Below are 72,089 nucleotides of genomic sequence, written 5' to 3'. Positions count from 1 at the left end.
AGAGACACAGAGAAGCAGAGACACAGGCAGAAGACGGAAGCTCTATGCAGGGAGCCCGATGTGGGACTCGATCCCGGGACTCTGAGATCACGATCTGAGCCAAAGGCAAATGCTCAACCACTGAGCTACCCAGGTGTCCCTCAATCATCTTTTTTTAAAAAATATATTTTATTTGTTTATTTGAGAGAGAGAGAGAGAGTGTGTGTGCACGAGTGGGGCAGGGGGCAGATGGAGAGGGAGAAGTAGGTTCCCAACTAAGCAGAAAGAGCTGAATGCCCGGGGTTCGTTACAGGACCCCAGGATCATGACCTGAGCCAAAGGCAGATAACTGACTGAGCCACCCAGGCACCCCTCAATCGTCATTTTTTATGGCAGTCTCATGGTCTATTTAGTGACCTGTTATTGAGCATTAGAATCGGTCTCAATTTTTTTTCATAGAAGACAAATCGTGCCATAAATATCTTTGTATATTAATATTTGCTCATATCTTTATTTTCTTAACATAAATTCATTAAAGTGAAATTGCTAACTTAACATTCCATTCTTAGAACTAGTGCAGGGTTGCCTAATTTCATTGGCCTTGACCAAACAACAGCCATATTTTAGTGTCATAGATTTTTAAGTGTGACCAAGGGAGGGTTTGCCAACTTTAATTGTTATATCATGGGCAATAAAAGAAAATGTCTCATTACTTATAATTACAATATCTCACCACAAAATATTTTTAGAGAGAGTTTATTACAATGGAAATTCCTTGGAAAATGAGATGTGAGCCTTTCCTGGAGGAGGACAGGCTTCTTGCCATTCTTCCACATTTTCCTATGTCAAGGTCTGCGTGGAAGGATGCTGTTAACTACGTATTAACCTAAGACACACATAGTAACATAAGTGTTGCATTTAACATTCTGTGGAAATCATTCTGATCAAAAAACTTTTTTTTCAGATTTGCTTAAGTACTTAGATTTTTTTAAGATTTTATTTATTTATTCATGAGAGACACAGAGAGAGAGAGAGAGAGAGAGAGAGAGAGAGAGAGAGGCAGAGGAAGAAGCAGGCTCCATGCAGGGAGCCCAATGTAGGACTCAATTCTGGGTCTCCAGGATCACACCCTGGGAGGAAGTTGGTGCTAAACTGCTGACCCACTTGGGCTGCCCACTTAAGAGATTTTTAAAAACTTCCTTAAAATTGTATTATTTTAACTATTAACACCAGAGTTAGATGAAAATATGAGGGATGAAGGATGATTTTTATTTTAGGGTGAACTCATAGAATGTTGTATATGCTGCAAGTCTTGCCATCTGAAGGTTTTTAAATCTAATGTGACTGGTAGATTTCAAAATCAGTTCTCTCAGGGCAAACAAGGCAGCAGAATGCATTTTTTTAATTTCAGAAAGGAGTCCCTGGTGACGTCTCTGCTCTCAATAACACTGTGCAATGGTGCAGGCCACCCACCATTGCAAAGACTGTTATTTTGCATCTGTGGATGACCTTGTGTGTCATTGTCAAATGATCCTCTTTGGAGGCTAAGTGACCTTGCTCTTAATGCCTTTTAACAGCTGGCTTCAAAGATGAAGAATGGTGCAAGCAGTTGAAGTCACAGATAACACAGGTTGTGGGCTCAATTTTGTTGGCATATGCGAGAGATATTTTTGGAAATATAGTGGCTAAGAACAAACTACCCTAAACATCTTTTTAAAATTATTTATTTATTTATTTATTTATTTATTTATTTATGAGAGATACAGAGACATAGGCAGAGGGAGAAGTAGGCTCCCTGGAAGGAGCCTGATGTGGGACTTGATCCCAGGACCCCAGGATCACGAAATGAGCCAAAGGCAGACGCTCAGCCATTGAGCCACCAACCCAGGCGCCCCTCCCCTAAACATTTTTAATTAGGATCATGCACATATTTTAAAAATATTTTTTATTGCAATGCTTGGTTTTGTTTTAAACCATTTTAGTGGATGGATTAAATCTGAAGACAGATGATGGAACTGCTTTATGGAGCCTGGTTTCATAAAGTGCTCCTGCTTTCTAAAGGTCTGGGCCATTTGGTTGACACATCAGTGTTTCCTTCCCGCTGCTCAATCACCAGAGCACAGTCTAAGAAGATGATTGTGTTTCATCATTATCTTCTCTAGGTGGTGTCTTAGTGGCCCCGTGGAAAGCATCACTCTTGGTGGTTTTTTTTTTTAAAATAACACCCTGCTCTCTGGCAACCTAAAGCCAAGTTGATTCATGCATAGATCCTTGGAGTGCAGAGTATTGACAAGAACTTAACCTGCAAGCAGAGACTGGTTTCTATTTTGGTCTTTGCACAATGAAAAAGGTGTAGCTGTTTCAGTGTTGAGTGATTTCTTGGCTCTTCACAGTAGAAATAAGTAGCCTTTCCTCTGAAACTAATAACCATGTTCTTGACACTTTGTTGTTGCTTCAGGAAAAGACATTTCAATAGTGGTGAGGGTTTTCATAATAGAGATCTTATGTCTTGAAATGTCTAAATCATTCCCAATTAATGAACATTTCTTTCAGAATCTTCTTTGAAGCACCTAATTGGCGTGTGACACTGGTTCCTTTTCTCTTGCTGAAGGAGATACTTTCCTGATAAACCATGTCCATCTGCTGTACTTTGTAGGCTTAGAGTTGTAGGACAAGGCTTAGTTGGCAGTTGGGCTTTTCAGACTGTGGAGGGGAAGAACATAAAGAGAGGACAGATCCTTGGCCCCGATGTCCCACTTTTGATGTGTGATCCTAACGTATCTTTTTTTTTTTCTCTCTCTCTCAATCATACCATCTGACCAGTGCTCTCAAACTGGTGCTTTGCGTTTTGCAAAAAAAAAGTTTGCTGATTAATTTACATTTTTATACTGACTACTCTGAATGCTCTTGCAATTTTAGTAACCATGCTAAGTATTTAAATGTGTGATATTAGACAAATCACTTCACTTCTCTGGACCTTGTTTGGCTGAAGTGTCATTAAATAAGATGTTTAGCTGAACTGTAATATCTCTTCAAACTTCAAATTCTGTGGTTATTTTTTTTTCAGATTTTATTTATTTATTCATGAGAGACACAGAGAGAGAGATACAGAGACATAGGCAAAGGGAGAAGCAGGCTCCACGCAGAGAGCCTGATGTGGGACTCGATCCTGGAACTCCAGGATCATGCCCTGAGCCAAAAGCAGATGCTTAACCGCTGAGCCACCCAGGCATCCCCAAATTCTGTAGTTATAAAAACAATAGGGTTAGTTTATTCATCCATTTATTCAGGAACTACATATTGAGCCAACACTGAGTGGTAGGCATTGTACTGAGTGCAAACAACTTCAGAACTAGTTCCTTGCCCTCTCTCTAGTAGCTGATGTCTCAAGCAGGGTAAAACAGAACAGGGCCAGCACTTCTGGGCATGTGAAGTTTGACAAAGCTCCCCAGGTGATCCTGGTACTCACCCCCTTTATCACTTGAAAACTTGATATGCACTTTGAAAAGATCAGCCATAACACATCATTAGGACACATTTTTCCCCTATGGATTGGCTAGAATAAAATCAAGCTGGAGATCATCTAACTCTATATAGCCTCAATTTCACCATCCATCATGTAGCACATGAGTAGAGTATCAGTATAGCCAATGTTAGGTAGCTGGTCTTTCGGAGGCACAGGATTTCTTTTGCATTAAAGCATTACTTATATGCTCTGTGAATGATTCTCTTTCTCTCATATTGTCAGGGAGTCAAATGAGGGATTGTTGGAGAAAGGACTGGGTGAGTGGTGAGTCCCTTGACTTGGGCCTCTCTGCTTGACACCCCATGGTTGGATGGGGGAAGGAGAGAGTTGAACGTGACAGCTGCCAGTTTTGAGGGTGCACCTGCCACACATGTCTGTCGCCATCCTGGGGGTGAGGGTTTCTGAGGCCCTGTGGGACTTGTCAATCTCCTATAATTTTTCACCAATCCCTCTGTAACAGCCTGAGTAGCCTTCTGTGTACTGATTATACCCATCAACCCTTTGATCTTTTCCCCTTTCATACACACATACACATCTGTGTAATGATGGCCACTCATTGCCATTTTCCTATCATCATCATTCATTCATTTATCAGTCCATTAACTCTTCGATTCATTCACTGGTCTGCTCATTCAGTTATCCATTTATTTGTTTCTCTATAGATGAGCGTTGAAAAGATTTATGCACAGGGTGACTCAATCCTACCACAAAATGCTTCAGAGCACACTAGCATTCTCTTTACACAACTTCCTTTTCAGTGTTCTTCCATCTTAGACCTCACCTAGAACTGGTCCCTTTCTCTCCCTTCTCCTGTTTATTTCATCCTCTCTCTATTTAGACATCTCTGATGGGCTTTGTTCAAGGAGATTGTTCACAAGTTTAAGAGGTCAGGGCTGGCCGTGCAGAAAGAGCTCTAGGGGCTGGTGCAGGTGTAAGGTAGCAGCAAGGAGCAAAAGAAGTTAGCTAACAATCAGTTGCAAAAAAATACTGTAAATATTTAAAATCTCCACTGAGAGAGTAGCTCTGTGATATGACCTGTGAGTCTACTCCAGGTAGAGTAATAGTAGCATATGAAAGGGAATGTTCTGGAATCCAGAGGCTCCTGGGTTGCCTGTTACTGTGCTCACAATGGAGCAACAGAAACTAGCAGAGATCCCACAGCCTCCTGACAGTTGTTAACTGCCCATCTCCTTTTGTCCAGTCTGGAGCCTGGTTTCCTCTTTTTCCTCACCCCACAGTGCAGCCTTTCTACTCCAGCTAAGCTCTGACTGACCCACATAGAGATCCTTCAGCAGCCACTACTTGGTTCCTGAATTCTCCACCTACTTTCGCAGGCTCCATTTCTCGAATGTGGGCTTCTGTATTTGAGCCTGTTGTCAATAACCTGGCTGTGTCCTATCTTTTAGAACAGGAGCCTTCCTTGGCCCTGCCAGTCCAGCTCCCAGGGGTCAGAATCACAGATACCCCAGGGCTGACCGACTGCTGGCTTGGTGTCCTGAACCTCTACGGGTGATACACTTTGAAGGCCCCAGTATGGGGCTTCACACACCTGCTGGGCTCCTGTTCCCTCTCAACTGCCTGCTCCCCTGCTCGCTGCTCAGGCTGTCTGCAGTTGCCTGCCCTGCGTGCGAAACCAGAATTCACTGCAGCTGCAGCTGCTGGGTTCCGTCTCTCTCCCTTGTGTTTGACCCCTAGGGACCAACCGAGATGCATCCAAGGCCTGCTGCCTCTCCGCCTTCCACCCATCCGTGAGCAGTGCCAGGCCTGGCTGAATCCCAGAGTGACACAGGCGACAGTCATGCGTGAACTAAAGGTTGTGGCATTTGTTGTTCTGTAGATCCACACCATAAAAAGGAGAGCCAAAACTTTGAATGAGCAGAGAAATTTCAGGACCATATGTAAAACTTCTCTCTGTGAAATGTCTCCAAGCAAAGAAAAGACAACTGGTCGTGTACTTTTATGATTTCCTAATTTTATATTCTGGAATGTGACCCTAAAAATGTCCTTAGGATGTGTGCTGTGCAGCTCTCTTTTATGTCAATCCTTTCTTTCTTTTCTTTCTTTCTTTCTTTCTTTCTTTCTTTCTTTCTTTCTTCCTTCCTTCCTTCCTTCCTTCCTTCCTTCCTTCCTTCCTTCCCTTTCTTTCTTTCTTTCTTTCTTTCTTTCTTTCTTTCTTTCTTTTCTTTCCTCCTTGCCTTATTCATTTTTTAAAAGGATTTTATTTATTTATTCATGAGAGACACAGAGAGACAGGCAGAGACACAGGCAGAGGGAGAAACCAGCTCCCTGCAGGGAGCCTGATGTGGGACTGGATCCTGGGACCCCGGGATCATGCCCTAAACTGAAGGCAGATGCTCAACCACTGAGCCTCCCAGGCGTCCCTCCAACCCTCTCTATAATGTGATTGTTTTGTATTACTTTATCAAAATCATTTTCTTTTTTTTTATTTTTATTTATTTATGATAGTCACACACACACACACACACACAGAGGCAGAGACACAGGCAGAGGGAGAAGCAGGCTCCATGCACCGGGAGCCCGACGTGGGATTCGATCCCGGGTCTCCAGGATCACGCCCTGGGCCAAAGGCAGGCGCCAAACCGCTGCGCCACCCAGGGATCCCACAAAATCATTTTCATGTGTCTTCAATGAGCCTGATTAGTAGCAGGGTATCCTGGTGGATAAAGCCCTGGCCTGTGTTCAGGTCCAGTCTTTCTGGAACACACTAGCTATTTGTGTTTTGTTCTAGTTTGTTTTTATTGAAGTGTAATTGAAATATAATATTCTATTGGTTTCAGATGTATGTCATGGTGATTCTATGTTTTTATGCGTTATGAAATGATCCCCATAAGTCTAGTTACTATCTGCCACCATACAAAGTTATGACAATATTGTTGACTATATTCCCTAGCTGTGCATAACATCCCATGACTTGATTATTTTACAGCTGGAAGTTTGTACCTCTTAATCCCCTTCACCTATTTCACCCACTCAACCCCTCCTCCCTCTGGTAACCAACAGTTTGTTTCCTGTATCTATGAGTCTGTTTCTGTTTTGTTTTGTTTGTTCATTTGTTTTGTTTTAGATTCCACATATGAGGGAAATCATATGGTATTTGTCTTTCTCTGCTGACTTATTTCACTTAGCATAATACCCTTTAGGTCCACCCATATTGTTGCAAATGGCAAGATTTCATTTTTTAAAATATATATCTCCCCCCTTCTTCATCCATTCATCTGTTGATGGACACTTAAGTTGCTGAAGTGGTTTGGATTAATTTTCTGGGAAAGGGGTATGTGTCCCCTTTGAAATCTTCGGGCCTGATTCTGAGGATGTGCCCTCATTCATCTCAAAAAACTTCCTCTCATTGAGTCAGTTTGCATAAATGTGCCAACATGTATTTATTGAATATTTACTGTGGACCATGAGGTATGTTAGGTGCTAAAGATACAATCATGAATAAACACCTATATGGTTCCTGTTCTCTTGAAGAGCTCTCCACTTGGGCACTATAGATGTTTTGCTGTGAGACGGTATTGGGCACTGTAGCATGTGTATCAGCATATCTGGCTTTTACCCACTAGATACTAATAACACCTCTCTAGCTGAGACATCCGAAAATGCCTCCAGACATTGCAAAATGTGTTTAAGGTGAGGGAGGGAGGTGAGAGGGACAGATTATCCAGGGCTGAGAACCACTCGTCCAGTACTATTAATGATTAACAATTACTGAGCTCTTACTGCGTGCCAGGTGCAGTATTGAGCACACGTAGCCAAAAGGTAGATAACGGTGGAAATTTGTAAGCAGATCCTACTAGAACAACTCATAAGACTCTACAAGGCTCTTCATTTATTTCCTCCATGACCCATAAGGAGGAATTCCAAAGGCACATGGAACGTTTACACCCAAGGACTCTGGTTTACCCTTGTGCTTCTGCTCTGGCATGTTGAGTCATATGTTTACAAAAAAATTGTCTTTATTTCCAAACCTATTTGTGCCTATTGTATTTGTTATAATTGTGCAATTTGGTTAAATGGCACATAAACTGACTAAATATGAGTGTGAAGAGTTGTTCTGAAGAAAATTAAGTTGGAATGCTTTGGAAAGATGATTTTAAAACCTCTCTGTGTAATTAAGTATAAATAAGAACAATTATAATAGGAGAAAAAATGGTAACAAGCTAGAAAATGTAAGTTCTTGCTTACATCTTGAAGAATCCCAAACTGGAAATGGTTACCAATGTTTTATGGATCTAGATGAGACAAGAAAACAAATGTGAAGTACAGTTAGCCTAAGAAACGGTCTAAGCATTACATAAGGATGTATAAAGAAAGGCTTATTTGGGGGTGCCTGGGTAGCTCAGTCAGTTAGGCACCTGACTCTTGATTTCAGCTCAGATCTTGATCTCAGGGTTCTGAGTTCAAGCACTGCTTTGGGCTCCATACCCAGCATGGAACCCACTCTTAAAAAAGGCTTACTTATATGTTTTAAGTTAAGAAATGTTCAACACATGGGAACCTGTGTGGCTCGGTTGCTTAAGTGTCTGACTCTTGATCTTGGCTCACATCATGATCCCTGGGCTGTGAGATAGAACCCTGCATCAGGCTCTGTGCTCAGCGCAGAGTTAGCTTGGGATTCTCTCTCCGCCTCTTCCTCTGCCTCAGTCTCTCTAAATGAATAAATAAAATCTTTAAAAAGTGTTTAACACATATATGGCATTTTATAATTTTCCATTTTTAGTTGATCAATTGCCTCATATCAACTTACTTCAGATGAGTGGGATTCTCTTATATTACCACCATTTCAGAGATGAAAAGTTAAAATATAGAGAGGTAACTTGCCCATGTGACATGTAAACACTGCCTCCCCCTCACCGAGATACTCTTGATTACATTAAAATCAACGACTTATGGAGGCATCTGGGTGGCTTAGTGGTTGGGTGTCTGCCTTTGGCTCAGGTTGTGATCTCAGGGTCCTGGGATCAAGTCCCATACAGGGCTCCTTACAGGGAGCTTGCTTCTCCCTCTGCCTATATCTCTGCCTCTCTCTGTATCTCCCATGAATAAATAAATAGAATCTTCAAAAAAAATTAAGGATTTGTGTTCTTTTTTTTTAAGGATTTTATTTATTTATTCATGAGAAACAGAGAGAGAGACAGAGACACAGGCAGAGGGAGAAGCAGGCTCCATGCAGGGAACCCGACGATCGACTAGATCCCAGGTCTCCAGGATCACGACCTGGGCTGAAGGCGGCGCTAAATCGCTGAGCCACCCAAGTTGCCCAAGGATTTGTGTTCAATCAAGAACATCATGGACAAAGTTACTAGATGGTAAATTGAGAGATGTCTGCAATGTCTGAAACCCAAAAGAAAAAGAAGGCAATCTCAATGTAAGAATAGGCAAAGAATGTAACAAGTAACTTACAGAAGAGGAATCCCTAAAGGCTAATAAGCATTTGAAAACATGATCCATAATTTTAGTGATCAGAAGAAAGAAATTTAAAACAATAAAGAGACACAACTCTGTCCATTAGATGGGCAAACATGAGCTGGAAAATACCACAAGGAGGCAGGTGTGAGAAGCTATCAGAACCCTGAGGTGCTGCCGGTAACAATGGAGATGGGGGCAGCCCCTTCTGGGGGCTATGCGGCCCCACTAGGTGACCAAAAATTTCCCTCCTGGATGTACATCCTCAAGAAATCTTTACACAGGGGGATCCCTGGGTGGCTCAGCGGTTTAGCGCCTGCCTTTGGCCCAGGGCGCGATCCTGAAGTCCCCAGATCGAGTCCCATGTCAGGCTCCCAGCATGGAGCCTGCTGCTCCCTCTTCCTGTGTCTCTGCCTCTCTCTCTCTCTCTTTCTCTGTATATATATATATATATACACATATATATATATCTCACAAATAAATAAATAAATCTTTTTTTAATAAAAGAAATCTTTACACAACTTTATCAGGGGACATTTTGAGGATGCTCAGTATAGCATTATAGATTAGCCTGGGTCTTCCAAGGAACAGGCACCAAGATGTGAATTAAACCAATTAAATGCAAAGATTTTACTAGAAGAGATGCCTGTGAGAGGAAATTGAGAAGGCTGGGAGGACCATCATACCATAATGCAAGTCTGGTCCTGAGTGAAGGAGAGAGGGAAAGAAGGTTGGTGCAAGTGTCCTGGCTTGCCATGTGGCTGAAGGAAGGTTTTCAAGCCCACCAGGACATCCTCCAGGCAAAATCAGCTCTGAGAGGAATCCCACGCTACCCAGAAATGGGTCTGTCTCAGTGTCCCTGCTTCACTCAGTCATTGGCTGGGAGAAGCCTGTGGGAAGTATGATCTTAAGTGAAACACAGATATGGATTTCAGAGCATTGCAGCTGGGGCCTTTGGTCACTTACACTCCCTGGGGCTAGAGGCCTGTGAGGAGCATTCTCATGGACGGTGTGCATCACTGAGCGTAGCAGGGAGAGGAAGCCACCTGTGTGTCAATCTTGGGGAGATTAGATAGGTAATATGTACTGGACGCACACCAGTGAGTGGTTAGAAGCAAAGAATTGGAGGCACACCTAACAGCATGGATGAGTCTAAAAGACAATGTAGAGTGAAAAAGAAGAAACAATGAGCCATCTATCACAACAATATTTACTAAATTTAAGAGTGCATGCCTACAAAACAGTAACACTCAAAATGCAAGTGTAGGGGTTCCCTGGATGGCTCAGCGGTTTGGCGCCTGCCTTTGGCCCAGGGCGTGGCTCTGGAGTCTCGGGATCAAGTCCCATGTCGGGCTCCCTGTGTGGAGCCTGCTTCTCCCTCTGCCTATGTCTCTGCCTCTCTCTCTCCCTCTCTCTGAATGAATAAATAAATAAAATATTTTTTAAAAAATGCAAGTGTATACATACAAATCGAAAGACATTCATCATGCCGGTTAGAGAGGCTGCTTGGGTAAGTTATGGGACTAAAAAGGAATGAACATAAAGGAATGTTTCAAAAAAGGCCTTACGTGGGGTAAAGGAAGATAAAGTGTCTCAAACTGAGCATGAGTAACTCAGCTTCGTGACTCTGAATACCTAAATAAATAGGTCAGTGTAGTGCCTACCATCTGCCCCCTAAAAAATACCCGAATACAGAAGCACCCTCTTTGAAGTTCTGGAATCCCAATTATAGAAGCAGTCTTCTGTTTTAAAAACAGTAGACCACCTAGCTCACTCTTGGTCCTTCAAATTTAGCTCAACCTATCACTGCCTCGAGTTGCTGCAAATACAGACCACGAGCAACAGCACCTCACAGCACTAGCCAAGGAACTGCCTTAGCCTGCCTGCCTACTCTCTCTCCTCACCTTCCCTTCTGGCTAGCTCCTGGGCTTTCCATTCCTGGTCCCATGATTCTTCACCCCACAGACACTTAAATAACTTTATTGAAATGTAATTCATCCGCCATACAATTCACTCATACAAAATGTACAATTCAGGGGGCAGCCTGGGTGGCTCAGTGGTTTAGCAACGTCTTCAGTCAAGGGTATGATCCTGGAAACCCCGGATCAAGTCCTGCATTGGGCTCCCTGCATGGAGCCTGCTTCTCCCTCTGCCTGTGTCTCTGCCTCTCTCTCTCTCTCTCTCTCTCTCTCTCTGTCTCTCATGAATAAATAAATAAAATCTTAAAACAAAAAGCAAAATGTACAATTCAATGGCTTTTAGTATAGTCAAAAGAAATGGACAGCCATCACCACCATCAATTTTAGAATATTTTTATCACCCCAAAAAGAAACACGGCAACCCCCAGCCCTTCTATGTGCCATCTATCTTTCTCCCCGCCCTGCTCTAGGCAACCACTATTTAACTTTGTGTGTGGATAGATTTGCCTATTCTGGACATTTCATATAAATGGAATTATACAGTATATGCTCTTCTGTGACTGATTTCTTTCATGTAGCATAATGTTTTCAAGATCCATCCATGTTGTAGCATGTTTTAGTGCTTCATTCCTTTTTATTGAAAAATTATATTCCATCATGTGAATATACCACATTTTATTTGTTCTTTCCGCAGCTGATGAACATCTGGGATGTTTCCAGGTTTTGGCCATTATGTATATTGCTGCTATGACACTTGTGTATAAGTTGTTGGGTGGACATATGCTTTCATTTCTCTTGGGTTTACACCTAAGAGTGGAATTGCTGGGTTAACTGTATACTCAAGCTATTGAGGAACCACCAGGCTGGTTTTCAAAGCAGCTGTCACGTTTAACATTTATTCCAGGGGATCCCTGGGTGGCGCAGCGGTTTGGCGCCTGCCTTTGGCCCAGGGCGCGATCCTGGAGACCCGGGATCGAATCCCACATCGGGCTCCCGGTGCATGGAGCCTGCTTCTCCCTCTGCCTGTGTCTCTGCCTCTCTCTCTCTCTCTGTGACTATCATAAATAAATAAAAATTAAAAAAAAATTAAAAAAAAAAACATTTATTCCAGCAGTGTACAAGGATTCCAGTTTTCCACATCCGTGTCAACACCCACTATCATCTGTCTTTTTGATGATGGTTTCCTCATTCTCACTGCTGGCTCCCGGCTCCTGTTTGGCTTACTGACCTCAGGTGTGCTGCCTTTCCTTGATTTCAGGGACACTTGGGGTTTCCTCTAAAGGGGATTCTCCATCACAATGGCAGAATTAGCCCTTGACTTCACCCAGGAAGGAAAAAGGCTTGCAGGCGTTAGGGTTCTCAGATTCTACCTCCAAAATAAGAGTAGAGAAAGAGGAACGTTGGATGTGAAGGACACTAATGCTTTTCTTTCTCTTCTACTCCAGTGATTGGACTGAGCAGTTGGGGGGCCAAGGAGGGGCTGACATGGGGACAGCAATCATTCTGGAATTCCAACCTGAGTGTGCCAAGGATGATGGCATGGCCGGTGCAATTATCAGTTTAGAGGTAGACTCCCATTTCCTTTGTTCTTTTTATTTTCTGCAAAAGGAAAGATAAGGGAGAGGAGTCTCTGCCCTAGGTATGGTAATAATAACTAACTGTTTTTACTGACAGTAACTTACAATTGATAATGTTAATCGTTTCTCTTATCAGTGACTTCTCTTTTATGGTTGGTTTATTTAGAAACAACTATTAGCATTTGTACCATTTCTGTGTGTTCCAGGCTGAAGAGTCCCAATTCAGGGTGAGACAGATTTCAATATTATCATAGCTAAAGGAGAAATGCTGTCAGCACAAAGAGAAAAGCCATCAGAAAAGGCATGGATTGTGTTTCTTTTCTTTCTTTCTTTCTTTTTTTTATTTATGATAGTCACACAGAGAGAGAGAGGCAGAGACACAGGCAGAGGGAGAAGCAGGCTCCATGCATCGGGAGCCTGACGTGGGATTCAATCCCAGGTCTCCAGGATTGCGCCCCGGGCCAAAGGCAGGCGCCAAACCGCTGCGCCACCCAGGGATCCCTGGATTGTGTTTCTGTTTAACCTCCTTTTCTTAGGCCAGGATAACTTGAGTACAGGTTTCTGGTTTGGAAAATTGACTTTGGTTTGGATTTCTCAAGCATACTGAATTTTACCCTAGGAAACCAGGCTCAGTGAGCACACTTATTTCAGTAACAATTCTATACACAGCAGAAGCCTTTACTTAACAACCATTTAGATTCAGGAATAGATTAAATCCATTAACTAGGCTAGTGTTTTCTCCCTCACTGTGGTTATTAACCAAATTGCTAGTGTTGCAACACAGATAACCATGTTTGAAGATAACCTAGACCCACTGTTTTACCAGTTTTATTTTAATGGGCATGATTGGGAAATACATTTTCAACCTGCATAGTTTTATAGAATTCAAGTATAAAGTTTTATTTTATTTTTAAAGATTTATTTATTTGTTTGAGAGAGAAAGAGAGAATGCATGTGCCATCAGGCGAGGCAAAGGGAGAGGGAGAGAGAGAGAGAATCTCAAGCAGACTCTGAGCTGAGTGCAGAGCCTGATGCAGGCTCAATTTCACCACCCATAGATCATGACCTGAGCTGAAATCAAGAGTCAGATGCTTAACTGACTGAGCCACCCAGGTGCCCCTCAAGTATAAACTTTTAAAGATTTTATTTATTTATTTATTTATTTGAAATAGAGAGCCAGAAAAAGAGCACAAGTTGGGGAGAGGGGCAGAGGGAGACAGAAAGGCAGGGAGCCCCCCACCACATGGGATTCAATCCAGGACCCCGAGACCACGACTTGGGTCAAAGGCAGATGCTTAACTAACTGAGCCACCCAGGTGCCCCTCATGTATAAACTTTTACACATCAATCTCTTGAGATATAGTTAATTCACTTACATTTAAGTGCACCCATTTTAAGGGTATCGATCAATTAGTTATATATTTGTATAACCACTACTATGATTAAGATATAGAACATTTCCATCGTCCTTTCCTCCTGTCTTTTACTGTCAATTCCCATCCAACACTAATATACTTTCTGTCACTAGGTTAGCTTTGCCATTTTGTGAATTTTATGTAAATGGAACCAGAGTGTTTTTAAGATTCATCCGTGCTGTTGCATGTACTAGTTGTTTATGCCTTTTTACTGTTTGATACTATTCTCAGTATATGGATGTATCAAAATGAGAAGGTTTATCCTAAGAATGAAAGGTTGAAAGAACATTGGAAATCACCATATTAACAGGTAAAGGTGAAAAAGAATATGATTATCTCAATATATGTGAAAAGGTACTTGATAAAATTCGATCCATTCATGATGACCTACTCACTCTCAGCAAACTAGTAATAGAAGGGAAATATCTTAACATGATAAAGGGCATAAAAGGAAACATGATACTTAATGGCTATATCAGTTATCTATTGCTGTGTAAAACACTACCCCAAAACTTACCACCTTGAGCAATAAACACTTATCATCTCACTATTTCTGAGGGCTAGGAATTTGAAAGCAAGTTAGTAAAGTGGTTCTGACTGAGATTCTTTCATGAGGTTGCATTCAAAATACCACCTGGGATGATAGTTATTTGAAGTCTTGATTAGGGCTGAAATATTTGCTTCCAAGATAGTTCATTCACAAAGCTGTTGGGACAAGGCTTCAGGTCCTTACTCATTATTTGAAGGAAGCCTTGGTCCTCACCATATGGATCTTTTCATAAATCTTCTTGTGTGTTCCCATGGCTTGGCAAATGACTTCCCCCAGAGTAAGTGATTCAAGAAAAAAAAGAAAGCAAGAAGGAAGTCACAATGCCATTTACGACCTGATCTTTTGGAAGTCACATACAACCCTTTCTACCAGAATCTATTTATTAGAAGCAAGTCACTAACTACTGCTCACATTGAAGGGAAAGGAAAAAGATTCCATTTTCTGAGGGGAGGAGTATAAGAGAAATTGTGAATATGTTTCTAAAACCACCAAAAAGGTAAAAGGTGAAATGCTTTCCTCCAGGAACATCAGGAGCAAGGAAGAATAAATACTCTCAATATTTTTATTCAACATTGTCCTGGAGGTCCTAGCCATCGCAATACAGCAAGCGAAAGAACAAGGCACATGGATCAGAAAGACAGAAGTAAAACTGTATTTATTTGCAGATGACATGTTTGTGAACATAGAAAATTTTAAGGAGTCTACAAAAAAGCCACTAAAATATAAATAAATTTTGCAAAGTAGTATGATACAAGGTCAATATACAAAATTTAATTAAATGTTTATATACTAGCAACAATCAATGGTAAAATGAAAATTTTAAATGCCATCCAAAATAGTATCAAAAATACTATTTTATTTATAAAATATTTAGGGATAAGTTTAATAAAATATTTACAAGACGTATGTTGAAAACTATAAAACATTGCTAGGAGAAAGTAAATAAGACCTAAGTAAAGGGTCTGTAATGTTCATGGGTTGAAAGATTCACTGTTACTCAGACGTCAATTCTCTCCAAATTGATCTATAGATACAACACAATCTCAAGCAAAGTATTAGCAGCCATTTTGTAGAAACTGATGAATTGATTCTGAAACTCATATGGAAATAAGGAATATTGAATAGCCAAAATAATTTTGAAAAAGAACAAAGATGAAGGGTTTATACTGTCTGATTTCAAGATTTATTATAAATCTTATTATTATAAGTTATCAAGAATTACCTTTTTAAAAAGGATTTTTATTTATTTATTTGACAGAGAAAAAGTGAGGATAAATAGGGTGAGCAACAGGCAAAGGGAGAAGGAGAAGCAGGCTCCAGGCTCCGCCGGATGCAGGGCTCTATCCCAGGAACCTGCGATCATGACCTGAGCCGAAGGCAGATGCTTAAATGACTGAGCCACCCAGGGACCCCTCAAGAATTACCTTTTGACAGACATAGAACAATGAAATAAAACATGAAACCTAGTAATAGGTATTATATATAATTTTTCATATATATGAATGAAAAATATATTTTTTGATATATATGTATATATATGAACCATCAAAAATCTATCTATCTATATATTTGGTTGATTTTTGACAAAGGTGCCAAGTTATTTCAATAGGGGAAAGCTTTTTAACAAATGGTGTTGGGACAACTGTGTATCTCTATATTGGAAAAAAAAAAAAGAACCTTGACCCTTAGCTCATACCATATATAAAAATTAACTCAATATGGGTCATAGACCTAAATGTTAACATTAAAACTATAACATATTTTGGGGAAAAAAAAAGATACTGGAGAAAATCTTGGAAAACTTTGAGAAGACAAAAATCACATTGGCTACCAAAAGTGCCAACCATAAGAGGAAAAAAAATGATACATTGGACTTCATCAGAACTAAGATCTTAATGATACATTGGACTTCATCAGAACTAAGATCTTCTGTTCTTCAGGTATAAATGCAACCAAGAGAATAGCAGGGATCTGGGTGGAGAAGGCGGTGTGTGTATACCAGACCCTCCATTGGTGAAGGGCAGTGGCCAGGTAGTCAGTAAATGACAGTGACCAGGAATGAAGACAGTATGATGAATATTAGGATTCTCAGGTTGGAGCACCCTGACTTCCTATCAGAGGAGCAAGGAGAGGGACCTCACTTCCTCATTCTAGGTTTGTGCAGTCTGATAGGAGGGTGCCTTGGGTGGATGGGGAAGGGAGGATCAAGAAGAGAAGCAGATCTCAGTTAAGGCAGGTGACAGAGAGAAATGCCCAGGGAAGTGGTTCAAAAATGTAAGGGGTGTGTGGTTAGAGTAAAACTTCCAGGGACTTGGTGAGAGTTTGGGAGGAAAGTGAGACACGTGAGAATGAAGAGGTCCTGAGGATAGAGGAGAGGAGATACGTGTTTTGAATCCTGGCTTTAGGAAAACCTAGTCCTCTCTGTCTCCTACAGCAGTGGTCTTCAAACTTTTTTGCTTGAATACTCTCACAAAAGAATTTTGAAAATCCCCCTTTATTTTTGTTGTTGTTTTTATTAAAATACAACTTATGTAAGATCCACAAATCTTGACTGTGTGGCTCAGTGAACTTTTCCATCATATTTATACACACTCACATTATCACCACAAAGATCGAGATGTAGAACATTTCCAGCACTTAGCAGGCTCCCTCACACTCACTTCTTGATTCTTGCCCTCTCTGTCCTGTCGGTAATCAGTATTCTGACTTCAATCACCATCCTCTCATATTTTTTAAGTTAACGTGAAGATTTTTCTATTATAAATCTAAGGGATTGCAAAGGATGTCATTTCTGGTATATTATATATTGGACCTTGGCCCATAGGTTTAACCAATTTCGTCTATGGAAATGCCTGCTGTATAATCTAAATGGCAAAGTCAGTCTTCATTGTTAAACCAATTAGCCGGATTGAATTTCAAGTCAGGAGAAGTCGGACTTTATTTATCAACTCTTAGAATAAAAATATTCATATATCTCCCTGTGACAGATTTATCTTACTTTTGGATTCTGATTCTAAAACATAGAGATGGGTGCATAAAACTCAGAGACTTGCCAGATGTTTGTTACTTGCGTGGAACAAGGGACTGATGCTTTCATATTCGTATGAAGCTCTTCTGTTTTGCCCTCAGGGACAAAGGGCTCACTGCTTCTCTGCACAGGGGAGAGCCACACCTTTTCAAACTGTGCTGTTAGGTGCCTCTTAAATTTTCAGACCTGGGCATGCATATTTGGGATTTGGAAGAAGGGTCACCAAGAAAGGGAGGTTGGGAAGGAGAACTGGCAGGCTGTTGCAGACCAAAGTTAGGAAAGAGTACAAATGGAAATTAAATATATGTAACCAGGGTATCTGGGTGGCTTGGTGGTTGAGCGTCTGCCTTTGGCTCAGGTCATGATCCTGGGGTCCTGGGATCAAGTCCTGCACTGTTCTCCCAGTAGGGAGCCTGCTTCTCCCTTTGCCTATGTCTCTGCCTCTGTGTGTGTGTGTCTCATGAATAAATAAAATCTTTAGGAAAAAATAAAGATATGTAACCAGTCAGCCTCAAACACTCTGTGCCTGCTCACCACAGGGAAGACCGCATGCGTGGTTAGGGCACAGTTTCTCCTTCAAAGCACTGTTGACGGGTTGGGTCATTTAATTCTTTGTTATGGGGGCCTGTCCTGTGCATTGTAGGGTATTTAGCAACATCCTTAACTTCTCCTTAACCAAATGCTAGTAGCAAGCTCCTGCCTCACATTGTGACAACCAAATTGTCTTCAGATGTTGGCACGTGTCCACCTGAGTAGCAACATACTCCAGGATGGGTATTCCCATTTGAGAACTGCTGTCCTGGAAGATGGTAACTGCACAGAACTCATCTGCAACCTGAAAACCAGAGTCGTAGTGCGGACCCAGTTTTCCTTCTCTTTTTAGTCTACAGAAATGGAATTTGAATCTTGTTTCCATGAGGCAAGATGGCACCAGGAGCAGGGATCCCAGGAGTATGGGCCAAGTGGTCCTTCTTGCAGGGATGAGAAGAGAAAGCAGGCAGAGGTTTTCACTCTGCTTCTAGCCATCAGCACCAAGGAGAGGGTGGGGACCTTCTGTAAATGTAGTTTGATGACAGCATCCCAAATATTCCTTAGAGATCTCAAGAAATAACTGAACAAGACTTTGGAAGGCTAGGGATCTTTTAATAACAGAAAAGGGCAAATGTTTGAAAACTTCCTTTTTTTTTTACTTTTCAAAATATCAATTGACATACTGCTTCCTTCACTGAGAATATCTTACTATGAAAAAATGTCAGTTGAGTTTAGTGCTTAATGACTTTAGTATATAGTGACATAGTCTAGTCATATTCTGGCTCCAGTTCTTTAATTTGTCATGGCAGTAGTCCACACTTTGCATAGCTAGGATATGAACCAAGGGTCTTTAGAGGGTCATGAAACCTTGCAACCCTTTGTTAAAAAAAATCTAATCCAACAGGGATGGGAATTGGGTATAGTTCCAGCTTCCTTATCCCTCAGAGGGACAGTTTTAAAGTATTACACACACTTTCTGAGAAGATTGCATCATAGAGTGAAAAGAGGAAACTGAGTTTAGGTTAAATTAAATGACTTGTCCCAGGTCACATGCCAGTAACATTTAAACTCAGATCTGTTTTATTCCAATGTCCGCTATGCTATATCCGTGTTACATTTTTTCTCCCAAGGTACCCTTCCCTGGCCCATAAAGTTATTGACCTCTAACAATTTCTCCAAGCCAACCTGTTCTGTTTTCTGGGCTAGTCCTTAGCCTGTGCCATTAATTCCCTTGAACTCCTCCATATGGCAGGGGCAGAAATTCTATTTCCCAGGCTCCTGGGTCATGGGGCATCTTCTTGGGTTCAGGTAATGGGTGGCACTGCCAGAAAATCACAGAGAGGAAGAGAGAAGCCAGGATATTTGTCCCTCTTTCTGCTTCTGGTTACATCCTCAGTACAGCTCTAGCTAGGCAAGCATACCATAGTTCAGCTTCCCCCACTGACCTGCCCCTGGGCTGTGGTACCACTGATTATTTGTTTTGTTTCTCCAGTTTAGGAATGGTACCACTTTCTGCTTTTGCAAATCTCCAGACAACTTGACGGCCCTCTGTTTGGAACCTCAGCTCATAGTTTAATTTCCTCTACTTTATTTTTATTTATTTATTTGAATTTACTCTTAGAAAAAAGGAAAAGAGTTTTAAATCTTAGAATGATTTCTGTCTTTCTATTTGGAACTGACTGATGTATTATCTTATACATCATTAAGAATGATGATGAGTCTTCTGAACTCTACACATTAATGCGGGACCATGTTATTGATTAATTAATACTCCACTAAGAATCAGCCCAAGATTCCTTGTCAATGTTTGTCTCTAATTCACAGGGTTTTCTTTTGGTCTCATTTTCCATTTGTCGAGTATGCCAGTGGTGTAGCCTAGGTTTTCCAAAAAACAGAGCCTGAGGCAAGGATTAAGTAATGATGTATTTGGGAATAATTGGGTGATGCAAAGCCATGGCAACAAGAGTGAGGAAAAAGAGAAGTCAAACAGGGAAGCACGGGAAGCAATGCAAGATGGTGTATAATTATGTTGGTCATTATTTCATGACAAAGCCACAGGAGGCCCAGCAGGTCGTTCAGCAGGGGCATCTACTCACCCACACTGGGCATCCTAGGACAGGTTGCTTGGAGAACCAGTACCCAAGAGTCATCCATCCGAGGGAAGAAGAGAAGAAATTTAATTGCCTGATACCCTTCAATCTCCCATGTTCACACTCATCAGAATTAGTTTCATACAGAATCAACACTTTCACATTTCTGCCTTACACCATCCACCCCCTCCAGCAGTTACTCAAGAAGCCAAATTCTGTGCTCTGCAGCTTATAAATTGTCCAAGTACAGAAGTGGCACAAGAAGCCAGACACCAGCACACAGTTCCCTGTGTGGAATTGGTCATCCAGAGCAGAAGCTGCAAGTCTGAGAGGCAGATTGGGCAGAAAGAATCTGAGGGGGCACATGTCAGGGCTTGAATTGTGTCCCTCCAAGTTCATATGCTGAAGTTTTAATTCTGTGGTACCTTGCAATGTGACTGTATTTGGAGGTGATTATGTTAAAATGAGGCCATTTGGGTAGGCCCTAATCCAGTCTGAATGATGTCCTGGAGGATTTTTGGATACACAAAGGGACACCAAGAATATATGCACACAGAGGGAAGGTCATGTAAGGACATCACAAGGAAGTGGCCATCTAAAAGCCAAGGAAAAAGGCCTCAGAAGAAACCAAACTATGAGAAAATAAATTTCTGCTGTCAGAAGTCACCCAGTGTGTGGTACTTTGTTATGGGAGCCCTAGCACCTAACTACTTCTGATATAACCAGTTCCAGATGTCCTTGTTTCTATGTCAAAAAGTTCTCCCAAAGAATAGGCTTCTTCTTGGGGCACCTGAGTGGCTCAGTTGGTTAAGCATCCAACTCTTAATTTTGGCTCAGGGTCATGATCACAGGGTCTCATATCAAGCCCCATATCAAGCTCCATGCTCAGTGAGGAGTCTGCTTGAGAATCTCTCTCTCTCTCTCTTCCTCTGTCTACCCCCTCCCTGCATGCTCCTTCACTCTCTCTCTCAAATAAATAAATAAATAAATAAATAAATAAATAAATAAATAAATAAATCTATCTTAAAAAAATAGGCTTGTTCTTGTACAACTTTGACATGGTAATTTTGTCTAGAAATACACTCAGTAGTGGGGTGGATTCATTTGTGTGTATAAAGCTAAGTGTTAGGGTGTAAGTATTTCCAAAGCTGAAATACAAGTTGGTGAATGAGAAGAGCTGTTTTGCCTTGTAGCTTTGTAGTGAATCCCCTTACAGATCTCAACACAGTGAGTTCAATATGTCCCTTCCTCTTCCAGATGGAAGGCCAGGCAGAGCTGAGGTACCTTGTGTGGACCAGGAAAAACTTACAGTTATGTTATGGGTGAGTGGAGGTTCCAGAGGGAACCTGGAGGGTGAAAGCCAAGGAAGCATGTTCTAGTGAGTCATACAAGTAAGGTGGCCCTGAGGACATTACTCTCTGGTGCGACATCAAGGGCAGTTAGCTATCTGAGGTGGGGGAGGGAGAAGGATCGCAACAAGTCAGAACTGGTAAGCAATAGGGCTGCCTGAATGCGCAGTGAATCAGAGGGCCCATGTCTCTGGCTGGACTTCCTGGTACCTGTGTTGCATGGGTAGACCCAATCCAACCAAAGGCCAGGCATGGACATGATCTGTAAATGGGTCAATAAGTGAATGCTGCCTCTAGAACACCCTTCCAAATGATGCATTAGGACACATTGCTTATTATCATCATACTGTATACCTATACCTTGGGTCATTTAGAAGTGGCTATAGTTGAACTAGATCCTCATTCATTCATTCATTCATTCAACACATATTTACTGAGTGTGTGTGCACTATGTGCCAAGCAGTGTGCTAGGCCAAGTGCATGCCAAGAGGGACTCAGATGGACATGGTCTATGCTCTCTCGGCTTACTATCTTTTAAGCGCTAAATAACTCAGATCATTTTACCTAACTGAATTATCATTACAATAAGTTGATATGATACACATTATTTCTTTTATCCAGTTTTGTGGATTAATCCCAAAGTTGGTCTTTAGTTTAGGCTGTTTTTTCCTCCAAAAGAGTTTGCTTGGTCTCATTCACAATTATCAATGTTTCAACTAAATGCTTTTTTAAAAAAAATAGTTCTTGGTGTACTCATTGACATGTTGATATGAAGAAAACTCAGGCAGATTTGGCCCCAAATTTAACTCTGTCATTTACAAGCTGAGTAAGTTTTAATTCCTCTGTTAGTTTCCTTATGTGTAATATAGAGACAACATCTACCTCCAAAGTAGTTGAGAGGATTAAATGAAATAATATGCACTTAATAAGTATTCAATACATGCTCATAATGTGGGATCACACTGCATTTACATTTAGTTTGTGCAAACTAAATTAAGAAAAAGGAAGTTTTATAAAAAGCTACTTAAATGGCATACTTTCTGATATTCCTGAAACACTTCATAATAATTATTTTATTTATTAAATATTTTATTTATTTCAAATTAATCCCTACACCCAACATGGGGCTTAAATTCACAACTGCAAGATCAAGAGTTGTGTGCTCCACCGACTGAGTGAGCTAGGCACCTGCGTAATAATTTTGAATTTATTTATTTATTTATTTATTTATTTATTTATTTATATTAGAGAGTGAGCACAGGGGGAGGGGCAGAGGGAGAGGGAGAGAATCTCAAGCAGACTCCTTGCTGAGCTTGGAGCCTGACTACATGAGGCTTGATCTCATGACTCTGAGATCATGATCTGAGCTGAAACCAAGAGTCAGATGCTTCACTGACTGAGCCACCCAGGTGCCCTGATAATAATTTTTAAAAAATTGAAGTGAATGATGCCTGGATGGCTCAGCAGTTGAGTGTCTGCCTTTGGCTCAGGTCATCATCCTGGGGTCTGGGATCGAGTCCTACATCAGGTTTTTGACACAGAGCCTGCTTCTCCCTCTACCTATGTCTCTGCCTCTCCTTCTGTGTCTCTTATGAATAAATAAAAAAAAAAAAGAAAAGAAATTGGACTGAAAAAAAAGCATTAGGAAACTAACACATTGAAAATGGAAATACAGCCTCTCAAAAAGTCCAATGGCATCTATTTTTCTTCAGTATTAGGTATCTCTTTTGTTAAACACCAGATGAAGGAGTTGGCTTGTATTTATAGGCCAAGCTATACTAGCCCCCTTCCCTCAATTGTATCTTTAAACACCAGAATTGCACTTAGTGCAGCAAGATGCTCACATTGTGAGAAGCCAACGAAGAGTATAGAAGATTCAAGTCTTTCACGTAGAGCTAAACCCTGAATATATTCATTGTGGAGATGGAGAACAAAGTCACTGGCATTCCTTGAATTGTACATTCTTTCTTCAAGATCATTTGTAAGTCTTGTTCTGCTAATACCCTGGGAGATGCTAATGATCCTCTATTGAGAGAAGACCCTGTTTATTCTTGCCCTGTGCATTCCATCACAAACCCAGTTCTCCAAATTTGTGGCCTGTTACTTAATGCTGAAATTCTGAAATTGTCAACTTAAGCTTTTTCAAGACTCTTTCTAGTTTTCATGCCAATACAGCACAACATAGAATTACAAAGCACTTGTCAGTACTTAAATATTGGTTTGTTCAACCTTTTTGGTCAATTCACTTAAAGAAGTGAATCCTCCCCCCCCTTTTTTTTACAATTAGAATTATTAAGATAAAAGAAGAAATCTTCACATTATATTTTTAGAAACATATTAAAATAAAGGGTATATAATAAGCTTATAGAACTTATTTAATGCATGTTAAATCTTCCTGTCAGATATATTTCTTAGGTTAAACATGGTGTAAAGAATGGAATATTCTGGTCTTTGTCAGGATCTTCTGATATCAGAGAGTATGTTGTGGAATGTAGGCAGAATAATTTTCATTTAATGACTTTCTTTCTTTTCTCTCCTGACCATTGTCAAAAAATACATTGCTCTTGAAGGAGGGCTCTGGAAAGAGCAAAGTAAGGAAACCAGCATTGACAGGCAATAGTAAACACTATTTAAGCAAGTATTTTCAACTAGTTTTTTATTTTAAGATTTTTAAATTTATTCATGAGAGACACAAAGAGAGGCAGAGACATAGGCAGAGGGAGAAGCAGGCTCCCCGTAGGTAGTCCCATGAAGGACCCTGGGATCACACCCCGAGCCAAAGGCAGATGCTCAACCACGGAGCCACCCAGGCATCCCTGGTGGGAGGCACATTGTAGGCTATGGCTCTGAGAGGAAACTGAAATTTTTTCAGATTTCCGCATTTCTATGAACATTAGATAAAACTCACAGATAAAGATCCTCATGTAACTTCACCTTATAATATTTTCCCATTTCATATTAAGAATAAAAAGAAAGGCTAACTCCTGGACTGATTATTTTTAGCAGCACATAGCCTTCTCTATCATCAAATATGTAAGTTTGAATACAAATGAAATTAGTGGAATATTTCTGAATTTTTTTACTCATGATTCTTTTGTTTCCCAAGCAAATACCAAAATTCAATACACACATGTACACATTTGCCAAAGGATTACTGTGCCTTTTACCACATCCCTTGCAATAAAAATAACTTATCAATTTTAGCTACACATTACATTGAGTGAAAATAAGTAATGAGGAACTGTGTATTGATTACTCTTGTTTTTATAACTTATGTTACAGTGAATAAATTCTATTAGATATTACATCATTTTAATCTTGAATTGCCTGCTTCTAGTAATCTATTTTGTAGTAACATGGTTTGTGATTTATTTCTCAATGGTTTTTAATATGCTTCAAAATAAGATTTAACACGCTCATTAGAATTGAAAAGTGAAGTCAGACTTTTTCTGAAAGAAAGTAAATCTGACCTGGCAGTTTGGTTTGACAAAGGGGACAGTCTTTGCTAGCTTCTTGTCTGGCAAATATTTTCCACAAACTGGGCTGAATCTATAGCTCCATGGTTTTGACAAAAATATATTTAAAATGTGTGACAAGATAGAAAAGATTTTATTTAAAAATATTATATTGACCAGAAAGTATTACAATTAAGAATATTTCCATTTTTCTCCCTTTTCTAAGTGTATTGGCTTCAACATTTACCTCTAACAGAAAAAAAAAAAATAACCAATACAATCATTTGATAAGCTTTAGGAAAGGCTTGGTATTTCTTGGTATTCATCAAGATTGAAGTGAATTGTAGTGAAGGACTGTAAGGACTGTGTAACAAATCCTTTTGGAATCAGGTAGCTTTTAATTCTTTGCTTTCAACAAAATTGAAGCCAATCAAAATAAGAGTATAAGATTATTATTATTTTTTAAGATTTTATTTATTTATTCACAGAGACACACACAGAGAGAGAGAGAGGCAGAGACACAGGCAGAGGGAGAAGCAGGCTCCATGCAGGGAGCCCGATGTGGGACTCGATCCCAGATCTCCAGGATCACGCCCCAGGCTGCAGGCAGCACTAAGCCGCTGCGCCACTGGGGCTGCCCAAGTATAAGATTATTAACAATAATGTTTGATGGAAGATTACAACTTGATATATTACTAAAGGTTCAAAGAATTCCATGATGGTTTAACAATAAAACTCTTATTGTTTGAATATGGTTTTTTGGAATTTACTTCTACACACATAAAGAATAAGAATGGAACAGATGTTAACTTGTTCTCATTCCAGCATTACATAAAGTTTATCCATAGGTACATGGACTAATTTTTTAAAGATCCCATTTATCTTATTAAGAGATTGATTTCAGTGCAATTTTGATTTTTGTCCAATAAGCTTTAATCAAAATTTATAATATATATATATTGTTTTGGCCAATTATGAATTAATAATTGGACTAAAAGATAATCATTGGACTGATAATCTGGAGGGAAATTATTAATTTTGAGTGTCAGTTTACAGAGATTTTTTTTTGCAATAAAAGACAGTAGGGCATCACTAAAAGACTTTCAGGCTTAAACATATTACACTGGGATAAAATTCTTTGGATGAAATAGAATGGGAATATGAGTTCAGAGAGAAAAGGGGATCATAAAATTTCCTACTGTTAAAGAAGAAACACATTTTCTATTTATAAAAAAAGAATGATGGACATGTTAAATTGTTATGGTATTTAGATTCCATTACACACATTTCCTTTTAATTTTTTAAAGATTTATTTATCTGGGAGTGAGGGTCAGAGAGAGAGGAAGAGAGGATCCCAAGCAGACTCTGCGCCACTCCGGGCTCGATCCCATGACCCTGAGATCACGACCTGAGCTGAAACTAAGAGCCAGATGCTCAACCTACTATATGACCCAGGTGCCCACCCCCCCCCCCGCCACCCCTCCCCACCGTTGCCTACAAAATAAAGGCTTTATTTTTAAATGACCACCATTACAATACATTGGGAAATATATCCTTTGCAACTCTTTATACTTATAATAGAAAAATTAAATGTCAACTTGGATATGTGGAGAGGACTGTAAGTATTCTTCTTTTGAGAATATACCTTAAATTTAAAGTCACCAAGTTTGAAGATGTAATTGGATCACCTTACACACCTTGCAAAGGTATGATGTATCCATCATATTTTAAGGATGGCTTTGACTCATGGGTCAGATAGATTCTCATGTCTGTGGACCAGGTTCTCTTCTCCTCTAATGAACTGAGGATTCGCTCTCTTTTCATCTCTGTGAATACTTTTTTTTTCCCCAAAGAGCATCTCCCCTCTGTTAACAATCTTTGCTTAGTCAAAACTTGTTAAAATAAATTAGCCAAAAAAAAAAAAAAATGAATTAGCCTCCTTAGAGACTAGTCATTCATTCCAACAAAAAATATTTGAGAATCTCGCAGAAGTAGATATATTTAGAAAAAAAAATGCCAGTAATTTGATCCAATGGAGAGCTGAATTATTGGCATGATAGTCTTATCTGAAGCCATTTTGAGAGGTAATATTAATTGGATACTCTAGGTTAGGTTCTGCAAACTGGAAGCTCACAGCATGATTTAATGCGACTTATTTGGCCTACATGGTGTTAAAAAATTAATTAGTTGGCAAGTTTTATTTTTTATTTATTTAAAGATTTTATTTATTCATTCATCACACACACACACACACACACACACACACACACACACACACAGAGGCAGAGACATAGGCAGAGGGAGAAGCAGGCTCCATGCAGGGAGCCCGATGCGGGACTCGATCCCCGGTCTCCAGGATCACCCTGGGCTGAAGGCAGGCCCTAAATCCCCGGGCTACCTGGGCAGCCCAGTTGGCAAGTTTTAAAAACAGGTTTCATAAAAATTCAACCTTCAAGTTGTTTGTGGATAATTGAAATGTCTGGAAGCACTGGGCCCACATTCTTACAAGGCAAGAGCCCATCTGAGACTCAGTTGGTGGCTGCCCCATTCAGACAGGATTATTATCTATTGGTTTGCTATTGCCCCCACTTTTGCCTTCATACTAGCCTACTTCACCCATTCATTATGCCTAACTGTCATAGACATTAATATTGGATAGCCTATTATTTTCCCTTGGGTTAGATGGAATCTGCAGAAAGCTAAATATTTGCATTGCATTACTGTGGACCCACTAAAACTGCTTTCAGTAGGCCACACAGCTGTATAGTACCCCCAACTTTCATGGATGGTCACTAAAAGAAACAGTGTTGTAAAACCTGCTAATGAGTTTGAGGATCTGGTAGGGGGTATTTACCTCTACATTATTTTGTTAATATGTGGCTCAGGCAAGATATTTTCTTTTAAAGTGTCCTGGAAAGCTTTGTTGCCATTGAAAAATTTGTATATTTCTCCTCAAAGACAATGAGAATCAAACAACTAATTGCAATTATTTATTTACTTGCTTTGTCTTCAAAAAGCTGTGAGCCAAAATTTACGGTTTAACTCTCCTATTGTTACATCTCATTATCTGAATATTCTTGTTCTTTTTCTCTGGTGTTAACTTCCTGGTCCTCATTTTTTATATTTACATTTTCTTATTTTATCTTATGTATCTTTTAATAAAATGTCTCAAAGTACACATTTGTAAACTAAAATGTCTCAAAGTACACATTTGTAAACTTTTCTTGATTATTTTTTATTTATTTAAATTTTTTTTTTTTTTTATGAGAGAGAGAGTGCATGAGCGGTGGGAGGAGCAGAGGGTGAGGCAGAGGAGAATCACAACTGAAGGGGTCCAGAGAGGAGAGTGGGATCCCACCACACCAAGGTCATCACCAAGGTTTGGATGCTCAACCCACTGAGCCACCCAGGCTGATTTATTTCATTTCTAAAGATGGCTGATGGATCTATTACATTTTGGTTCTCCTTAAAGGGTTACCATGGTTTCAGTTTTGAGTTTTCCTCCCTCTTGTTCCCATCCATGCCACATACTAGAATACAGTTACAGTACAAGCTTTTCAGAGACAAGGAATCTCATGGTGATCCTGTAGTGTTCAGCTTAGGATTTGTTTTCTCTATAATACCATCTGTTGTGTAGTGACAGGTTAATAAAAACAACAGTAAAAAGTAATGTTTTTATTCCACTCTATGGAACAAGGAGACTTTTTGTCTGTACCAACTCCTAGAAGTCTTGTCATCAAAAAAAGTGAAGATCCAGGTACATACGTAGACTTTACACACTTTATCATAAAAGGAATGTGTTATGTAAGACTGGGCAGTAAACTTTTTCTCTAGTGATTAGAAGGCAAGAAAATAGCTCTGCTTCCTTAAACTGAAAATTTAGCTTCACTATTTTTCTGTGAATCCTTATTTAATACCCTGGACTACATAAACTATGAGAATATAAACAGTCAAAATTATAAATACTTCTATGGAATCTTTACAGTTTATTTAAAAAAAAAAGAATCTGCAGAAACCCTACTAATTTCATGCAAGTGCATGCATGAGTCTTTATACTTCCTGGACGTGGCAATATGGAATCTCAGACTCCATTTATAGCTTGGATTAGCCACGTTTTGCCATGAAGAAAAGATGTTTCCTAATGTTAAGTACAAGGCAGGCTGTTGGAGGCTCTTTCTTCATGATTCAGATCCCTGACTTGGTCTGTGGTGGCTCATGCTGTGGTCAAGCAGATCAGGGCACTGTTTAATGGCTCTGTCCACAGGGCATGCTCACTGCAACATTTCTAAAGTTAATCACTTGTGCTTAATTTCAAGCTGCCTTTTTTTTTTTTTTTTTTTAACTTTGAAAACTCTAAACGCCTCATTGAGGACAGTACATACAATGTGTGCCAAGCCTCTGGTTTCAAAGTTCAGCTTTGGCTGGACAAAAGGTCAAAAGATATCTTTCACAGCAGGGAAAGTGTAATTTTCCATGTCTTTACGATGTTTTGAAATGGTTGAAGTGATTTTTTCCCCAAAATTTCCATAAATAAATAACGTTTACCAGTGGAGTAATGTGAATTTTAAGATGCCTTCACACAAATGTTGACAGTAACTCTTTTCCCTCCAGTCTTCAGCCTCATTCTCTGTATGTTCTCTTGGAGGAGGGAATCAAAGGTGACCCCAGCATAAAAGCAGACTTGTCATGTTTGCATTAAAAGTATGGAGAGTTTTAGCTTCTACAAAGGTTCTCAACTTGTGAGCAAAAACCTCAGCTCCATCATTTAATATTACATGTTTTAGCAACAACTGGGAGAAAAGCTCTGAGAGCGTTCTCCTCTGCAAGTCTCTATAGCATCTGCCACACTTTTCTGAGTATTTGCATCTGACATCTGACTTATCCATGGATCTTAAGGGAGACTTTTCCATATTTTTAAACTTTCTTTTCCATACGTAGTTATTTCTGGCTTTCTGCCTCAAGACCAAGTCCACCTGGCACATTGACTTGAACTTGCGGGATTCATTTCTGTGGGGTACCCATGACTTGTTAGTGAATATTCCTGTGTACTTTGCTTAAAGTCGTTCAGCGTGGATATGGATCTGCCAGGAGTTAGTGTCTGACGGTATCTGGCTCAGTGATGCTTTCTTTCTGTAGGCCTTTGATTCAGCAACCCTACTCCGAATTGAATGGTCTTTGGAATGTTAAGAGTCAGATCTCGATGGACTAGTAGGTATTATTCACATGAAAATGATTTTTGCATAACTGAGATCTCATGTGTTCTTGAGCAAATTTAGATTTACCTCTCCCACTGGAAGAGCAAATGGCCAGAAGGCACCTGTTAAGAGCTGGTACATCCGTTAAGCCTCGTCCACTCTCTTCTCCACCCATCTGCTTGCCCACAGAACTTTTCTTTTTGATCCTAAGCAAACGTTCGGCCTTCTGGGACGGAGACTCCATTCAGGGCCTCTGATAGACTATTTTGCTATCGAGTGTGCACCCCTGGGTCACGCTCTGGACTACTTAGTAATTAACAGCTCCTGGGAGTGCTCTAATTTTATGGGTGCGTGCGCAGTTTATATTTTATGAGTGTCTCCTCTGAATCGTGCAAGTCTTTTCAAACGCTTTGCCTTGTTGATCCTTTGCCTGTTCTTCTTTCTGTACAGGCGCGATCCTTCAGAGCCTGATTGGCAAACAGCACTTCCACGGGCCGGGCCAAGAGCCGGGGTATGCAGGTCTGCACCCCGCAGTCCTCAGATCCCTTGGGGGCGGGGCGCAAAGTGCCGGGTCGCCGTCCTCCGACTCGGGACGACCCTGCCGTCGGTCCGTCCGTCCGTCCGTCCGTCCTCCGAGGCGCTCCCGTCCAGCGGTCTCCGGCGCCGGTCGCCTCCGGTCTCCTCCCGTGGGCGAGTCAGCCGAGCGCCCCTCCGCGCCTGCGGCCGCCCCCTCCCCCGCGGGCCGCAGCGTCCGGGGCTCGGTCCTCCGCGTCGGCCCCGCCGGCCGGGCCGTGGACGCGGGTCCGTCCCGTGCCCTAGTTTCCGTTCGTCCCCCACTTGCCTCCAGTTGGGCAGAACTTCGCGGCGGCGAGAGCGGCGGGCGGGCGGGCGCGGGAGCGCAGCGGGCGGCGGCGGCGAGCGCGGGGGCGGCGCGGGGCGCGGGCGCGGGCGCGGGCGGGGTGGGCGTGCGAGCGGGCCGGGGGCGTCGCGGGCCGCCCTGCCCTATAAGGGGCCGAGCCGCCGCCGCCGCCGGGCGGGTGCCGGGCGGACCGCGGCGGCGGCGGCGGCGGCGGCGGCTGCGATTGGCTCAGGCGCCCCATCCGGGGACTGGGCTCGGCGCTGCTCGTTCGCCCTAAAGGTACCAATATGGCGGAGGTGAGCAGAGGAACCGGGCAGGAGCGGCCGGGCTGCGGCGGGCTGCGGCGGCCCCCCGTGGCCCGGCGCCGGCCTGGGGCGCCCGGGGCCCTTCCCGCGGGCCCGCGGGGGGCGCCGGGCGGGGCGGGGGCGGCGGGGCGGCGGCGGGCCGTGGCGGGGCCGGCCGGGGGGCGGGAGCGGGCGCGGGAGCGGGCTCCCTCCGGGACTAGGCCGCGGCGGCTCCGGCCCCGGCGCCGAGCCGGCTGCGCGGTGGGGCCGGACGGGAGGCGGCGCCCGGCGGCCGCGAGCCCGGGCCTGCGGACGGCGCGGCGCGGCGCCCCCGGGCAGCTGACGCGGCCGCCCGAGCCTCGGCGCCGCTCTCGGGGGCCGGGGTGGGTGGAAACCGCCCCCCCCCCCCCCGCGGCCGGATCGCCGCGCGCGGAGCGGGCTGCGCCGCTGTCCTGCGGGACGAGTGCGCGGGGCCCCGGCCGGCGGGTCCGGGCTGCGGCGCCCGCGAGCCTCGCGCCCCACTTTGCTCCGGGCTCCGAGGCGAGCGGCAGGTACGGCCGCCGGCTTCGCGAGGGCCAGCGGGACTCCTCGCCCCGCAGCCCCGGGGGTGGGAAGGCGGCGGCCCCGGACTCCGGACGTTACCCCGGGGGCTCGCGGTGGAAGGAGGCAGGGCGAGCGGAGCGGCCCGGGGCTGCTCCCCCGGGACCGGGACCCGCGAGCTGGGGGGAGGGGGTGGCGCCGCTGCAGGAGCCCCTGGGCCGGGGCTCGCCGGGGGCCTAGGGAGGGACCGAGCGCCCTGGAAGGAACCAGCATCTCTGGGACCGCGGGGCCGCGTCTCCGATTTCGGAGGGAGAATGGGGGGTTTGCGCCTTGGCTTGGGGGCGGGTGTCCAGTTTCGAGCTGGCCTACGCTCAGGTCGGAGGACAGCCTCGGGATCGGGGCTGCCGGGCCCCCGAGCTTGGACTGGGTGCCGGGAGGACGCTGCCCTTCCAGGACAGGGTATCTCTCCCGCCGCGAGGCGCTGTTCGGGTCGGTGGGGAGCCGGGTGGGGTTCGGGGGGCAAGCGGGATGCCGGCGGCTCGGGGTTCTGCTGCTCCGCCTTGTAACTTGCGGAGCTCGGAGGGGCGGCTCGGAGTTGCCTGCTAGACTCTGGGCTTCGTCCCGGGGCTGCGAGTCTGTGCGCGGGGGACCCGGGGAGGAAGGCGAGGCGGCCAAGAGGGGCCCGAAGGGGGCCGGGAGCGATTGGAGCGGAGCTGCGTCTCGGACTTTTGGCAGCGGCGAGCAGCCCTGCGCTCCGCCTCCCCTGCGCCCCGTTGCCGGCGCTGCCTCTTCCCCGGGCTGCGCGATCTAACCGCACGTTTTCTTCTCTCTCCTAGGCTTCTTTTGGAAGTTCGAGCCCAGGTCTGTCCTATTTTCTTACCTCTTCAGTGGGTCCCAAAGGATAATGGGGAGCTCAGAGATCTATTGCCAGAGGTTTTCGTGCGCGCGCGCGCACACTCACACACACACACACAAATTGGTCCTGCGAATTTTGCATCATTTGTTTTTAAGTTTCAACGTACATTTTGGTAATGCAGTTGTTTGAGGAAGGAACAAGTTATACTTTTCTCTCTCTCTCTCTTTTTTTTTCTTGCATGTTGAAGAAAAAAGAAAAAAACCTTGTTACCAAGCTGCCAACAGACAAGTGTTCTTTTTTAAGTCATATATCTTTAATTATCACATATCCTTTTTTTCTCCAAGCCTGAAACAGTTAATCCCAAATTAACTTTCCACTAACTTTCGCAGGTTAGTTGAGATTTCAATTTTTTTTTTTTTTTGAGAAATCAACTCTTTAATTTGTTGAAACTTTGGGATTACTTATATTACTTATTAACTAACCATGACTCCTGTCTCTCCTTATTTTTGTCTTCTACCTTTTTCATAATTGAGGAATGACTATAGGTTGTATTAAACTTGGAACTTGAGGGTTAGGTAAAAGCTACCTTAAAAGAAACAGGATTTTCAAGTTTGTCACAGAAAAGTGGTAATACAGAATTTTTGAGGTGACCCATCCTTAGATCATCTAGTAGGGTTTAACCTTTTTTAAATGGGAAAGACGTCAGGTTCTGATGAAAGCAAGGGATCATCTCCTGAATTCTCCACGTGTGCATAATTGCATACAGTTTGGGGTTTCTGGCACCCCTGAATCCCATCATGGACAGGTCAGCTTTGTTTCAATTTCTGACCCTCTTTCCAGCCTTTTTTTGGCTGCCTCTTTTCCCTCTAATAGTCTCCAGGAAAAGTACCTCTGAACTACTCCAAGTCCTTTATTTTACACTTGAGAAAACTTTTGAATAACTCTACTGAGAGTCACCTAGTTAATAGAGCCTGGAACAGCTTCCAAATCTTCCCTTACAACATGTTGCCTTAGAGTGAACAGCCCATTTCCCTGCATATTACTTTGTGTATTTAGTTGACTTTTAAGATCTCACTTGATTATCTTTCAAGGTATTATAAAATAATCATTAAGCAGAAGAAATCTGTGGTTATTTTTTAAGTAGCTGTTTACATCTTTACATTTAAAAAAACTGTTTTTAAAAGTTTTTCTAATTTTGAGACAAACATTTCTTTGTCATAACTGATTTCAGGAAGAGAATATTTATATACATGATGCCAAACATCTGGATGATAATGGAATTTTTCCATTTTGCATCACTGTCTGCTTTTAAGAAGTTGTAATCTAAAGAGCAAGAAGACAGTGTAGTTTTGGTGTTTAAACAAACTTTTATAACCTGTTTCTAATCATGTAGCCAATTTTAAAGAAAATTTTAGAGCTTAGAAGAGGCTCTTGAGGTCATCTAAGCCAACACTAATCATTTTACAAATGAAAAACTGGACCTGGGCCCAGAAAGTTTAAATGACTTGCCTCAGGTCTCAGCAAGCCAGGGACAAAGCCAGGAGTAGACCCTCAGGCCCTTTGATTTCTGGCCCTTTACTTCCATTTTAAGAGAGAAGAGCACTGTGACCAGTGATGTGGGGATTACAAAAAAAGGACAGAGAGAGAGCTCTGCTCTCAAAGAGGTGGAAAAGTTACCATCTGTTTCATCCCTGACACTTTGTATACTGCAGAGGTTTCCAGGAATTCCTCAAAAATAGGAAATCGATAATGGTGGATGTTCTGCTTTTGAGCTCTTTAATAAATATTCATCTTTCTCCTTAAAATTAAGTTAAACCATCTGTACTTCAACAGGTTTTGAAATACACAGATAATATCTTTCAATGTTAAAAAAATAACGTAATGTAAGCTTCCTAAGGAATTGAGTTCCAGAGAAATTGTGTTATTTTTAAGACTAATGATTAGAGTTCTCCAAACTCAGAATCAAAATCTTTGAATTATGTCTGTGTGTTTTTTTTTTTTTTTTTTTTTATAGTGAAAAATCTTTGGTGTAGATTAGTGTTTTGGTAATGATCTCATACTGTCCTTAAATGTTTGAAATTTAAGATGTTAAATAGCTTTACTTAAAAAAAAACAAAAAACTTTTTATGTTAAATGTGCGACCTTCTACCTCTTGCTTTCACTACACCAAGATTCTTTTCCTGCTCTGAGAGTTACTGGTCTAATTGAATTAGATACTAGAGTAAAATGGAGAAAATTCCATTTTTTCATAAATTCGATTTCATTATCTTGGCATTATGAATCTTACTCATTTCTCAGCTTGGTTTTCAGCATATTCTGGTGACTTCACATTTGCCATTAAAAAGCATTATGATTTTATAAACCAGTATGAATTGGCCAAAACACCTTGCAACAGGTTACATCTTTCAAAAACCTGTAGATATGATTTTTAATATTTCCTCACAGAATCTTAAAAACTAGTTGCTTTATTAGTAGTCTAAAGAAAAGTATGCTCTTATAGTTTAATGCCTGTGTGGAGAGCTTGAAATACAGTTATGGACATGAAAAATGACAGACCTTTAGAGACTGATTTGCTGTATAGCTGCTTCACAAAAACTTGTGTTTTTCTATGAACCAGATTTCTGTTGGGTTTTGTACCTTTGAGGGTTATAAGTTGAGTGAAATTTATATATTTTCTTTGCCTGAAGTATTGAGCCTTATGGTAAAACAGATTCTTGTGAAATCTTCCATTCATAATCCTTCTGTCATTTTTCTCTTGCTTTTTGGACAAATGCATTAAGCTAACTGACAAACAGGTTTGAGCTTTAAAACATTTTTTTAGTATTTCTCCTAAATGGAGTCATTTTGCTGGCATTGTAAGTCTTGTTCTCATGGACTGGACTTCTTATTAAAGTGTTTAAATTACTCTGCCTTGTTCTTTTGCTGATTTAGATACCTTTTCAGAACTGTATGGTTTTTATAACCTGTTAAGTATATAGTAAATGCATTTAATAAAGCTCACACATAAACATTAAAAGGAACTAGCAGAAGAACACAAATTATTTTCTCTTGTAAGTAGCGTTATGAATATGTAAAGTGATTCAGTTTGTTTCATTCCAGTTGGGTCTTTGTCTTCTGAGGATCATGATTTTGACCCCACTGCTGAGATGTTGGTCCATGACTATGATGATGAAAGAACTCTTGAAGAAGAGGAAATGATGGATGAGGGTAAAAACTTCAGTTCTGAAATTGAAGACTTAGAAAAGGTAAAGGATTTAACTTTCATATTTTAATAGCAAACTCATAGTAAAGATTTTGAAATTCTGTTATAAGTTATTTTACAATCTATCTGAAATAAAAATAGAATCTGCATCTTTGTGTTTGACCTTTCAGTCACTGATTTTCTCATTATTTTGAAGGAAAGCCTAATAAATGAGTAGATTTTCATTTGACTTTTCAGAATTATTTTCTATCTCTTAATCTGATTTTTAAGTTTTTGAAGCACAGTGAAGTACATCTGGTCATCTTACAGGTGAGAATAATGAGATAGAGAGACCTGTGGGCCCTAAACTTGCTTCTGAATGTTAGCCCAGCCCAGCGCATTATACCACACTGTTCTGCTGGGGAGTCACACTTGAGTTTAATTGAACACTGCAGTAGACACAGGGAGAAGTCTTTTCCTTTAAATAACTTGTACTGTGGTAGAGTACTAAAAGAACATTGAAAAAGTTTTACTCTATTTTTAATTGTAAAGTAATAATGTCCCATTTTCTACCCCTCATTTTTTAAAAAATTGACAAGAGTAAATGTAATTTATAATTTCTTAAACCCCAAATCATTGTAAATGGAAATCGAACAGGATTTTAAAACACATATTTATATCAGGACTACAGAGAGAGGTCTCCATAGGGATCACTTGAAAAAAATGTAGGATTATACTTATCTATAAATTAACCTTATTTGCACATTTCTCATCAGCCCAGAGTAACAAAAGCTTTCAGGAATAATATTGAATTAGATTAATCCTTTGAGTTTTTATACCTCTTTTTCTTGAAGAAGACAGGACACATTCTTACATAGTCTCTTCTGTTGTCCTTGTGAGGCAGAGATGAGTTTTTATTGTATTTCTCCCTTCATGTTAATATACAGGGAAATAGAGGCATTCTTCAGGATCTAGACCCCAGGCTTACTCTGGTAGACCTGATTCCTAATTTTGGCAAATTAATCCAACACAGTTGCTGTTAGATTTAATCATTAAAAAACAAACAAACAAACAAAAAAACCGAAACCAGCTTATAGTCAAATAGATTTGGGAATATAGAGATAAAATGGTTGGAAAATAAGAAGAAAAACTTTGGGTGTTGCTCCTTTAAGGGGTGATGATAAAATGTTGCTTTTTGATAAGAAAAGATTCCCAAGAGTCTTGAGCTCTGCCTTGGCTTTATTCAGGCACTTCCTTCCTACCTCTTATGAATGGGTAACCTAGAATAACGGAGAATTACAAGCAGATTGCAAAAATGAGCAATTTGAAAATGTGTCTGAGCTCTAGAAGCTTACAGTTTAAAGTAGAGTGACAAAAGGGAACAAAGATTTTTAATATGATACGTTAACTGTATATGGAGGCAGTAAGCGATGAGAGCTATGGGAGAAAGGATGTGTATAGTAAATGGTATTTAGCCTAGTGTGAAAGTTCATGGAAGGCTTCTTAGAATAGACACTTCTCTCCTGTATTTTTTTTTTTTTTAAGATTTTATTTATTTATTTGAAAGTGAGGGAGAGCACAAACTGGAGAGGAAGAAGGAGAAGCTGAATCCCCCTGAGCAGGGAGCCCGATGTGGGACTCAATCCTGGGACTCTGGGATCATGACCCTAGCCAAAGGGAGATGCTTAACTGACCAGGCACCCTCTTCTGCACATTTATAAGTCAGAAGACCACCCTGGGCCCATGGCAAAAGTTTCAGGTGGTCTCATAAGGCCCCTGCCTTGATTACGTGTTTGTTGTTAAACATAGGGAGACAGCATAGTTACAGCATGAAATAAGAAAGTGATATAAAATGAACTGGACTGCATTTTAGACATGCAAATAGCTGTTTTATCAGTAAAATAAGAACTTAAAATTTCATTTAATGTGTTAACTCAGTTACTACTTGAGTATGTAATCTGGTTGAGATTTTTATGGGCTGGTAAGATTTTTATTTTTCAGACTTGTAGGTTTTACTTCTAGAGATTGTAGTAATAGCTACTTTAACCTGTATTTAGTGGAGGTTTTTTTTTTTTTTTTACAGTGGTGTTTTTAAAGATTTTATTTAATAGAGCATAGAGCACATGAGTGGAATGGGGGTAGGGTGGGTGGGCAGTAGGGGCAGAGGGAAGCAGAGGTCCCGTTGAGGACCTTGGGACTGAGTCTTGAGCTAAAGTCAGGTGCTTAATTGACTGAACCACCCAGATGCCCCTGTTTAGTGTTTTTTTTTTTTTTTTTTTTTTAAAGATTTTACTTATTCATGAGAGACACAGAGGGGCAGAGACATAGTCAGGGGGGAGAAGGACTTGATCCCAGGACGCCGGGATCATGACTTGAGCTGAAGGCAGATGCTTAATCACTGATCTACCCAGGTGCCCCTTGTTTAGTAGGTTTTAAAAGGACATTGGGAAAGATCTAGAGAAATAATGAACAGTAAAGAATTCTCAGCTATTAACAAAAATACCTAGTCCTATTGCTATGATTTTCATTTTGTTTAATAAACGCTGGTAATTAGGGGTGTTTGGGTGGCTCAGTTGGTTAGGTGTCTGCCTTAAGCTTGGGTTGTGGTCTCAGGGTCCTGGCATTGAGCCCCACATCAGGCTCCTTGCTCAGCAGGGAGTCTGCTTCTCCCTCTCCTTCTGTGATCTCTCTTGTTTTTACTCTCTCAAATAAATAATCTTAAAAAAAAAAAGAGTAAAGATCATTTATAGAAGAAATTTAAAATTATTTCTATATCATTTAATGTACTCTGTTAATCTTTTATTATTAGAACATTGATTTAGGAATTCATACATGTTCACAGTCTTAGGGACTTGATGTTAATATTTGTTTTTAGAAATTATAATGTTTTTATACTTATAATAAATAAATATGGCTTGTGTTTTAGTGCTTACAAATTTTTAGTACATTATGTATTGTGGAAAATAAGAGGTAAAAAAAACCCAGCTTTTTATAGTAGTACTTTGGTGTAGAGAATACATTATGTGACTAGATTATGTTATTAAATGTATAAAATAAGATTTATGTCCTGTCTTTCTATATTTTAGTTTATTCATGTTACTGTTTTCTGAGGCTTTAATTACTAGTCTAGAGCTATAACTTTTAGGGAAGTTCTTTACAATAATAGGTAGATTTCTCCCTTGATATTCATTGTGAAATAAGAAAGTAAAAATCATCTTTTCTACCATTTACACTTTAGTATAGATCCTTCCTGTTTTGTGAGTTTTTTTAAAAATTAAGTTTTTAAAACTATGTGTATACTGTTTCTCAATGCATATCTTAAGATATCAGACTGGTGTTATGTGAAATTGACCTATACTTAGACAATTTCTTTTCATCAGTCCAGGAATACCATTAGGTGTATCAGATGAGTATTAGCATTATTTCCTTGGTTAAGAAGTCTTGTTGATTGTGAAATGTATGATATATTTAGAAATAATATAGATAGGGGCAGGGAGGAACAGTACTGTGGGAAATCTATACATTGGTAATCTAATGCATCCCAATTTCTGGTATGTGAAGTTATGCGTCATAGATCAAGGAAATTTTGAGGCTTTTCTATTTACAGATGAAGAAATGGAGGTGGGAGGGGTTAGGTGATTTGACTATGGTAGTGGGGTTAGCAGTTAATGAGTCCTCTGCCTCTAGATTTTGTGTTCTTCCAATATAAAACTTTTGAGTGAGAAAATAGTTCATTTATAAGTGTGACTAGACTCAGATATGCCCCTTAAAATTAAAATAGGGTCAACATAATACCTGAGAAAAAGAAGAGAAAAATCTTTGTACCTGGAATAAGATGCTGGATCAAACTTCTAAGCTGATCTAGCCACCGCAGATCTCAGAGACAGATTTACTCATTCGATTTTGAAAAAACTTCTTTTATGCTTCATAGGACTTAAGGCCTTTATTAATAGGTCTAATAGAAGTTTCATTTGTGAAGTGCTTCAGAGATTGGATTCATCTTTTCTAGTTTTGCTATACAAGTTTTAGTACAAATAATTTCTGTTTTAGCATCAGCTCCCATTAGGTAACTAGTGTCATTCCTTAAATGTGTTGATAAAGTTCTGCTAAGGTAGTCACCTGCTTCCTCAACAGATGATCCTACTTGTGTCTTTATAGAGAAAGTAAGGTTTTCATGAGTAACTACCTAGAATCTCCTGTGTGCCCCATATGAACAAACTTGACTTTTATATTCATTCTTTCTGTACAGTTCCAAGAGTATATGCCACATCCTAGGCTGACTCGTAATTCCATCCCTGAGTCTGTTCTTTCCACTTATCTTTTTATTTCAGCATAGAAAATCCCACTCATACGTTTTGTTTCCTAAATTTGGAAGAGATTCTTTGATCCCTGTGTTGCCCTTAGTGAGTCTCCTTTTATAGTGTATGTACTTTCTCCCTTTCATTGATTCAGCTTTGGTTCTCCTAGTAGGCTGTAGGGTCACCAATAATTCCTGCTTGACAGGTACAGAGAATTCCTGTCACTCTTTATTTTGCTTGATTTCTCTTTGATATTTGACCTAAGTGACTATATCCCTGGTGTCTGTCTCCACACTTGTTTCTTCCTTAGCTTATGTAATTCTGCTTTCTTTTAGTTCTCTGGTATCTCCCTCTGTTGTGTTTATGGGCTTTTCTTTCTTTGCCTATGTTCTAATTGATGGCATTCCCCTGGTTTCTAGCTTTTGTCTTCTCATTCTATATGCCTTTTCTGGATGATCGTATTCAAAGCCATTGGTTCGGCTTCTGCCTTGAATTATCATTTCTGCCATGCTCTCCACCCTCAAGTTTATCTATCTGATATCTCTGCCTCATAACGGTGCTATAAGTGTTTTAGCCTTCCAGGCCAGATACAGGCAATCCATTTAGACTCCTCCATCACTTTTATTCACTTTATCAAGTAGGTCAAGAAAAACATTCTTTTTTTTTTTTCTTAATTTTGCTCAGATAATTCCCTTCCTTAGTTGAGGCTGTCATTCTTCTATTTCCCCTAGAATGTTACTTTCAAAATGCATATTATGCTTAAAATTTTCCAGATATATCCTATTGCCTGTAGGGTAATATATCTAGAAGTACTTCTAAGAAAGCATTTATTCCCTTTTCTTTTTTGTCTACCTTCCCACTTTCTTTGGCTTTTAGATACATCTAGATGCTAACGAATGCCAGATTTATATCTTTAGCTCAGCCTGATCCTCTGAGTACCAGGCTGCTGGCCAACCTGACTCTTCTACTTAGGTGGTTCATAGTCCTTTCAAACTTGGGTCTTCTACAGAATTCTTAATTTTTTTCCTTCAGAAGCCTTTCCTTCAGTCCTTTCTGTCTCAGTAAAAGTTACCACTGTTTATGGAGTTGCTCATATTGAAATCTGGAGAGACCTCATTCTGTCCCCCTTTCACTCCTATATCCAGGAACCCATTTGATTCCACTTTAGAATATATATCATCTATTTACATGTCTCCATGTTTATATCACTACCTTATTTCATCATGAGACCCTTAAGTGGTCTCCCTACTCTTTTCTTGTCTCTCCACCTCTTCAAATTTTTCTTTAGGTAGCTGCCCAACATTTAAGAAGAAGTAAAGTCATGGCACTCCACCCCCCCCCCACCCCCCCCCACCCCCCGCCACTTGTGTTTTTAGTCTCCATTCACTTCCCATTGCCCTGGGAGTAAGGAGCACTCTCTGTCTTCCCTTTGACCCTGTGAAAGTAAACTCTCTATATTACTCTGTTTTTCAGGACCCTATGTGTTTCCTTTGCATTCATTTAATTGGCAGTTTTGTTTTTTGTGTATTGTCATTATTTGTCGTCCCCCCCCCCCCCCCACCGCCGCCCCCGACTGTATGTAGCAGAAGGGTAAGACCTATTTTTCATCCTGGCACTTGGCACAGTGGCCTACTGGCACCCAGTAACTGCTCAGTCAGTGTTTCTGTGACACTCCACAAGTCCCTAGTACACAGCCCTCATCTGTCAAATGCTTATTCATCTTTCAAGACTTAGCTCAGTCTTTGCACCCTATGTGGCACCTCCTACCCTCATGCATGCCTTTATTCTAGACTGTAGTTATTCCCTTCTCTGTACCTACAAATGTATACTACCATTTCCAGAATTAATGATTGCAACCAACACATTGTATTATAGTTGTTAACTTCCCAGTTTCTTCCATCAAGACTGAACTCATTGAGAACAGGGATTTTTCTATAAATTTCTTTTCTGTATCCACAGCTAGCAACCTCTGCACAATACCTAAAACCCAGTAAATGTTTGATGGAAAGGTGGGCTATTAGGGTATGATGCATGAGAATTGACATCTCCTCAGCTCATGGACCATGAGGTTTTGAAGAAATACTACAAACAGGTGGTTTGCAAAAGCTGCAACCTAATCTCTTCTTAGAACCAGTATGAGCCACAGGGAATGGGCTGCATGGAATCTGCAAGGAGCAGGTTTAGAGAGACTCAGAATCTGGTTCTGGGTACATTTGAGGGGTTCTGTACTTTGATTTGGGAGAAGAATAATTCACGAGGTTTCCCCATGGCATGGGCAAACTTCTGGCCATCCTGACCATCCCAACTCCATTTGTGCTGACTCCATGCTACCAAAGCAGCTTTTTAACTGATTTCAATCCCAAGCTGAAAGGATTTCATGAGTGACATGATTGGTATGGTCACTGGAAAGCCACATGTCTCCTACTGCAAATTTACAAAGTCACATTTCTGTCGTAAACCTTATTCTAAGTTCATTTAGCATGGATCTGTTTTAATCAGGCACAGTGTAAAATAAAAGTTCTAGACCTGTAAGGGTGAAGGCCAGAATCTTGGGCAACTCTAGAGCCTGAATATCCTGTGGGTCCTGGTGAGCAACCACTGGCTTTCTAGAAATCATCACTGGCTTATTTCAGCTCACTTAGTGATCAGCTGAGGGCATATTTTACATATTCTGCTTTACCACTTTCATGCTTTTGATTCATGACTTAGGCATTTCACCTTAAAGGGGAAACTAAACCCATAAGCAACCTTAATGAATTTTTTCATAGATGAACATAAACATCTTTAAAACATAGAGCAAATTGAGTAGTCTATAGATATGTTATTTTATATTTATATATCGGAATAATTGTAAATGGTTGTATACACTTTAATAGTTGAATTAAGATATTTTTAAAAAGAAAATACACAACTTATTTTCAGATTAATTAGTTGGGGGAAAAGGGTGGCCAAAATGTGGCCTTGCGTAAGTAAAACACAGGAAGCATTGCAGCCAGAGTATGTAGTTTTATCAAAGTATTGCTGCCATTAAGTGAACTGGTGGTACTGGGGTTTGAACCCAGAATTAAGCTTCTGTCACCTGTAAGATGGTGGTATTGATACAGACTTCAGTAAGTGGTTTTGGAGGAGAAACCTAAAACAGTTGTACAGAATAGAGATATGGTACTAGTATATAAAGGATAATTTTGAACAGTAATATATAAATAATTGTTGGTGTTAGTGATTGCTCAGCAGTGGTTGCCCTTCAGATATCATCTCATCAACATGAAGATAAACTAAGTGGTCAACTGTTAATTGTAAGGAAACAAGCTGAAAAATTACGTGAAGTTATTGATTGATTAATTGTAAATTCTTTCACGGCAAATCTTTATACTAATGTGAATGCTAAAAAAAAAGATCACTAAAGCAAATATTTGAGGAATTTTTTAAAGAGTGAAATGATACTAGAAATAAAAATGAAAATGTTAATTGTTAGGCTTTTGTTAATATATTAATAATAGCCCTAGGGGGATCCCTGGGTGGCTCAGCGGTTTAGCGCCTGCCTTCGGCCCAGGGCCTGATCCTGGGGTCCTGGGATTGAGTCCCACATCAGACTCCCTGCATAGATCCTGCTTCTCCCCCTGCCTGTGTCTCTGCCTCTCTCTCTTTGTCTCTCATGAATAAATAAATAAAATCTTTAAAAAAAAATAATAGTCCTAAGTGTTTAACCCTATTTTCTAGCAGTGGTACAAAAAGAAAAACTAAAACTGGGCTTTGATTTGATACTGCAGTTTTGATAATGTGTTTTATGAACATTAAGGGCATCACAGTTAATCTATGCTTCTTTATTGTGATATCTCCTGAGTTTATGTTTGTGCCCTGGCTTTGAATAGGAAGGAAACATGCCTCTAGAAGATTTACTGGCATTCTATGGCTATGAACCTACAATTCCAGCAGTGGCAAATTCCAGTGCAAACAGCTCCCCAAGTGAACTTGCTGATGAACTACCAGACATGACACTAGACAAAGTGAGTACAAGCATTTAAAAGAAAAATTCCAGATCCATTATCATTGGCATTTGATTGGTTTCATTTTTTAACTGAAAGCATTTTAAAATTCTGAAATACAAACTTCTTATTGACCCATTGCTCTTTATCATTTTGGCAACCTATTTAAATATTGTTTGGCTCTGACTACACTGCTTTAAAAGTACTAATAGCTTCCTAAAACATTTTTGTTTGAGTGTTCTCCCATGAAGTTTTTCTTTCCTATGTTGACCTACTGTATCTAAACTTAGATTTTGCCCTTTTTTTGATTCTCTGAACACTTGAATCCATTGGTTAATAAATCCCCCAGAAGCCTTCAAACCAAGCCGGCTTAGTATTGGAGTGGTTGGAGAGAAGTTCTGTTTTCTTGGGCTCTGTGGGTGACAGCATCCACAGCAGCCAAGGCCTTGGTGATATGTCTGTAACATTGTTGGTTGTGGGGAAGGCATAGTTCCTGCTGAGGAAGGTTCACACAGCCGTGGTTTCTGCTAACTTTCTGTGGTCTCTGGAAGGCTTTCCTTGCCTTTTAGATCTCAGACAGGGAGAGGAATCCACATCTCTTCCTGTGAGTTTTGTTGCTCCCCCTTTTCAGGCAAGATCATATTAATGTACACCATAATCACCATAGTCACTCAGCAAATATTGAGTGCCTATTGTGTACCAGGTACACGGATGACTATATACTTAGATACAAGTTAATTCAGACCCGTTTCTTTGGGACGCCTGGGTGGCTCAGCGGTTAAGTACCTGCCTTTGGTTCAAGGCGTGATCCCAGAGTCCTGGGATCAAGTCCCACATTAAGATTCCTGCATGGAGCCTGCTTTTCCCTCTGCCTATGTCTCTGTCTCTCTGTCTCTGTCTCTGTCTCTCTCTCTGTCATGAGTAAATAAATAAATAAAATCTTAAAAAGACCCATTTCTTTGTTTTGTTTAAAATAATATAACTAGTCAGAGTTTTTCATTAGATTTTTAAATTTTTGGAAGAGAAGGGTTTGGGGAATTTTTTGGTTTTATTTATGTTAGCAGAAAGTGAATTTAATTGTTAATCACTTAGAAATAAGGTGACTTTTGTTGTAAACTCACTAAAAAATAGCCTACAGGTTCAGATAAGCTTTCTGCTTATCTGTAAGTTAAGCAGATTATTTAAGTGTATAATAGTATAGTTATTAAATATTATATATAATTAAATGTTAAGTGTTTTAAAATATTTATGTACATTATGGGAGCATTTCAGATTTACTTCTTTCAAAACTAAGGGGACTTCACCAAGTTCTTAATTGTATTGTAATACATAATATGTTTATGACTAAAATGAAATTGGTAAGGTGTAATTTCTTTTTTTATTAAAAAAATTTTTTTAATGAGATAGTGCTGCATTCTTAATTCTTATAGGAGGAGATAGCAAAAGACCTGTTGTCGGGTGATGATGAAGAAACTCAATCTTCTGCGGATGACCTGACACCGTCTGTGACTTCCCACGAAACTTCTGATTTCTTCCCTCGGCCTTTACGATGTAAGAAGCTCAGTCATTAGTGATGAATAGTAGCACTGATACTGTGGCTCAAGTACATTTTATGGTATTCACTAGTTTATCAGACATTAAAAAAAAAAAGACAAAAAAATATTTTGTCAGAATATTCTCAGTGTTTAGCTGAATGGAAATACAATTTTCTTACAATCCAAATAAGATTGTAACCTTTTATTGGGATAGAGGAGAACCAACATTATTTGAAAACCTAAAACATTTGGTTAGTTTTGCAAGGCTGTGTATTTTCTTTCCCAAGATTCATCTGTTGCTATGGTAACCAATCTTAGTTCTTCAACCATGAAATTTTATGGACTTCTTTTAAAAGACCCTTTACTTTCCTGGTTTTGAAAACAGGTGCTTAAAAAGTATTTAAAAATTTTTTTAGTGATTTGATTCTTTTTTTTCTTTTTAGTTCTTGGCGTTGCCCCTTAATGTAAAAATCAGCAATATTTAAAAGGCTTTTGAAGTGAAATAATTTCTTATCTGCAACCTTGCTTATTTTTTAATGTATTTTGATTGTGGAAGAACTGTTCACTTAACAAATGCAAATACACATGCAGGTATATGTGTACAAAAGCATAATTTTGATAGACTTAATCTGCTAACTCTGGGTGAGCATAATAAGAACCTCAGTGTTTTCTGTTCTTTTTTAAGGTGACTGTAGTGGTTTTCCTTTTGCCTTTCCAAACTATTTTATAGTAGACCAAAACACTTTAAGGATACTATGCACTTTCTTAGTATTTTTAGTGTCTTACTTTGCTTAGTGTTAAAATGTGAGCATACTACAAGAAGTTGAGTATATTTGTACTGATCTCATTCAACAGGTTTTTATAAAATCCCATGTGCCAGGCACTCTTCTGGGTACTGCAAAAATAGACAATAAAAACTTTTTTTAAATTTAATTTTCTTCTTTTAAGCAAATACTACATGTGATGGAGATAAGGAATCAGAAGTTGAAGATGTTGAAACGGACAGTGGTAACTCGCCTGAAGATTTGAGGAAAGTAAGTTGAGTTACCATCATAATAACTTGGTAGACAGTTTGGACTAAAATAGCTTTTTAAAACATTTGTGAAGTAATTTAAGTTAGTTTTGCTGTTGCAAGATGAAATTTCTTTTGACTCATAGTAACTGATTAATTGTTAAATAACTAATTAATTGTTTTTCAGTATATTTTTATAAGTTGTTTTTACATCTGAATTTTCTTGTAGGAAATAATGATCGGTTTACAGTATCAGGCAGAGATCCCCCCTTACCTTGGAGAGTATGATGGTGATGAGAAAGGTAAGTAAGGCTTTTGATTTTGATTTTGATAATATTTGTTAGGCCAAGTTACCCCTTAATATGTTTGTTTAATTATCTGATAATATACCATCCTTGGCAGTATATATTAATTTTTCTTTTAAAGGTTTTATTTGTTTGACAGAGAGAGAGCATAAGCAGGGGGAGCTGCAGAGGGAGAGGGAGAAGAGAAGCAGGGAGCCCAATGTGGGGCTTGATGCCAGGGCCCTGGGATCATGACCTGAGCCAAAGGCAGATGCTTAACCGACTGAGCCACCCAGGTGCCTCTCAACCTTGCAGTGTAAAGATAGATTTGGAACCAGCAAAGGTTTAGACCTGACTTGGGAATAATATATCACAATTAACTTTGAGACTCAGAACCACTTCTTTCCCTGTGTAGTAAGGCTGTGTAGCCTTACAGGGATGCTAAGGCCCCAGTAAAGTAGTAGAATGCCTCTGCGTGTGCATCTGCTTGGCCTGTGTCTCAGTCTGGTAGAAGTGGGTAGAATGTTATGACCTGAGATAACAGGAGATTATAGCACATAGGAGATAAAATCTTCTTGGAAACAAACCGTTGATGAATAAAGAATCTAGAAGAAATTCTCCTCTGCAAGCCCTGAGAGAGAAGGTGGTGGAATACAAGGATTCTGTTTCATGTTTTGTACACCCCTACTTAAGTGTAATCAGTATTTCTTCACGTTTTTGTCAGATCCTAGTTATAGTTGGTTCTGAAAGTGTGGTGGAGAATAAAAGTACAGGTACACTTCCCTAGCTGAACTTGGGAAGCCTGAAGATTTGGCCATGTGTGTTTTCTGTAGAGTCGATTTGTTCATGTGACATCATGGGGCCAACGCAGCATAGCTGCACAACCCTTCCTGAGTTTTTCTTTCTTTCTTTGCTCTGTTAGGTTATCCTCCATTTAAAGGAAGGGAGGACTGGCTACCTTAGAATAGTTAGCGTTGGCAGCCCCTAGCAACAACATTTTCCTAAACTGCTTTCAAAATGATGTCCTAGGAAGGCAAACAGTAGCTGATCTTCAGATGACCAGCCTCTCCATTCCCCACCCACATGACAAACCCTTGAAGTCAAGAACATGCTCAGCTGCTCTCAGTTCTTAGATTAAACATAATGGAGGTAATCATCTCTCAGTGGTACACATTCAGGAGGGAAGGTGTACCTTCTCCGTACTTGAAGGGAATAAACTCAAACTCTTTTACCTATTTCAGTTTTAACAAAGAAGAAAGGAAATTTACATCAAAAGTCATTCTTACTGGTTCACAGGCACATTTTATTTTTAACTTTCCTGCTCACTGGGAACAATAATGCCTGCCTCACACAGTTGAGAATATATAAAGCATTTATCCTGCTCTTTGGTACATAGTGCGGTATATTATTTTATTAGCTATATTTAGTACTTATCATATACTTGAAGAATGCATTGTACTTGAAGCAATGAGATACTTGGCCATCTGTGTTACTTTATTGTGTGAAGTAGAAGCTTTAAGTATGGTAGCAATGTGTGCGTTAATAGATTTATACATCTTTTTTTAGTGACATTTCACTTATTAATATATCAACCTCTTTAAGAGATTTTAGAAAGTTTACTTCTCTTACTGTTAATAATGCTTTTCCATTTTTGATTAATCTGCATCCTCCTGTAAGTAAAATTCACCCTTTGGGAGAAAATCAGTAAAGTAAAAACCTACCTTTCTTAGGTATTTTATTATTCGCAGATATTTTGTTTTTTATTTATTTTTGTTTGTTTTATTTGTTTGCAGTTTTAAACCTGTATACACATCATAGAGGCAGTTAGGGAGTTTAAGAGATAACCTCAAGAAATTCCAGTGAGGTTATTAAGGAATTTATACATGTTATTTTTACCCCCTCATTAGGAGAATATAAAACACCCTTCAAGGTTTTACATTAGATTTTACTAGGCATAGATGCCTTCTGATAGGTTAGTTAAATCCAACCGTGAAAAATCTCTTGCTCTAGCCACTGAAACACTTGGCCCTTAATAAAGTTAAAAAAATGTTTTATGTCTTCACTAAGGCAAGAGTCACCTTGCCTGACAACCAAATTGCTGTTATTCTCAAAGTTAGTTGTTCCAGTGTAAAGCATATCAAAGAAAAGGAAGAACAGTTGTATACATCTGTGAGTGTGTTCACTATTTTTAATGTGTTAATGGAATTTTCTTTATCAGTGTATGAAAATGAAGACCAGTTACTTTGGCGTCCTGGTGTGGTTTTGGAGAGCAAAGTTAAGGAGTACCTTGTTGAGACCTCATTAAGAACTGGAAATGAAAAAATAATGGATAGGATATCTGCAGGAACACACACAAGGGACAATGAACAGGTATACTCCAATTTCTGTTGAAACAGCTGCTAACTGGTCTCTTCTTGATTTTCCTTTTTAAGGGGGAGGGGGCAGGGAGGTCAGAGAGAGAATCAGGTTCCCCATCCAGCCCATAGTGTGACTCAGGGCTCAGTTGCACAACCCTGAAATCAGGAGTCAGAGGCTTAACTAAGCCAGTGAGGTGCCCTTCCTAATTTTCTTATATTTGGTTCAAATATTTTTTGCATGTGAACAGGATATCTTTTTTTCCGAGAGATTTTTAAAACTTGGAAAATACTGGTTTAAAAAAAGTCCCAAGTCCTCATGATAACCACCCCACATTGTTTCACGCTTTCTTTTCTGTTTTTTTCTTCTATGCATATGCACATACCTTAATTTGAATCACTTATTTTCCTTTGCCATTGAGAATTTTTTCAATGATGATAGTATGTTCCATCCTGTGGCTATAATGTCATTTAAACATTCTCTATGGTTGGACTTGTAGATTTTATAATAAAGGTATTTTTTGGATTATTCTTGAACTTTATTCAGGAAGTGTTGGAAAGTATTATCTATTAAGATTGTATAAATTTGCTTTGTTAAGCACTGTGTACCTAGAGAGGCAGGATACTATTAATTGTATGTGGGATGGGGCTGGGAATACTGCCTAATAAGGGTTTTTTTGGATGCCCCTAGTTTTGTCTTCTGACATCATTTTCCCCCTCTCATATACTTTTCACTCTGTATCTTTAACAACCTCAGTGATCCTAAGTGAAATAGCAATCATCTACTTACACTTATAATGGTTATCGTCTTTTTAAAATTAAAGATGGATACTGATGTATCAGATGCTTTTTTAGCATCTAGATTATATTTTAATGATTACTTATGTCCTGATCATTAACCTTTTGATGTATTAATAGGTTTACTAATATTGAGCCATGTTTGCCTTCCTTGGAAATACCTGGGAAGGTAGATTATTACTTAACTCTCAGTTAAGTTCTCTCTGCTGCTATTTAGTGTATTTATAATTCCAAACATTTAATGAGAAGAAATTCTAATATTTAGAAAATGACATCCTTCATAGTAGACCATGAGACCATTATAAACCCTAGTCATCAAGTACCATCCTTTTATTCTAGGCCTGCTTCTGTTCCCTTTTATTAGCACTCTGAAAGGCAGGGAGTAGGTGATATCAAGAAACAAGACCACAGTTCTAATTTATCCCAATTAGAAAAAAATCATCTACAATGGGGAAATTTGCCCCGGCTCAGATGGGTGGGCAATTAAAAAACAAAAGTCAAGAATGATACTGGTGGGTGTCTTCTGAGGGGTAGAGTGAAAATGAACAAACCCCTGGTATGCCAGAGGCCATCACCAGGATAGTTAAGTAGAGTTAATGTTTGGGCAAGCAAAAGCTCCAAATGTCTTGCATTTAGAGAGCATTTCAGGCAGTATTTGTCAGGACTCTTACTAGTCTTGTTCGTTTTTTCTTTTTGTTTTGTTTTTCTTCCTGTTTTAATGCTGTTAAGTGTGTATTTCTGGTAATTTTTATTGAATAGGTTTTTTTCCCCCCCTTTCTCTTATAGGCATTATATGAACTTCTCAAGTGTAACCATAATATAAAGGAAGCAATTGAAAGGTACTGCTGCAATGGAAAGGCATCTCAAGGTAAGAAACACTTGGAATCAAGACAGGGAAATGATAGGGGATGCTCATTTGGGGATTAGAATAAACAAAGTATTGTAAAGGATGGAACAGTCCTGTATCACTTTGTAAGATCGGTGTTCATCTTCATAGCCAATAATTTTTTCCTTTTCTTGCCCTCTATTTTTAGACGTACCAGAGATTGTTCAAATACAAATTAGTTATCCCCCTGTCACCTCCACTTTCTTGAAGAAATAGTTACAGAACAAAGCAGACCCCAGAGATGACAATATATCCAAAGTAATTAAAAAGAATGATTTTATGATTTCATTGGAAAAAAAGTTTTTTCTTTTTTTTTTAAATCAAACAGGAAATGAAAAGGAGATCAAAGATAAAAAACATGTATAATATATTCCATCAAATTTATTATAAGAAGGGTATTTTTAGTAATCATGTAGTGAAATTTTTATAATGCTTAGGCTTTGTTTTGTGTGTATCAAGGAAAATACCTAACTTTAATTTCAGTAGTTTTGTCATTATATTGCATGCACCATAGCTTTCATTAAGTATATATAGAGTGAAATGATACTCAGTAATATTTTATAAATGATCTGGAAAAATAGGCTGAAAACCGTACATTTAAATTTGTAGGTTGAGATAGTCTGTTGAATTGTTTTTTGTAAAAGCTCTTTTGAGAAAATTATTTTATTTCCTCCTAATCTCAAAAACTAGATATGGGTTTTTCTTTAGTTCAAACTATGTTTTATCTTCATGGTAGACTACTCTTAATGGGGACCTGTCCCCAGTGTCTTTGAGTGAAGAACTTCAAGTTTCCTCTGCCCCAGAGTTGAGGGCACTAACATTAGTGTCTTCTGAGAAGTTGAATGGGATTTAGTTTTTTGAGAACATGGGCTGTTTCTTATTTCTGTTGGGTTTCCAGAGTGTAGCACTCTGCAAACTGACTTGAAATAAGTATGTTTTGATTTTTTATGGTCTTTAGATAAAAGCACTATGGTTTTGATACAATACCAAAATAGGCTTTTTTTTTTTTTTCATAAAGGAAATAACCTTTTTTTTCTAATTTGAAAAAATACATGCACATTGTTTAAAAAAATCAGAAAAACAATGAGCATAAATTATAGAAAAACATTACTTTCTTATCCTACCATGCAGAGAAAAAAACACCAGTGTTTATATTTTGGTATTGTTGTTTTTAAATAAGTTTTGTATTGTGCTTATTTTTGGTAATCCTAACTGAAACCTGCATATAGAACTCTGTGTGTGTGTGAGAGAGAGAGAGAGAGAGAGAGAGATTGAGGGAGAGATAGTTAGTTCATGGCCTTTTATAGGGGAAATGTACTGAAAGTAAACTAGCAATTCATATAAAAGAGCCTGAGGCCAATGAAGTTTCTTTTTAAATTTCTTAGAAGGAATGACTGCATGGACAGAAGATGAGTGCCGGAGCTTTGAACATGCACTCATGCTTTTTGGAAAAGATTTTCACCTTATACAGAAGAATAAGGTAAGTTAGGCAAATTCATACAGATTGCTTAGTAATTACAATGAATATATGCAAATATGTTTTAAGTCACCTGGGTAGCAAAAAGGGAAGATTTTGCTAATGCTTTCTGGACATTAACATTGCTCTAAACATGACTGGGATTTGCCATGGGCCTGCTCATGGTATGGCTGATAGTGTACTCATCTGTCTTTTGACATACATAATTGTTACCCTTTACTCATGGAAAATATATTTACTATATTTTGCAGGTAGTCTTAGCCTTATACCATTTTTCTTGACTTTGATTTCTTTCTAAGCTATTCAGAGGTTTGTGGCCTCAAAATGTTTTCTCTTAGCAGCTAGAACTATAGTTCTAATAACATAAAATGCTGGTGAGGATGTGGAGCAGCAGGAACTCTGATTGCTGATGAGAATGCAAAATAGTTTGGCCACTTTAAAAGACAGTTGGGAGGTTTCTTGCAAAGCTAACCATACTCTTAACCATATGGTTTAGCAGTTGTACTCATTGGTATTTATGGAAATAGCAGGTTTAATCATAATTGCCAGAACTTGGAGACAATTAAGATATCCTTTGAGGTGGATGGGTAAGTACACCCTGAGAGGTAGATGGATAAATACATTGTGGCACATCCAAACAATGGAATTTTATTCAGTGCTAAAAGGAATGAGCTATCAAGCTTCAAAAAGACATGGGGGAACATTTAAATGCATATTGTTAAGTCAAAGAAGCCAATCTGGAAAGGCTATATACTATTTGATTTCAACTATATGATATTATGGAAAAGGCAAAACTGTGGCAACAGTAAATCAATGGTTTCAAGATTTGTCATAGAGGGAGGGATGAATAATAGACACAGTATAGAGGATTTTTAGGATGGTGAAACTATTTTGCATAATACTATAATGGTGGATATATGTCATTATATATTTGTCAGTACCTTATAATGTCTAATACTTGAGTGAACCCTAATCCAGATGATGGACTTTAGGTACTAAGGATGTGCCGGTGTAGATACATCGACTGTAACATGTACCGCTGTGGAGGAAGCTATGCATGTTTGGAAGCAGGAGATGGTTCCTAGGAACTCTGTGCTTTCTGCTCGCGTCAGCTGTAAACCTAAAACTGCTCTTAAAAATAAATTCAGTTTTTAAAAAAGTGTCTACGTGTGTATATTCTAATAGTTTGGAATAATTAAAATATGCTTGTTTATTATTATCTCTCTTCATCCTAAAGGAACATGAGATTCTGAAGTATGTAGGTGGGTAGGTCAAGATCATATTTATTTTTCATTTTATTTTTTAGAACAAATTTTTGTTTACTGAAAAATTGACCAGAGAGTACACAGGGTTCCTATATACCCATTATCTCCACATATGCAGCTTCCACTATTATTAATATCTTACATTACTGGGATACATTTGTTACAACTAATGAACCAATATTGATATATTATTAACTGAAGTCTTGATACATAATGGTTTACATAATGGTTCACTTTCTGTGTTTTATGGTTCTGACAAATGTGTAATATCTTTACCATTACATATATAATGATACTCACTGTTATAGTATCATATGGAATAGTTTCACAGTCCTAAAATCCCTTGTACTCCAACCAGTTCCAATCTCTTCTCATTCCCTCCTACCCCAACACATAGCTGTCTCTATACTTTGGCCATTTCAGGATGTCATATGGTTGGAATCCTATACTATGTAGCCTTTTCAGAATGGCTTCTTTGACTTAGTATGCATTTTAAGGATTTCTTTGTGTCTTCATGGCTTGATAGTGTATTTTGTTTTAACACCTTTCTCTTTATTTCATTGTATGGATATACCTAGTTTATCCATTCACCTGTTGAGGCACATCTTGGTCTCATTCAAGTTTTGATAGTTATAAGCTACTATAAATATCTAGTATGAAGGTTTTTGCACAGACTTAAGTTTTCAACTCCTTTGGCTAAATGCCAGTGAGTGGGATTGCTGGATTCTATGGTAAGAGTATGTTTTGTTTTGTAGAAAACCTTCAAAACATCCATTAAAGTGGCTTTACCATTTTGCATTCCCACCAGCACTGTGTTCCTCTTGTTACACATTCCTCCAGCATTCAGTGTTGTGAGAGTTTTAGATTTTGGCTGTTAAAATAGGTGTGTAATGTATCCTGTTGTTTTCATTTGCATTTCTTTGATGACATAAGATGTGGAGCATCTATTCATTTGCCTATTTGCCATGTGTGTATCTTCTTTATGAGGTGTCAAGACCTTTAACCTGTTTTTTAAATTGAGTGATTTGTTGCCTTGTTGAGTTTTAAGTGCTCTTTACATATTTTGGATAGTAGTTCTTTATCACATCTGTGTTTTGCAGCTATTTTCTCCCTGTATTTGGCTGTCTTTTCATTCTCCTGTCTTTTGCAAAGTAGAAGATTTTAATTTAAACTTCAACTAATCAAATTTTCTTTTAAAAGATCATGTTTTTAGTGTTACATCTAAAAAGTTATTGTTATCTGCAAGGTCATCTAGCTTTATCTCCTACGTTATCTTCTAGGAGCTTTATAGTTTTGCATTTCACATTTATGTCTATATTCCATTTTTAGTTTATGTGAAAGTTGTTAATATCTATGTCTAGTTTCTTTCTTTGTTTTTGTTTTTGTATGTGGATATCCAGGTGTTCTAACACCATTTGTTTAGAAGACTATCCTTCATTGCATCACCTTTACTCTTTGTTAAGGATTAGTTGACTACATTTGTATGGGTCCCTGTGGCTCTCCATTCTCTTGCATTAATCTTTGTGTCTGTTTTTTTCACCAGTAGCACACAGTCTTAACTACTGTAACTGTATAGTAAGTCTTGGTTGGGTAGTGTCCTTCAACTTTGTTCTTCTCTTTTAATATGGTATTGCTATTCTGTTTTTTGCCTTTCCATGTAAGCTCTAGAATTAGTTTGTCAGTCTTTACCAAGTAACTTGCTGAGATTTTGATTGGGATTGCCCTGAATCTATATGTCAGGTTGGGAAGAACTGACAGTTAGTTATGAGTTTTCTACCCATGAATGGGAATCTCTCTCCATTTATTTAGATCTCTGATTTCTTTAATCATGGTTTTATAGTTTTCCTCACATAGGTCTTACATGTACTTTGTTAGATTTGTACCTAAATATTTCATATTTGGGGTCCTAATGCAAATGTTACTGTATTTTTAAATTTTACATATTGGTTGTTTTTTACTGGTATATAGGCAAGCGGTTGACCTTTGCATATTAATCTTGTATCCTGTAACCTAGCTATTTATTAGTTCCATGAGTGTTTTGCTGATTCTTTGGAATTTTCTATGTAGACAATCATATCTGTGAAGAGACAGTTTTATTTCTTCCTTCTCAATTTGTATACCTTTCTTTTTTCTTGTTTTATTGAATTGGCTAGACCTTCCAGTAAGATGTTGAATAGTTTAATGCCTTTTTTGTATGTATGAACACCTAATGTTTTTTCAAAGATGAGATGAAATATTTAATTTAGTCAGTAGATAAAACATTTTTAAAGAAGTCTGGATTGTTTAAGTCAAAATAAAACATAAGTTTTGCAGTGATTTATGAAATCTATCCATTCATTCCATAAATAATTAAGTTCTACCATTTGCCAGACATTGTTTTATGTGCTAGAGATACATCAGTGAATAAGACAGGAAAGGTCTCTGTCCCCAAGAAGCCTACATTCACCACAAACACAGTGAATGATGTTTATTGAAATGTATAATTTATTTTTAAGATTTGATCTAGTGATTTGACAGAGGGAGCACTAGTAGGCAGATCAGCAGGCAGAGTGGTAGGCAGATGGAGAGGAGAGAGTCTGTGCGGGGCTTGATCTCAGGACCCTGGGATCATGACCTGAGCCAAAGGAAGACTTACATTTGTGTGGGTCTCTGGGCTTAACCGACTGAGCCACCCTGGCACCCCTGAAATTTCTTTATTGGATACTGATTAAGCAGTGGAGAAAGCGTGTATTAGATAAGGACACGGAAGTTTGTATTTCTGAACTCATACATGGAGCTATATACAGTTTGAGCAGCTCTAGTCTGGATGTGGAGCCAAGTTGTCAAGGCTCAAATTTTATTATTGTGTGGTGGTTGTTTTTGAGAAACTTTGTTGGAGCTGTGAACCAAACTCATGTTGAAGGAAAACACCTTGCCTTTAGCTAGCAAATCATCTTAAATTGCAGATGCATTTGAGTGCTGCCCTCCTTTCTAAGGGTTCTTTATCTCTTTTGTATTATGGAACCTTTTGATAAGCTGATGAAGCTGCATTCCCTCTCCCCAGGAAAGTGTACCTGCATATAATTTTGAAATTTAATAGATACCAGTGAATTCTGTTCGTGGACTTCTTGAGGTTAAGAACTCCTGTGGCAGTCAAAATCATAGTGGGAACTCAGTGGGGAAAAGTAAAGGCTGCCAGTGTTTTAAGATTTTCAGTAAAGGTGGAAGATCATTTCTGGATACACATTTTTATAAATGAACATATTCTGACTTAAATAACCTTGGACTTTTGAAGGTATCCTTATGATTAAATAGTGTAAATGTAAGGACACTTTTTATAAGTAAAATGTTTAGAATTTATAATTGGGAGGATAGAAAATAAGACCCATGGATTGAAGCTATAGTGTTGTTAAAAAAAACAAAACAAAACAAAACAAAAAAACAAGCCAGTGAGGTGCCTTTGTTAGGTCAGTTGGTTATGCATTTGCGTTTGGCTCAGAATCCTGGGATTGAGCCCTGCATCAGGCTCCCTGCTTAGTGGGGAGCCTGCTTCTCCCTCTCCCTCTGCTTGTGCTTTCTCTCTCTCCCTCTGTCAAATAAGTAAATAAAATCTTTAAAAAAAAGTTACTTAAAAATAGGTCTGTTGATTTCTATTTAAAATTTTAACTTTTTTAGGTGAGAACCAGAACAGTTGCTGAATGTGTAGCATTCTACTATATGTGGAAGAAATCTGAACGTTATGATTACTTTGCTCAACAGACAAGATTTGGAAAGAAACGATACAACCATCACCCTGGAGTTACGTAAGTACCGTGGGCTTGATTTTAAAGGCTTCTGGTTTTAACTGTGATATGCAGTCTTGAAATTATTGGGGTACATTTTTTAGGGACTATATGGATCGTTTGGTAGATGAAACAGAAGCTTTGGGTTCAACCGTAAATTCTTCAGCCTTAACTTCTAATCGACCTGAGCCGCTTCCTGATCAACAGCTGAACATTCTCAACTCTTTCACTGCCAGTGACTTGACAGGTAAAATGAGCATCTTTTTTTTTTTTTCTTTGGCTTAGGGCAAAATTGTGTCCTCTTTGTTTCATGACTTGGGACCATGTATTTCAACCATTTTCTCTTTCTTTTTAGCTCTGACCAACAGTGTGGCAACTGTGTGCAACCCTACGGATGTGAATTGTTTGGATGATAGCTTTCCTCCACTGGGCAACACACCCCGTGGACAAGTCAATCATGTGCCTGTGGTAACAGAGGAGTTACTCACCCTGCCTAGCAATGGGGAAAGTGATTGTTTTAATTTATTTGAGACTGGATTTTATCACTCGGAGCTAAACCCCATGAACATGTGCAGTGAAGAGTCAGAAAGACCAGCAAAGAGATTGAAAATGGGCATTGCTGTTCCTGAATCCTTTATGAATGAGGTTTCTGTAAATAATTTGGGTGTGGACTTTGAAAATCACACGCATCACATCACCAGTGCCAAAATGGCTGTCTCCGTGGCTGACTTTGGCAGTCTGTCTGCCAGTGAGACCAATGGTTTCATCGGTGCCCATGCTCTGCATCAGCATGCCGCCCTTCACTCAGAGTGACAGGAGTGAAGGGCCCAAAAACAGTGGGTGTGCAGTACCAGTAAACTTGAGGAAAGGATCAGGTTTGCTTAGTCTTTCACTGGAAGTTTGAACCTTTTTCACTATGACATCAGTGATGTCAGTATGTATAGAACTATATCTTGATTTATCAAGAGTATTTTCATTTTTCAATCCATAAATGTGGAAATGAACTATGATTAGCAGAGTTGGGAACTAAGATTGAACTCTGTGGTGCAGCTTTAAGCTCTGCTTATCTCTTCCTCATCCCCCAGTACCTCTTCTCCACTCCCTTCTTTTTCTATTCTTTTCTGTTCCCCACTGCCCTCACTCCCAGTTTTAAAACCTGTAGACAGAGGCCACCAGCTCAAAACCAGCACAGATGTTCTGAACTGAATGGAGTGGCTTCTTTTCGTGTAAATTCCTTTTGCCGTAATGGATGCAGTGGAATCACAATGTTTACAGGTACCGATCCCAATCCCTGCTCAATGTAGCATTTTTTGGTTTTATTTTCTTAATTAAATAAAAGCAGGGGTAGGTTTCTTTAAACTGCACAAACATGCAAGGATTTTTTTTTTTAAATGGAAACTTCTCTCATGTTACTCAACTAGAGCACTTCAGTTTACAAAACAGCAAGTCCATCTTTATGGAAGCCAGCACAAGGAACCGCGTGCACATTATGAAGACGCTTGCTTGGATCCTGTTTCAAAATTCTAGACCAGGGCTACCTTACACAGAATCGGTCATTTTACTGTGGGAAGAGTTCTGTGTACCTTCATTTATTGGCTAAATATTTGGCATTTGAAGATGTGGTATTCAGATGGGGTTTTGTCCACCATTGTCAAGATTATTATTGTACAAATCATACTGGTCGTTAATAATTTAGTTTATCCTGAGGCAACTGACTTACAGCTGTCTACAAAGCCTAGGATGTTGCCACTCAATGGTTTACATTTTGGGACACTTCTTAAGTTGTAGCACTGCAGTTCAAAGTGTTAATATTTTGGAGGGACTTCTAGATTTTACACTTAATGCAGTAGAACCTTGAAGTATATTTAAACTTTTTTGTTTAGCTTGAACAGTTGGCAAGAAAAATGTGAGTTTCTATCTGAAATAGAATGGTACTTTACCACTTTAAGTTTTAAAAAGTGAGAGACGTTCAGATGCATCTCATACTCAGTTTTATCTTTATTCCAGACATTGTGAATGAGAAGCCATTGTCCTAAACTTTGGCCTTTTTGCTCTTTAAGTTAAAAGGTGAAATCAAACAATATGTAATACAGTATTAGGGTGTAATAAGCTTTGCTTTTAGAATTTAGTTTAAAACAGAATTTTGCTTTGGGTTGTTTTTTTTTTTTTGCACCGTCTTAATTTTCAATTGCTACTAGTTGTCTTGCTTTGCAAAAAACTTAAATGTTTGGCTGCAGTGCTCATATTTGTAAGAATAAGTTGCTTCAAGGTTGTGCTGATGAATAGATAGGTTGTAGTGACCTTTGTAGTGATGGAAAGGGAGGGTATTTATTATACAAACTGTGAACTGCAATGACATCCTTAGTTTTGGATGATGTGTATTCTTATTTTTCTTTGCAGCATTTTAATGAAGATTGCTTTGAAGTGTTTACGCAGTAGCATATTTACTATAAAATTTAGTTTAGCACAGTGGACAAAAGTAGTTAAATTAATAACTTAAAATCAGTCTCTAATTTATACATCTAAAGTCTAGCATTCCTCTATGCACACAGTAAATAATGGGTAGCCTGGGCTCTGTGTTGCTTTAAGATATTTTTATCCAAGTTATCAGCTTCTTATTGCTGTGGTGTTGTGCTAAACTTTGAACCTTATTTCTTTTGTTAAAAATCAGTATACCTTTTATAATTTAGTAAGATACTGGCCATAATCTTCCATTGTTTTAACTTTGATTTTCACTCTGGGTTTACAGTGGCTGGTTTGTATAAAGTAATTTACACAAAGATGACTGAATGCTAATACCAGTTGCACTTAAATGAACATGCCCATTCTCAGTAGCTGATGCAGTAACATATTCAGTTTATCTATGCATTGCTGGGATCTTGATAAAAGATGGAAACAGTGTTTCTTATCTAAAGTTTTGATTATCAGCAAGTTGAATGGACACTTTAGTTATTTAAATAAAGATTTTTGACCAAAATCCAGAAAATGATATGAGAGAAAAATAAATTCCAGCTAGTTTAATAGATTTTTAAATGTCAATCTGATTTTAGCCTCTTAGAGAGTGCTAACTAGCTGGTAACGTTTACTTTTAATTCCTTGTTAAAATGAGGCAATAATTTGCAAGATTTTTGTATATATATGTGTAAATTCTTCATATCTTTTTAGATCTAATTCAATATTTTCTGACTGCTTCTGCCATGTATAATACCATTTTTGTGCATGCTTGATGTGACATTCATAAATTGTACCACTATGACTTTATCCATGTAAAATAGCTATTTATTGAATTTTCTTTTGAACGCTGGGTTTACTGGGTTTTTTCCCCCTCCAGTTAAGCATCTTAACAGAGAATTTGTTACTGTTTATTAGAAGAATTGCGTTTGAGAGCATGAAAATTACTGATTTGCAATTTTATGAAGAAACAATAATGCCTTTATTATCAAGTGTTAAGCACAATTCTTATAACAAACTGTGATAAATTCTTTTTTTCTTTTGCCACATTATTTTCTTATGAACAAACCAAAAATCCATGGTGAGCTGTTGCATTGTTGGCTGATGTATCTTTTCTGTACAGGGAATTTGAAGAGGACAGCGGATTCATTTAGAAGTGTAACTGGTGCTGTGATTATAGCAATACTTTACTTTTGTTGGTCGTACTGCATCTTTTCCATGCTAGCTTTTTAAATGTTTGGTTTTCCTCTTGTCATGGTCAACTGCTGAATTTACTTGAAGGATGTAGAATACTGTTTAAACAATACTAAAGTGTGTACAATTAGGTCAAAGAATTGTGCAATTGTTTCCTTTTTAATTTTTAAAATTGAGGGTCATAAATATTTGAGAACGTCAGATCTAATAGAGCATAGTGATACTATTTAATTTAACCAAAGTCTCTAGTAAATATTTCAACTTTGAATGTAAACTAATGAATAAACCTGACCACCAAGGAGATTGTTTGCCCAGAGTTTCAAAGCACATTGTCTACAAATGGAAATTGAAATAATTTATAAAAATATTGACATTACTATGTTTTTTAAAAAGTTCTTAATTTTTTCACTAAAAGGAGGAAACTATTAGTTTTATTGTTAAATATGGTAGATATTAAAAATTCCTCTTAGATGACCAGTGATTCCAATTGTCCCAGTTTGAAATAAGTACCCTGTGAGTATGAGATTAATTAGTGACAATCACAACAAGTTTTAGTATCAGATGTTCAAGAGGAAGTTGCTATTGTTGCATTGATTTTAATATTTGTACATAAACACTGATTTTTTTGAGCATTATTTTGTATTTGTTGTACTTTAATACCTGGTGTACAGTTCCAGAAATAAAAATCTGGAAATCTTTTTTTTTTTCTTGGTTCGTGTGAGTATTTGCGGCAATTAAATTTTTATTTAATGATCTTAAGCTATAACACATGGGTAGAAACTTAACCACTTTTCAGTTTTTTGCTGTAGTAAATATGATAGGTAAGTGTCAAAGTTGGTAGATAAAAATAAGTTTTCTTTAAATCATCTATGACAAATTTCCATCTATAATGAAGCAGCCATTCCAAAGTGAGGCTTATTATACTTTAATTCAGGAAATACTTATTGGATGTCTATTATGTTTCAAACACTGTTCTAGGTAACTTTGTATTTTAGGAAGACATATCTGAAGCTTGATCAGACGTTATTATTTGACATATTGTAAATTAGTCATTATTATCCATAGTATTCATAGTTTAGTAGACTCTAGAAAATATCTTCTCTAAACCTTCATCTTTTCAAGCTGACGATCTTGCTTTAGCCTAATTTCACAAATTTGTTCCCATTTCATTTGCTCTGAGCAGAGCTTTATCTAGTCCGTTCTTTTAAAAAATTTCAAAAAAAATATTATTTGAGAGAGAGCATGGAGGGGAAGGACAGAGGAAGAGGGAGAGAGATTCTAGTCCATTCTTAATATGCAATAATCAGATTGCACATAAGGTCCAGATTTTGTATAAGGACACGAAGAGGATAAAATGAAAGCAAGCCCTCTGACTCCTCTGCTTTGGTTACTTGTCTAAAACCACATTCTTTCATGCACAGCCACCACAGAACCTTAGTGTGCAGACTGTGGTGGACACAAACACAGAAGTGCCTTCAGGTGGGGACAAGCACCAGTGCTTTGAATCTAGCCAAGAGTGCAGCCAAGTAACATGTGAGGGTTACAAAGTACTTCAGGCTTTTAGGGGAGGGAGGAAAGCCTTGTAGGAACAGAATGTCTTGTGACTTACAGACATCCTTGTTGGCCATAATGTCTGTCAGTGATGGGCTTTGAGCTTGCTGCTTCACTGACTTCTCAAAGGCCTCAGAGCGTCTGTAAGTTGGGTATTTCATTATATACACTTTGTCCTCATCCCTAGGACATACATAGACTGCTGCTGATTTCTCAACTAGGTAGGTGTTCTCAAATCCTCCTTTTCTGTGTGTGGATTCTCTGACAAAGCTGTGCACAGGGGCCCTGCATTTGTGGTTTTAGACCAAAAGTGCTCATGTGTTCCTAGATTTAATACACTAGTTGACATTCACTTTAGTTTTGATGAGACGGCTATTATAGAGGTAAAGCCTGTACTGCCACAAAGTTGTTTTCTGGTATAGGACTCATAAAAGCATTTCAGAAGTATGTCAGAAATGAAATGTAAGTCTGAACAATCATTTTAGTAAGAAAGATCTATGATTGTTTTAAAATATCTATGTTATGTTAAAAAAATTCGGTCACCTCTCCAGTGCAGACCAAATCATGACACTAGGCAAGCTTTATACTCCCACCATGAGCATTTTATGAGCAGGGACCATGTTTTATTCTTTGACTCACTCAGGACCCTGTACATAGTAGTAGGTATTCACTAAAAACATGATGACCTAAATTACCCTTATACTAGTGGTGACTTTGCTCTTAACTTTAAAAGAAAAACTTTTTAAGACAAAAGTTAAAAGAACAGAATAAAGAAAAATCCGGGTTGAACAATTGACATTTTACCATACTTGTTATTTTCTTATATAACATGCCTTTTTTTTTTCCTGAACTAGTTTTAAATTTTTCAATATTGCAAGAGTTCACTCCTAAATACTTTAGCCCCCCCAAATATGTCCACAGGAGTTAGTATTTGTGTATTTTATGGTAGGTTCTGGGTAACAGGATCTTCTTGGTCAAGTTTGGTCAAGTAGATTGGCTTTTTTTTTTTTTTTTTGTAATAAGCTGAGTCTCCCTGTTTTCCCAGGATCTTGGTGACTCAAAAGCTGAGGCTGAGAAAAAGAGTCAGATGCTGTCACAAATATACATTTACTGTCCGTGCATGAAAAATCTGATACAAAGAAGGAAAGTGTAATGGGAATTTTCAGGGCTGGCAGTAGGGGATTGTAAATTTCAGTAGGATGGTGGGGCAAGGTGGCGGAGGGAGGGAATGAACCACGTGACTCTGGGGGAAGACCATGGCAGAGAAAACCAGTGCAGAAGCCCAAAGTGCAAGTGCGCCCAGCAGCTTCAAGGAGTGGCAAGGAGGGAGAAGTGCCTGGGGTAGAATGAGTAAGAGATGAGGGAAGAGATGGTGAGTGACTATATCATATATGTGAAGCACTTGGGCATTTCTTACACTATCTGAAGGGTAATCAGAGGATTTTGAGCAGAGGTGGGTCAAGATTTGAGTTCAAGAACCTCTCGGTGATCCATTCGTAGAGGTAGCAGGAGTGGAAACAGGGAGGGCAATTAGAAGGCTATTGAAATTGCAATAAATGAAGTGAGGAAAGCTGTTGTTCAGGTGGTTAGAATCTGGTTATACAGGTTCCATGTTAGGATTGGAGGGGTCCAATAAGTAAACCGTCCACTCCATCCAGATTTGTAACTGAGTTAGATGCAGGAGTCAGGTGGATGGAGATCAAAGTAAGTATTACGAATGAAACTCACTGTAGAAGGTGGTTTCAGAGCTGTGGCCAGCTCACTAATATTCCACCTGAACCAAACTCTCTCTGTCACTGGCTGGGCAGAAAGCCCACAGAGAAGGAACTAGAGCGGTTTGAACCATGGGGGCCTAGTTCTCCAGAGAGGATCTCAGAAAATCACTCCTCCTCCAATGGATGGAGAGTGAGGTCAGGAATTTCACTAATATCAGCGCTCCCCACTGAAATAAGAGAATGGGGAATACATGTCCCTTCCACACCACTTTTGCCTGTATTTCCATGCTAAAGAGAGAGTACCTCTCACTTTCAAACTTTGTATATGTGTGTGAATGTTCAAATAAGATTGAATTCCAATTCCCCCTTACCTAGCTAAAACAAATCTTTAAATCACACACACACACAATTCATGATAATACAACATATATTTTTGGCTTTAGTTTATTACATAAAAGTACAGTTAAAATGATGGCTTGGCTGAAATTTTATAAACCACCACAAAGATATACAAAATTAAAGAAAAATTGAAAATTTAAGTTCAGGCAGTAGGTTTTAATAAGCTACTGTGTAGGGGAAAGCCAATTAAAATTGAAATTGCATTACAAGTTTGAAGTTGTAATGAAGCAAATAGCTTTTATCACAAACACAATATCAATAACAAAAAATTCACATTCTAATTAGGCCTCAAAATATTTGTTCTATAGGTGGAACTAGGAGATAAAATTAACAAAAACATCTAGAGTTAACAGCTGAGTAGAAAACCTACTTTCTAATTCACAGTTAGCTGACAATTGTATAGTAATTTGAAAAAAGCTCTTCTCCTTGTTTGATGTCCCTGAGTGCTACAAGAATGACACATCGAAGTGGGCTGAAAACAAAAAGCAAAATATACAAAAGTTCTAAGTGTTAACAGATCCAAGTTCATATTTTTAATATAACCAATACAGATTTTACAGACATAATTTTATGCAAATTCCTTACCACTGTCTAAGTTAGTTGATTCCCATGAGGATTATCCCTGATGGGGTTATCTTCTTTCTTTCTTTAAAAATTAATCAGTTAACTAATTATGTTTTAAAGTACATTATGTCTATTCCATATCATTTAAAAAGACCACAAGTCAGTAAGTTTTTATAACTGACTAACTTCTGAACATGTTATTTTTATGTTCAGGCTCCCAAAACTGGTAACACAAAAAGCATTTTGAAATGACATTTATGATAGTTTAGCACTTTAAAATTAATTTGTATCTTGTATTCTGCAAAGCTGGAAACATTACTTAAAATCTACTGGAATTTTGGGTTTCCTGGGTGGCTCAACTGGTTAAACATCTTGATTTTGGCTCAGGTTTTATTCTCAGGCTTGTCAATTTGAGCCTCGTGTCAGGCTCTGTGCTGGTAATGACATTATATTCCAGAATATATGGCTAAAAACCCTAAACTGTTAGATATACAAATACACACAAATAGAAGTTATCAAGTTTTAAGCACAGAAAATAATGTTTTAAATCTCATTAATCTTACAATTTAATGGGGCCCATACAAAATAAAGTTTACAAACAACTGGCAGCTCAATGGCATTAACATTATATCTTCCTATAGCATTGTTAATGCTCTACATAATTATATTTAGAAATTGTTACTCGAATACTTTCAGTAGACTTTCCACTTAATGAATAGAAAATAAACATTACATTACAAATACGTATTTTCTGATTATTTATCTTTTTTTCATTGTTAAGTTTCCAAACCTATGAAATTGGCAAGAGAAATAATAGTGTAATTTGGCTTTTTCCTTCAACTGGGTGCTCTCAGGTGAGATGAAGAACATGATCCTTAAAATGATTAAAGTAAGAATGTATTTGAAGATTTTTTTAAGTAGAAAAACACAGAATCACGAAAAAAATTTTAAGGTTGATACCTTATTTTTTTAAGGTTGATACTTTTAAATGACCACATAAAGATGGCTAATAAGCAGAATGAATGGAGTTAATGGATAATTTTACATTTTAAATAAGCCTACATTAACACATTCAGGTATGATGAAAATCAAAATTTAAGTTACAAATTTTGACTAAAAAAATTACCTCCAGTTCTATATAGCTTTTTCTGGAAAAATGTGTTTTTTTTTTTTTTTTAATGTTTGTTTATTTGAGAGAGAGAGAGATATTAGGCCCTGGAGGAGGAGCAGAGAGCAAAGGAGAGAGACAAGCTTAGCAGCTTAGTGCAAAGCCCCAAGTAGGGCTTGATCCCAGGACCCCGAGATCATGACCTTAGCCAAAACCAAGAGTCAGACACTTTAATGGACTGAGCCACTCAGGTGCCCTGGAAAATGCTTTTTAAGTACAGCATAAGACAAGAGATAGAAAAAGACTGACCTTTGTTTGTCACAGCTGTAGGCAATGTTTGGAAGATACTGCTTCAGCTCTATAGGGAAAACTGCAGGCACATCAAATTCTTGATAGCAGACATTAGCTGCTCTGTCTAGGAACAAGTACATCATTTTTAGCAACAGCCATTTTACAAGGTCATGGAAAATAGTACTGAATTATGGCACTTGATGTGTGGTTTTCTCATAAGTACATGCTCAAATTAATAATCACTAATATGTTCCAGGCATTACCAGATTATATGTTTTATTATTTACTTCTTTAAAAATTTATTTTAGAGATAAGAGTGTACACATGTGTGAGTGCGGGGAGAGGCAGCAGGAGAGACTCTCAAGCAGATTGCCTACCTGGCTCAGGGCCCAGCTAGGGTCTCAACTTGGGGCTCGATATCACAACCCTGAGATCATGCCTGGAGTCGAAATCAAGGGTCAGATGCTCAACGGACTAAATCACCCAGGCGACCCTATTATTTACAGAGGCTCAGAAAGGTTAAAGATTAAGTAGAAGAGTCAGGTTTCAAGTTCACATCTCCCCAACACCAAAAGCTACGCTAAATGTAGCCAAATCAAACTTAGACTTTTGGGAAAGTCAAGCCCTATGGGAAGATAAGAGACTCAGACATGGAGCAGCAGAAAGGGGATACCAGTTTAACTTACAAGGCTCGACTGAAGTACTGACAAAATGATCTCTAAGTTAACTATTAAAACAATGCTAAAATAATGATCAAAAGAGCAGTTACCAACTGTCTACATTTGTTGCAAAACCAGAAGAAAAACAGTAACTTACTCAATGTATATCATTACTTCCCCAAATTCTCTACTACCTGCCCCCAGAATGTTATAGTTTACTTACAGGCTTTGAAAAGCTGAGATGTTAAATTTAACTGCCTGTGGCACTCAATTATAGGACAAAGGAAGAAAATTACCACTGCTGTATTTATATCCTGTCTCACAGACCCATGATGCCAACTTACCATTTGAACAATTGTTGACATACTGCCCTACAGCCAGTGGATTACAAATTTCTGATGTTAGCCAAGTACTATCACTCATTTTGAAGGGACCAAGTTGATCCCTCCCATTGCAAGATCTGAAACAGGTGAAAGCATTGGTTAGGGATTATTCTTTTATATCTTACAATAAAATCCCAAAGCGTAAAATTAGCCCTAGAACCGAACAAGTTCAATTTCTCTTTAAAAGGTTTTGTCTTGCCAATAGGACAACTGAGTTGCCAATGAGCAGCTGCTTGAACAGATTTTTATTTAAAGTAAAACAGCCAGTGGTCATAGTCATCTTGCTGTGGTCCTATATTAAGTTTGAACATGGGCACTAACTTACCTGTATACAACTTTTGATATTCCTTTGTCATTTCCATCAATGAGTACCCCATCCAGGCATCTAAAAATAAATGGGTTTCCAATGGATTGGAAAAAAATTGGCTCATACTTCTGATATACTGTACCTATTACACAATAAGATAAAGAGATAGCAACATGTAAAAATCATAAACATATGGACTTTTCTTTGAAACAAACATAACATGAAAGGAAACATAACATGATAAACATAACATGAAACATAACATGAAAGGAAGTGTTTTAATTTCTCTACCTTTTTCTAATATTTCGCCTCCAGCCTAGATTATCACATTCTCTTTGTCTACTTTCCTCCTTTGAAGAGCGCTTAATAGTAAATGGAGCAGAGGACCAACTTGCTCACCCAGCCAAATAAAATGTGACTAGTTTAATTAAAATGTGAACACCACATCTGAGGTCCAGTTTTACAAAGTTGTGGGGGTGTTTTGTTTTGGCTTTTTAAAGTAGACTGTGATTTGACATCTATTAAAAAGTCTTTTAAGAAATGTATTTTGTTACTAACCGATTAAATAATGTACACAAAACAGGAACAAATGAGCCTGTCATTCAGGTTATTTTTCTTTTCACTGGCAATGGAGGAAAGGAGAAAATAAATATTTACTGGGCTTGTCCTATGTACCAGGCATGCTAATCTATTAAATTTGTTTTATTTATTTATTTATTTATTTATTTATTTATTTATTTATTTATTTTAAGATTTTATTTATTTATTCATGAGAGACACACAGAGAGAGAGAGAGAGAGACAGAGAGAGAGACAGAGAGACAGAGACACAGGCAGAGGGAGAAGCAGGCTCCATGCAAGGAGCCGGATGTGGGACTGGATCCTGGATCTCCAGGATCACACCCCAGGCTGCAGGCGGCGCTAAACCGCCGCGCCACCGGGCTGCCCAAATTTGTTTTAGTATTCATTTGTTGCCAGCTTGTTCCATTTAGTCTTTGTAAAGTTAGGTTAGTTGTGTAGGAGGAAACCAACTTTCTTGTTTAGGGATGTAAAATTAGAAAATAGTAGAATGACCTTTTGAAAATATTGGTCTGACTCAAACATTCACACATATTAAGTGCTACACCAAATAATACCATCTTTCTCTATTGAGCATCCTAGACAATGGTCTTTTTGCCAAGAGGCTGCTTTACTTCCCAAGTGTAGAAATGACAGGAAGGTCTTTATTCACCGATTTATGGGTTTAAATTCCACCTTTCCTGTTTTTAACCCATACTATTTTTACCTTTAGTTATCAATTATGTAAGCCAACTGACTTATTCTACAGTGCTTTCTAAGTAATTCATTTTATCAAAGTAGGCCATACTATATTCCATATTTAAACACTGACTAGAAAAATTTCTGTAAATAGTGCATTTATTCCAACAAATATTCAAGGATGCTTTCTAACACATAAAATAATTTATGGTTAATTTCCAAATCAAGATTTAAAAATTGTGGAAGTCTGAGTTTCCAATTCAACTGCTTATGCGAAGGATTACAGGGCTATGTATTTATTTGAACTTATATTAATCAACAAACAGGAACTCTTGGCAAAGCACTAATTGTGCAATTACCAGGATACATAGATACAACCGCGCCTTTTGGTACCAATCCTCTGGTAACGAAGACACCTTTTCCAGCAGAAATCAATGAGCTAGTTGCTCGGGCAACACTGAAACCCAATGTCTTATAAAGAATCTCTTCTGGCTTAAAGTTATTTTGCTGTTGATGTCTGTATTCAAGCAGTTTCACCCTTGGATGTTGAACTGACAGTAGGTCGTGATAGTTTGATTTAACAGTTTCTGGAAGCATAGTCAAGATATCTGATTGCTTATTGAGATCATTTATGAATAGAGCCTGGAAAACTTTCAGTAATGTTCCTAGGACATCTTCATCTGAGATAACTTTGTCTTTGGATTCCTCTGGAACATATCGGAGGGTCCTGAAAACGGGAAAAGTTTCCGTTCACTACCCTTAAACTGATAAAAGCCCGGCTTTATGCCTTCATGCCTTGAGTAACTGGCCTTAATGACGATTGTTCTGTGTCTGAAGAGGATAAAACTAAGATGTTCAGAAAAAGTTGTTTGGGGGTAGTAGCTCTAGTTACCTAACTCCAGACAATACCTACCCAAGTTAACAGCAGTCAGTATCTGTGAAGGCTCTAACTGTACCAAATGCTGTTGGGTCCTTATATGATCTCTTCTTTGCAGACAGGGAAACAGGCTTGGAGATGTTGGGGAGCTTGCCCAACATCCTAAAGCTGCTAAGTGGAACAGCCAGAAGCCCATACAGAGCTAGATAGTTCTTTTTCCCACTATACAGCCGTTACGTGAACATCACATAAGAATCCTCCTATTGCAATGGCTCTTTTTATAGGCGTGTAATTTCAAACACAAATTTAACACGATACACTTTGTCACGTTCTCCCCGGGGGGTACGTACTTCTTCAGCGGCTGCATCACTTAAATTTGCATGATGGTATTATTTTTACTTCTTAACAAAAGGAAAACAATTCCCGCTTCACAATGCTATGGTAAGGATGGCCCTGAACTCACGTTTCCGCCGAATGAAACTTTGGAAAAGCTCTTTGGTTATGAACTGGCCTTCGTGGAGCTGGCGTGCCACTGAGCGAGCGCTCAGCCAACTTCTCGCAGGTCACGCAGGTCGCTAGCACGCCGCTGCCGAGGGCCGCCGCTCGCTACGTCCCTGACCTCAACCCAACACTCCGACGTGCTTTTAGTGGCATTTTGCTCGTTTCTATGCATCAGTCCGAGCTGTTGCCCTCACCTGATGAACTACGGAGCTGCGAAAATAAACCTCGGGTTGGCTTTTCTAAGGGATTTCAAGCGCCTAACTGTGCCTTGGCGGAGACAAGACCACGCACCCTCACGCTATAAGAGCTTTGTTCTTTTTGACAAGTTTCTATTTTTTGCCGGGACAGAGCCCCGGATCAGCTGAGACCGAAAAAGGACTGAACGCGCCTCCGCCCGCGGGCAACGCCCGCCTCGCAGACCGGGCGGCGCGGGGTACCCTGGGAGATTGGGGCACAGCCCCGCCCCCTCCGGCTCCCCGCCCCCTTCTGTATCCCAGCTGTCCTCCGACGGCGCCAGCCTCGGCCCCGCCCCTTCGGGCCCCGCCCCTTCAGGCCCCGCCCCCTTCGGGCCCCAGAGGCCGCCCGAAGCTCCACCCCCTGAGACTCCGTCCGCTTGAAGCTCCGCCCGCCGGAGGCCCCGCCCCCTCGGGGCCCCCTCGCCTCCCGTCCCGCCGCCGGGTCGCAGTCGTGGGGCCGAAACATGGCGCCGCTGGCCTGCCGGTCTCGCCCTCTCACCTGGGGTTGTGGTTTAGGTTCAGCGCGATCCAGGGAACGAAGCGGTACTTGTAACGGCGCCATCGCTGCCACAGGCCCCGCAGCAGGCGGCCGGGCATGGCGGTCCCGCGGCGCAGTGACGAGGCCGGCGCGGGGAGGAGGGCCGCGGTCTCGGGCCCGCCCCGGCCCGGGGAGGAGCGGAGGCCACGCCGTCCCGCCCCTCCTGGCCTCCGCCTGGAGCGCGCTGCTCCGGGGCGGCGGGGCTCGCTCTCCGGGTGCTGCTGCGGCGGGCTCCGGGCCGACCCCTGTTGCTGCGCGGGCCGAATGGGCGGAGTCGGAGGTGGAGGCGTCCGCCTTTGCTTTGTCGGTTCGCTCGTGGACTTACACGCACACCCACTTAGGACAGACGCTCGGCTCCGGCGGACGCCGGCTACAAGAACCTCCAACTACCTGCAAATCAGTAAGTGTTCATTAACATGTGTCGGTGCCCTCTCGTCAGGCCGCCAAATGCTCTCCTAGACTTTGCCTGAGAGAGTGAAGGTGAAATCCTAAACAGAAGTCTAAAAATGAACAGGTGAGACCTAGTGAAAATCCAGGTAAAGGCAGGTAGCTTTAGGACCAATTTGTTCAATTCCAAAAGAGGAATGCAAGGAAGGAAAGAATATCTGCCAGAGTCTCTGTTTCACTCCAATATAATAGTAT

At 39.4% G+C, this 72,089-nt stretch overlaps 2 protein-coding genes across 7 annotated transcripts; one reads left to right on the top strand and one right to left on the bottom strand.

Moving 5' to 3' along the window:
* The first annotated feature begins 30,333 nt into the window (after nt 1–30,333).
* On the top strand, nt 30,334–61,760 carry MIER3 (MIER family member 3). Of its 6 annotated transcripts, none has more exons than XM_072749957.1 (13): nt 30,334–30,842; nt 32,561–32,585; nt 35,680–35,825; nt 43,932–44,066; nt 45,476–45,596; nt 46,529–46,614; nt 46,822–46,894; nt 49,095–49,246; nt 50,815–50,896; nt 52,303–52,394; nt 57,311–57,438; nt 57,522–57,664; nt 57,773–61,760. In XM_072749957.1, exons 1-13 carry the CDS (start codon nt 30,555–30,557, stop codon nt 58,228–58,230), a joined length of 1,929 nt encoding a protein of 642 aa, XP_072606058.1. In that variant the 5' UTR covers nt 30,334–30,554; the 3' UTR covers nt 58,231–61,760. The 6 variants fall into 6 exon arrangements, with proteins under 6 accessions (XP_072606058.1, XP_072606057.1, XP_072606059.1 ...); XM_072749956.1 differs by having other exon boundaries at nt 52,300–52,394; XM_072749959.1 differs by lacking the exon at nt 30,334–30,842 and adding an exon at nt 31,082–31,196 and having other exon boundaries at nt 52,300–52,394.
* A 2,996-nt stretch (nt 61,761–64,756) lies between these two features.
* SETD9 (SET domain containing 9) lies at nt 64,757–71,677 on the bottom strand. The gene is made up of 6 exons (XM_026018892.2): nt 71,409–71,677; nt 69,655–70,022; nt 68,058–68,181; nt 67,694–67,809; nt 66,709–66,814; nt 64,757–65,199 (listed from the first exon to the last, which is right to left on the bottom strand). Exons 1-6 carry the CDS (start codon nt 71,504–71,506, stop codon nt 65,112–65,114), a joined length of 900 nt encoding a protein of 299 aa, XP_025874677.1. The 5' UTR covers nt 71,507–71,677; the 3' UTR covers nt 64,757–65,111.
* Between the last annotated feature and the right edge of the window lie 412 nt (nt 71,678–72,089).

Source organism: Vulpes vulpes, chromosome 2 (genome assembly GCF_048418805.1).
Source record: "Vulpes vulpes isolate BD-2025 chromosome 2, VulVul3, whole genome shotgun sequence".
NCBI classification, from domain to species: Eukaryota; Metazoa; Chordata; class Mammalia; order Carnivora; family Canidae; genus Vulpes; species Vulpes vulpes.
This window is presented reverse-complemented; position numbering and strand designations above follow the sequence as displayed.

What these genes read in the sequence shown, in the direction of transcription:
- MIER3 (XM_072749956.1), top strand. Translation starts at nt 30,555, where the DNA reads ATGCAGGTCTGCACCCCGCAGTCCTCAGATCCCTTGGGGGCGGGGCGC. An exon ending in AAATTGAAGACTTAGAAAAG is followed by an intron (nt 35,826 to 43,931) that starts GTAAAGGATTTA and finishes GGCTTTGAATAG; the next exon opens with GAAGGAAACATGCCTCTAGA. An exon ending in CACTGCCAGTGACTTGACAG is followed by an intron (nt 57,665 to 57,772) that starts GTAAAATGAGCA and finishes CTTTCTTTTTAG; the next exon opens with CTCTGACCAACAGTGTGGCA.
- SETD9 (XM_026018892.2), bottom strand. Translation starts at nt 71,506, where the DNA reads ATGCCCGGCCGCCTGCTGCGGGGCCTGTGGCAGCGATGGCGCCGTTAC. An exon ending in GGTTGTATCTATGTATCCTG is followed by an intron (nt 68,182 to 69,654) that starts GTAATTGCACAA and finishes ATTGTGTAATAG; the next exon opens with GTACAGTATATCAGAAGTAT. An exon ending in TACAGCTGTGACAAACAAAG is followed by an intron (nt 65,200 to 66,708) that starts GTCAGTCTTTTT and finishes TTTTGTTTTCAG; the next exon opens with CCCACTTCGATGTGTCATTC.